Raw genomic sequence first — 72,089 nt, 5'->3', positions numbered from 1 at the left:
TAGTTCCACTGATTAAAAAATGTCACTGATTGTATGCCTTCCCCCAGCTAACAATGTAACATTCTACATTTCCTTAACCCCGTCTGCTTTGATCTGTCGTTTCCATACCTCACCCTTCCATATCTCTAGACTCCCTCTCCCCTGACTCTCAGTCTGAAGAAGGATCTCGACCCAGAAACGTCACCCATTCCTCCTCTCCAGAAATGCTGCCTGCCCAGCTTAGTTACTGCAGTAATTCACGTATACCTTCGTTCTATAATGTCCGCTCAGTCTGTGTTAGCAACGCGTGAGAATGCAATGCTCTAAGACAGAGTTCCTTCCCGTTATTTTTTGACACTCGTGTATGTGGAATCTTGGGTTTGCACGCTATGGTTGCCAGAAAGCTGCAGATACTTGGACACTGTTTTTTGAAGATGTCAACTCAACTTGGGGACGTTCCTGGAACATTTATCCCGACAATATGATCATGTGAATTGTACGGAATTGCGTTATATTATAAAAGTCTGCTTTCCTCATAGTGGCTATTCGTCAACATCTGCTCCAGAAATTTCAAGAGCTACATACCTGCCCCGAAGAAAGGGGAAACCAAATGTAGGGAGTGATGGGGATGGAATGGGCGGCATCGATTACATGAGATTACAACATTTTAGTGGACTAACGAAATAGGGTAACGAAAAGTTTAGATTTACTTTGTAATTATGAATAATATGTATTGGCAATCTATAAATGTCTGTGATAATGAATCGAATTATTCAATATTCTAGTACCTACGATTAGTGGTTAACCTTTTACCCATTGATTTTGCCTTCGCTAGAATCCCGCATCCTCGAATTATCACTTTAAAGTGGCCCAAACCAATTCCATTTTGGATAACAGAAACAAAAAGTCAAAACCCGCTAAGTTACTCCAACTTTTTGTGTCTTTCTTTGGTTTAAACCAGCATCTGCTGTTCCTTCGCTACCCATTTTGGATAATGTTTTGGGTTTCTGGTGTGTGTGTGAAAACGATGTCTGTGATCTTGGAGGTCTCGTAAAAGCAGACTTAAACTTGGACTTTTGGATCGGAACTATCCAGTCAAGACTAAACCAACACAGAAATTTCACCAAATGGGTTCTTCCTTCACCAGTGCATTAATGGCTGCAAGTATTTCATATCATGAGCCTGTACTGAATAAGGACATCAATTATATTTCCAATTTTCATAATTCCTTCATTTTCAAGTTCAAGATCAAGTTCAAGAGAGTTTATTGTCATGTGTCCCTGATAGGACAATGAAATTCTTGCTTTGCTTTAGCACACCAGAACATAGTAGGCACAAATACAGAACAGATCAGTGTGTCCATATACCATTGTATAAATATATACACACATGAATAAACAGATTATGGGCTATTAATGTTCAGAGTTTTGTCCGAGCCAAGTTTAATAGCCTGATGGCTGTGGGGAAGCAGCTATTCCTGAACCTGGTTGTTGCAGTCTTCAGGCTCCTGTGCCTTCTACCTGAAGGTAGTGGGGAGATGAGTGTATGGCCCGGATGGGTTCTTGATGATGCTGCCAGCCTTTTTGAGGCAGCAACTGTGATAGATCCTCTCGATGGACGGGAGGTCAGAGCCGATGATGGACTGGGCAGTGTTTACTACTTTTTGTAGTCTTTTCCGCTCCAGGGCGCTCAAGTTTCCGAACCAAGCCACTATACAACCAGTCTGCATGCTCTCTACTGTGCACCTGTAGAAGTTAGAGAGAGTCCTCCTTGACATACCGACTCTCCGTAATCTTCTCAGGAAGTAGAGGCGCTGATGTGCTTTCTGTACATAATTTTGCATGGTTTGCCTTTGTTTTGCCTATTCCCTAATCTTTGGTTCTTGGAAGAGGTTATTAAATATCCAATATAAACCCACTGACTCCTATAACTGCTCTTCTTTCTATCTGACTTCCTGAATGGACCTTTACATTTTCTCAGTTTCTGTCGTGGTCACATCTGGTCCGACAATGTCACCATCCATATCAGTATTTATCTTAGATCAAAAAATCTTCTGAATTTCTGGTCCCTACCCTTCTCCTTCCTGTCAGAACCATAATAAGGTTCCACCTTTCCATCAGATCATCTTCTGCTGTTTCCCCACTGCTTGGCCAGCCTTTCCATTTTTAGTGTTCTGTAGAAAATGGTTCTTCTTTGAAACAATCCATAAAAAGAGCAGAGAATACATCTTAGGTTCATCAGAATCCCTGGCTTACTCATCAGTGACCTCTAACAATTCCTGTTTCTCCCTCTGTGAGCACAGGTGATCCTTTACCCTTCTCTTTTCCATTATCCAAATGAAACAACACTTGATCAATTCAGTCAGTGTAAATTCGAGGGAGAATTTCATTTTTTGATTATCTCCATGCCAACCTGCTAGACCTTGTGTTGAGTTCAACAACTTCAGATCAGAACCACAGCACACTTTATTTTTATTGACAGCAATTGTAATGTTTTCACTTTTATCATTTAGACAGTCGTATGTCTTACTCATTTTAGCATCCCCTATGACTGAAAACATTTATAATTTAATATTACCAGCTTTATGCCCTGTAATAGCACCTTTTGTACTTTATTTAGACTCCCAACCACCCCTACCGCTTCACTTTTTAAATCTGTTTCATCTTGGCTTTTTTCTTCCAACTTTAAATAATGTTCACTCAGTTTCTCCCTGCTGTGATATTTTGTGACCAGCTGAATTTTTCCAACATCTGTTTTTATATCAGAATTTTGTGGTGTTTTTCATGTTTCATCATCCTGTACTCAATATAGAAGCAATGTTTCTAAATTGTCCTCAAAAGCAGAGTCAGGGGTCCATTTTCATGGATTTGTACCATTGAGGACATGAGGTAAAGAGCTTCAACCTCAGGGGAGCACAGGCACCCGGGAAGCTATTGCACAGATACATGAATAATTTTATTTTTGAATATTTATTACATTATTTTTCAATTAATTTAATCTGTCTCAATAAGTGAGTTCGGTATTCCGACTGCGCATGCCCAGGTCATAGGTCACTCGCTATAAACATTCTCGGTAGCTGTGCGGCTGCGTTGTGTGCAGGCTTGCGTTTCGTCCATGGTCGGGTCGGGCTCGGGTCTCTGGTGCTGTGGGTGCTGTTGAGATGCTGCTGGGCTATCCCCGTCCCTTCCCGGGTGTCCCATCCCTGTCCGGGGGCTGCCGGAGGTGTCCGGGGTGGCCCTCGGCTGGGGGGGGCGGTGGCGGCCCTGGACTTGCAGCCGGCGCAGGGGGGATGCACACGGGGAGCTGCGGTTGTCTCGGCGGGTCAGGCAACATCTCTAGAGAAGTGTCTCGACCCGAAACCCCACCATTTCCTTTTCACCCAGGATGCTGCCCGTCCCGCTAAGCTGCTGCGGCATTTTGTGTGTATCCCCGTTGATGGCTGGTGCTTGGCTTTTGCCGGTGTCGGAGTTGACCGGCGACCGCTGGGTGGGGCGGGGCTTTGCAGCTGGCGGCCCCCGTCGGGGAGCGGGTTCCTCGGGGTTGGAGCAGGGTTGGGCTGGAGTTGGCGTTTCTTCTCCACGCTGGCTGCTGCTCCGGGCCACTGCCCCGTCGGTCCGGGGTCGCCCTGGACGTCGCCAGCCACTCCCCGGGTGGGGATGGTACACTTGGAGGGGGGAGGGGGGTGACGGGACGGTCCAGTGGCTGTTCGGCAGCGCTTGCGGTTCGGCAGCGCTTGCGGTGCCAGGGATATGGGTTCGATCCTGGCTGCGGATGAGGCGCGGGTCTGTGTGCACGCAGCTGCCAAGAATGTCTCTCCGCCGGTCCAGTCTCTCCCCCGTCTTCCACTCGCAACAGCCTCCTCTCTCGCTATTCCACCCCGCTTTCCCACTGCCTGGCACCCCCATTCCTCAGATTCAATATATTTTTACACATAAATCATGAATAAAGATAAGAATTTATACATAGTTTATGCAGCCAGCCCTCCATTCGCTTTTTCTTTATAGCGCGTGACCTTTGACAAATCCCATGATTCCTTGTGTTTTTCAGAATACCGAACTCGCTTATAGCATAATGTGTGTGAAGAATGACATGATCTACCATCCATGTTTAATTAAGGCTTCTTTCTTGGATCTGGACTTCAGCAGAGGAATATTGGAGCCTTGGGTCTGGACTTCAGCAGAGAGTAACTCTTCCTGTTCAATTTGAAATAAACTGGCTACAAGATCAGGTTACATAATTTTATGCAGAAACATTTCTACAATGTGATAATGAAATTATCACTGTCATGTGAAGTTTTGTATTATAACTATCAATTAAATGAAAAAAAAAGCATTACAGTTTCATCTAAAACCTTTTGTGGAACAAAGTCTGGAAGAGATATGCTATTATTTTTCAGATAAGATCTCCAATAATCTTGTCAATTATTTTGTGACCTGGTACCTGAGCAAGTACCAGTCACTATTATAATATTTATTGCATTTTGGAATAGACAGGAGAATATGGTGGGTGTCCTGCCTAATCTTTAGATTTGTATATATCACAGTCTTAGAATAATTGTTGATGGATGGATTAAATGAAAATGAAGAACAAGACCATGCTTTTCTGGAAATATACCATTTTTGAATTTTATTGCTTATAAAATTGAATTTTATACAGATGCACACACACATTTTATACATATATATAAAATAATATATATATAAGTTGAATAGCATGAACTTAAAATAAATTAAAGAGAAAGATATTTTATTTTGTTTAAATAATGTAGGTTCTGGAATGTCGGAGCTTGTGGGGAGAACCTACAGAACCATTTAAAATTATGAGAGTCAGAAAAAGGGGGTTATGAGATCCATACATAGGATAGACTGAAATAACTTTTTCCCAGGATGGAAATATCAAATACTAGAGGGCAATGCTTTAAAGTGATAGGGGAATAGTTTAATGGAGATGTACAGGGCAATTTTATTAAACAGAAGGTAGTGAGTGCCTAGAAAACGCTGCCAGAGATGCTGATGAGGTGGACACGATAGTGGCATTTAAGATAAAAGATGGCATTGACATAATGTTGGGCACACTCATATGTTTAATATTTTATTCATCTTTTAAAATATTTAAGAAAGAACTGCAGATGCTGGAACAATCGAAGGTAGATGAAAAATGCTGGAGAAATTCAGCGGGTAAGGCAGCATCTATGGAAAGAAGGAATAGGCAAAGTTTCAGGTCAAGACCCTTCTTCAGACTGATGTCGGGGGGGGAGCGGGAAAAAGAAAGGAAGAGGCGGAGACGGTAGGCTGAAGGAGAGCTGGGAAGGGAAGGAGGGAGAAAGCAAGGGCTTTCTAAAATCAGAGAAGTCAATGTTCATACTGCTGAGGAGTAAACTACCTAAGCAAAATATGAGGTACTGTTCCTCCAATTTGCGCTGGGCCTCACTCTGGCAATGGAGGAGGCACATGACAGAGAGGTCAGGTTGGGAATGGGAGGGGGAGTTGAAGTGCTGAGCAACCGGGAGATCAGGCTGGTTAGTACGAACTGAGCGGAGGTGTTGTGCAAATCAGTCTTTCCAGGTGAGACAGAGGTTCACCTCCATCTCCTCCAACCTCATCTACTGCATCCGCTGTTCCAGGTGTCAACTTCTCTACATCGACGAGACCAAGCGCAGGCTCGGCGATCGCTTCGCCCAACACCCCCGCCTTTGCGCAACACGTTACCTATTCCTTCTCTCCATAGATGCTGCCTCACCCGCTGAGTTTCTCCAGCATTTTTGTCTACCATCTTTTAAAATATGTAAGGATAGAAATTAGTAATTTGTCAATAACTCAAAATGGAACTGGAATATTACAATGACATTGGACATTGAGAAGGAAATATCTCCCCTGTTATTGAGCAAAGGCAAATCTCTTCCCCAATGGTATTGTTCTCCTGGCGTTGGCTGCAATTTAATGTATGTCCTGAAAAAGTTATAATTTATTATAACCGTCCAAAACAGAAAACCATTTTGATTGAAGAGATTAACTTTTCATATAAAAAATAATCAGGAACTTTCCCAGTACCTGTCCTACTCTGCCACAGTACCTGCATATTGTAAGCATAAATACAGAACAGTTCAGTGTGTCTATATAGCATAGACCCTATATATACACATAAAGAAACATATAAAGTGCAATAGGCTGTTATAGTTCAGAGTTTGTTTGATGGCTAGTTTAATAGCCTGATGGCTGTGCGGAAGAGGCCATTCCTGAACCTGGATGTACCAGATTTCAGGCTCCTGTACCTTCTACCTGATGGCAGCGGAGAGATGAGTGTGTGGCCAGGATGGTGTGGGTCCTTGATGATGTTGGCAGCCTTTTTGAGGCAGGGACTGCGATAGATCCCTTCGATGGTGGGGAGGTCAGAGCCGATGATAGACCAAGCCACGATGCAACCAGTCAGCATGCTCTCTACTGTGCACCTGTAGAAGTTCGAGAGAGTCCTCTTTGACATACCAACTCTCCGTAATCTTCTCAGGAAGTAGAGGCGCTGATGTGCTTTCTTTATAATTGCATCAGTGTGCTGGGACCAGGAAAGATCTTCGGAAATATGCACGCCCAGGAATTTGAAGTTTTTGACCCTTTCCACCATCGACCCGTTGATATAAACGGGATTGTGGGTCCATATCCTACCCCTTCCAAAGTCCACAATCAGTTCCTTGGTTTTGCTGGTGTTGAGAGCCAGGTTATTGTGCTGGCACCATTTGGTCAATCGGTCGATCTCACTTCTATACTCTGACTCGTCCCCATCAGAGATTCGTCCCACAACAGTGGTGTCGTCGGCGAACTTGATGATGGAGTTTGCACTGTGTCCAGCTACACAATCATGAGTATAGAGTGAGTATAGCAGTGGGCTGAGCATGCAGCCTTGAGGTGGTCCCGTGCTGATTGTTATCGAGGAGGACACATTTCCACCAATGCGGACAGACTGTGGTCTGTAGTTGAGGAAGTCGAGGATCCAATTGCAGAGGGATGCGCAGAGACCCAGATCTGAGAGCTTGGTAACCAGCTTGGAGGGGATGATGGTGTTAAATGCCGAGCTGTAGTGAATGAATAACAGCCTGACATATGAGTTTTTGTTGTGCAAGTGGTCCAGAGCGGAGTGGAGGGCCAGTGAGATTGCATCCACCGTTGATCTGTTGTGGCATAAGCAAACTGCACTGGGTCAAGGTTCTTATCGAGGTAGGAGTTGATATGTGCCATAATCAACCTTTCAAAGCACTTCATCACCACAGATGTTAGTGCCACTGGTCGATAGTTGTTGAGGCACGTCACCTTGCTCTTCTTGGGCACCAGCAGTATTGATGCCCTTTTAAAGCAGTTGGGAACCTCAGACCACAGAAGTGAGATGTTGAAAATGTCTGGGAAGTGGAGGGAATGCCAGGAATCAAAAATGTTTGATCAAAAATGTCTATGGAGCATCCTTTTCAAATATACGTCCACAGAAATTTGTTTCTATTTATGTCGATCTCACGATGGCATGCCTGCTGTGATCTCAAACGATGGGTGCACGATAGACTCAATTCCAAAAGCTTTTTTCAATGTTTCTGAATGCAACGATGCCCAATCCCTCCAACAAGGTAGCTGCTGGAATGGAGATGACCTGCAGGATAAGTGGGGAACTGGTTAATCCACACTGCCTCCATTCCAGGACCAAAGCCACCACCACATAAGTCATCAAGCTCTGGGACATGGACGATCCTTGCGCACGCCCCCCGTTCAGAGGCCAAGCTCTTAGATATCATCCCGGTGGGCCACAGCAGGGGATTGTGTCCGTGCTATATCTCTAAATTAAAGTAAACTAAACTAAAGCAAACCAAAAGAGTGATACAGCAGTGGTCTGAGGGGGGTGAAAGTCCGCAACATGTTCAAGACCACTTCATCCAGCACTTCATCATACCCTAGTCATCAGCAGTTTCATCAAGAAACGTGTTTGACGACTGCATTCCACCAAACACTGTCAGAGTCTTTCCTAACCTAAAACCTCAGGTGAACATGGAGATTTGCTCTCTGTTAAGTCCAGATCCAAGGCTATCAAGAAAGATGATCCCACGCTGTACAAGAAGGCCAGGGCTATCAGGGACGCTGAGAGAGACTTTCAAAACAGGCTGGAGAATCAATGTAATCAAGTGCAGCCAGGCATCTGTGGCAGGGCCTGCATATTGGCATAGGTAACAAGCTGAAGTTGGGGGAAATGCCTGGCAGTGATATATCTGTGCCTAATGAGCTTAATGCATTTTATGTCCATTTTTTTTTGGCAAGCAAAATACCACCTAGGCGCGTACCCACATCCCCATTGTTTCTGTCCCATATATATATTTTATATCATAGAAACATAGAAAATAGGTGCAGGAGTAGGCCATTTGGCCCTTAGAGCCTGCACTGCCATTCGATATGATCATGGCTGATCATCCCTCAGTATCCCATCCCTGCCTTCTCTCCATACCCCCTGATCCCTTTAGCCACAAGGGCCACACCTAACTCCCTCTTAAATATAAACAATTAAATATAGCCAATGTCAGATCTGCTTTCACGAGGGTAAACTATCAGAATGCAGCAGGACCAGATGGAGTTTCTGAACAGGTTTTGTGTGTCCAGAAAAGTGAGACCCGTCCTGTTGTAGGCGTTGAGGACGTTAGAAGTAGCTTTTTATTTTATTCCAGCGATTAAATTGTCCAGCGATTTTTTTTTTTTAAACTTCGGAGAACAGAAGTCGGAACGATTTTTCTGCTCCAGCTAGCAGCCTGAGGAAATCAATCTCGGACAGGCAGGAGAAAGCGGCATTTTAATCCTGCTCCCCCCCCCCCCTCAAAGGCGCCAATGTCGCGCACACAGCCAGTGGCAGAACTGCAGCGCCGCTGAAGGTAAGTATTGTAACATCGTTAATATAATAGTTTCTAAATTGGGAAATGCTACAATCAATGGGAATCTGAATAAATTCAGGGGTCCAAATGCCACAGTTGCTGAAAATAATTAAAGAGGCAAATGGAATTCTGGTCACTGATATCAGGAGAGACTGGGAGGTTACGATGCACAATTCTGGACACCATACCTCAGGAAGGATAAATTGAAGGGCCCTGTATCTATTTCCAGCAGTTTGTTTATACCAGTATGATACTTTGACCCTAATGCGTAATAACATTGCTTAGATTGCCTGAATTTTAAATGGTTGAGAGAATACTTTGATGTTTTCAGAATATTAAAAAACAATGTAGTTGATAGAAATTATTTCCACTAGTTAACATCTAGGCACAGGGGCATATTATAAAAACGAGTCAATGATGAAGTTGCAGAATAATTCTAATTGACGATTGTCGCCAGGTTAGTTGTTCATTGTTAAATTAAAAATGCTGGATTTTTGACATATTGGCCATGATCTCATTATAAGGTACAACATGGGCTAGTTTTATGTTATTTTGGGACAAATCATGCTGGGTTTGATCTTTTTATCCTTACTAATTTATCAGGATCTGGGCATTGTTGGCAAGCCTTACATTTATAGCTCATCCGTTGCAACACACGGACTGAGTGGCTTGCAGGGCCATTTCAGCTGATATTTATGAGTCAATCATTTGTGTGCTGGTGAATCAAATATAATCCAGAGAGAAGACAACCTTCCCTGAAGTGGCAATAAACCGAGAGCGAACTATTAGCCAGCATGCTTAAGCTCAATAGCTTATAACATCTCCCCGGCAACCTAAGACATAATTTGAATTTTGTCTGTGGATATTTTCACCAACAGATGGCACCATGCTCATGCGGGATTCAGGTAAGCCACATTAAATATTGTAGAAACAAGGAACTGCAGATGCTGGTTTACCCAAGTTTGTTGGTTTGTTACTGTTGTTCTCTGGATGGGGAAAGCATTGCCATGATCGTACTCATCTCTGTTCCCTAGGTTCTCAAAGAAGGTTTGTGTTCAGAATCAAATAATTGGCAGGCATGATTGAAATACACTGTGTTTGTTCATACGGTCAAAGTCCTTAGCTGATTTGCAATCTTTAAATAATGTATCTTGCTGCCATCAAAAGCTATTAAAAGTATTTTCAAAATGCTTTTAATGGGCATATCCCACTAAACCCTTTCCATCATATCTGTCAAAATGTCTTTGCAAATTGCTAATTGTGTTTGCTTCCATAGCTTCCTCTGGCACCTCGTTCCAGATACTGACTATCCTTTGATTGAGGGTGCATCTGATAGAATGAGGCACAATCATCTACTCGCTTTAAAGCATTGTGTATCTCAATAAAGCTCAGGAATTGTGAATGTGCCCACCAATATGTGGATCTTATTCTGAGCCATACAGAAACTAAATCCAAATAGCACCAGTTCATTTAAAAAGTTATTAAATGGTAAGGCCACATTTTAGTTTAGTTTAGTTTAGAAATACAACATAGAAACAGGCCCTACGGTCTATTGAGTCCACACCAACAAATGATCACCTGTACACTAACTAGTTCTATGTTATCGCACTTTCGCATCCTAATCACGGGGCAATTTACAGAAGTCTACAAACCTGCACATTTTTGGAATGTGGAAGGAAACCGGAGCACCCAGAGAAAACCCACACAGTCACAGGGAGAACATACAAACTCTGCACTGGCTGCACCCGTAATCAGAATTTAACCCAGGTCTCTGGCGCTGAGAGGCAGCAACTCTACAGCTGCAACATTGTGTTGGGGTAACCATCTTGATAACCATCTCCACTGTCTATGATGCTACCTATTTTAGTGTCATCTGCAAAGCTACTAACCTAGTCTTGTACATTCATACAATTGGAGTACTGTGTTCAGTTTTGGTTACCCAGCTACAGGAAAGATGTCATTAAACTGGAAAGGATGCCGAGAAAATTTATGAGGATGTTGCCAGGACTTGAGGGACTGAGCTATAGGGAGAGTTCGGGCAGGTGAGGACATCAGTCCTTAAAGTGCTGGCGGCTGAGAGGTGTTCATATAAAGGTGAATAAAATCATGAGTGGAATATATAGGGTGAATGCAGAATGTAGGGGAATCAAAAACCAGAGGACATATGTTTAAGGTAAGAGGGAAAAAAATTAATATGAAGCTTAGGAGCTACTTTTTCACTCAGACGGTGGTGGGTATATGAAACAAGTCACTAGACGGGTGAGGCAAGTGCAACATTTAGTTTTGAGATACAGCATGGAAACAGGCCCTGCGGCCCAACGAGTCCACGCCGACCAATGATCACCCATACACTAGTTCTATGTTATTCCACTTTCACATCCGACACACCAAGGGCAATTTACAAAATCCAATTAACCTACAAACATGCGCATCTTTGGGATGTAGGAGGTAACTGGAGTTACCAGAGAATACCCATGCGGAACATACAATATCCGTACAGACCCGACCTGTAGTCAGGATCGAACACGGGTCTCTGGCGCTGTAAGGCAGCAACTCTACCGCTGCACCACTGTGCATTTAAGAGACTCTTGGACAGGTACATAGGTAGGAAAGGTGTAAAGGGGTATGGGCCAAACATGGGCAAAAGGGACTAGCTTGGCTGGGACATCTTGGTCGGTATGGACATTGGGCCAAAGAATCTGTTTCTGCGCTCTAATTAGAATTATAGAGTTGTACAGCATGGAAACAGGCCCTGCAGTCCAACTTGTCCATGCTGGCCATGTTGGTGCCATTTGTCTGAATTTCGTCTATGTCCATCTAAACACTTTCTATCCATGAACCTGTCCACGAGTCTTTCAAATACTGTAATTGTACCCACCTTCACCACTTCCTCTGGCAACTTGTTCCACACACCCACCACCTTCTATGTGAAAACATTGCTTCTCCAGTTCCCTTTAAATCTTTCCTCTTTCACCTTAAATCTATGCTGTCTAGTTTTAGATTTCCCAGCCTTGGGAAAAGCAATATGACGATCCCATCTTATTTATGCCACTCATGATATCATATGCTGCTATATGGTCACCTCTCAACCTCCTGCGCTCCAAGGAATTAATGTCCCACCGATCATGTCTCTCCTTATAGCTCAAGTCCTCCAGTTCCAGTATCATCCTTGTGAATCATCCTTGCTCCCTTCCAGATTAATGACATCCTTCCGACTGCTAGGTAACCATAACGGTGCACAATACTCCAAATATGGTCTCACCAAAGTCTTATACAGTTGTAACATAACGTCATTGCCACAGAGGGTTGTGGAGGCCGAGTCAGTGGATATTTTTAAGGCAGAGATAGACAAATTCTTGATCAGAACGGGTGACATGGGTTGTGGGGAGAAGGCAGGAAAATGGGATTAGGAGGCAGAGATCAACCATGATTGAATGGTGGAGTGGGCTCGATGGGCCGAATGGCCTAATTCTACTCCTATAACTGGTGAACTTGTGTCCCGGTTCTTGTACTCGGTGTCCTGACCAACGAAGGCAAGTGTGCCAGATTGATATGTACATAGCTAGTGAAGCTAATCATTGACTATATTGGTCATGAATTGTGTGGTTGATGGCATTCGGATTTATTTTCTGTAAATAATTACTCCAAACTGAAGTGTCTCTTCAGTTTGGAGTATGTCAGATCCTGTTTTTTGATAGTTAAGGGCTGTACTTCTATGGTCCACTAGGGGGCAGAAATACTGTCTTTGGAAGTCTACTTTTTATTATGTGCCCACAATATACCTACATGTGGCCAGAAATTTCCTCAAGTGCTGGTACATGTAGGGAAATGGTTTCTGGATCCTAATTAAGAGCACAATTGTAAACTTCTCCAATGTATTCATATCGCTCTTGTTTCTGTAATGCTTTCCACAGTCACCAATGTAGAGGGATTCAAACATATTGTCAATTCATAAAGTAAGAATAATTAGGCATTGGAATTATCAAGATCAGGGAAATATTCTGTTTTAAAGAAGCCTTACATGAGATTAGTACATCTAAATGTTTCAGTTTCTTTGTTTTATTTTCTTTGTATCTGCGGTTCAGAAAAATAAGACATTCAGATTAGCCTTTATTATGGCCCTTATATCTAGTTTCATGGAACTGGTCTCTGTTCAGTTATTAAATTTGATTATAAATATGAATATCAATTTGACTAGCACAGTAGAGTGGTATCAATTGTTAAAACAAAGTAGAATGAATACTGACTCTGTACCACCGAGCAGATTATGATTGAATTTGTGAAACAGCTAAACACAAAAATATCAAGCTGAGCAGAAGTGAAAATACTACATACTGAAAGCCATGAGTCAGAACCGATCTCATCAGTTACTTTTCTCTTTAGTTTTAGACACTTTCCTGATGAATAATTTTAATCAACCATCACTTTGGAGAAACACAGCGTAAGAAAGGGCTTTGATTGATTGTATTTGGCAGACTGTGCTTTCCATTCAAGATTTTCATTCAGGTAGATTTGATTAATTATCCATAAAGATGAAAAATACAGCAAATTCTCAGCAGAACAAGCTGCCTTGGAGGAGAGAGAAACAAAGATGCTGTTGCTGGTTGATAACCTTCAATTCATTTCTAGATAAAGATCGGAACATGACTAGTTCACAAAATCAACTGCTTGTCAATGGAGCAATTTGCTCCTTATATAGGATCATACAGCATGGAAACAGACGAAGGGTTTCGACCCGAAACGTTGCCTATTTCCTTCACTCCATAGATGCTGCCGCACCCGCTGAGTTTCTCCAGCACTTTTGTCTACCACGGAAACAGACCCTATGGCCCAACTTGCCCATACCAACCAAGATGCCCCATCTACACAACTCTGAACTGCTCGCTTTTGGCTCATTTCCCTCTAACCCTTTCCTATCCATGTATCTGTCTTAATGTTGATAAAATACTTGCCTCAACTATGTGCTCTGGCAGCTCATTCCATATACCAACCACCATCTGTGCAAACAAATTGCCCCTCGAATTCCTATTAAATCTTTCCCCTCTCACCTTAAACCTAGGTTCTTGATTCCCCTACTGTGGGTTAAAGAATCTGTGCAATTACCCAATTTATTCCCCCCATGATCTTATGCATGCTTGAACCAAATACATATTGGACCTAATTTGAATTGAGGGAACAATCTTCAATGCAGTTAATGCACAGCTCCCATATCCTAGCATTACCTAAAAAATGTGGAAGGATGGGGATAGGTTAGATTTGAGGGGTCAGCTATGCTCTGCTGCTCTGTGATGTTTTGGTGGACCCAAGAGAATTGCTGCTAGTCCAAGCTCCACAAAAATATAACTTTCAAAATTATAAACACCATAGTCAGGTGAACAAAGTGTCCTCTTACAAATAAATGACCAAATATATTACAAATTACTGGTGTGGTCAGTCTGAAGAAGGATCTTGAGCCAAAACATCACCCATTCCTTCTCTCCAGAGATGCTGCCAGCATTTTGTGTCCATATTTGGTGCATACCAGCATCTGCAGTTCCTTCCTACACATTGTTTTCTCCTGCTCTTTGTAGGCACATCTTATCTGGGCACATTTTCATGTCGTCAGTTCGATGCCAGTCTTGTAACTGTACAGGAACATCTTAGTTGGAGATATGGCTTGTTTGAAGCACATCTTAAGATTACATCCAGAATGTTGTCTCGACCGCTCATCTTTATTTATCCAGTACTCTGGAGCATTACTTGATATCATGTGGTGAAATTAGTTGAAGAATGGTTTCTGTTTTGGTGGGAGTCTCAGGTGGAACTTGATCTACATGTGCACAATGCAAACACCGAACATTAATGGAGAACAGAATACAGGTTGGCACTATGATCAATTTGTATTCAACAGAATATTACTATGATAGGAGCAGAAAATTCTGAAAAGACCTACCATGGCTTAACATATCAAAACACCTCATATTTTTCTGAATTAAATCCCAAATGCCATTCCTATACTCACTTGCCCAGTACGTGTGGATCCTGTTATAATCGTAGAAAATCTTATTCACTGTCTACTACAGCAGCACTTTTGGTGCCATCCATAAAATTTAGCGATCATGTTGATGACATTGTCATCAAAATCATTAATATAAATGACAAACTACAATGGACCCAGCACCAATCGCTGTTCACAGGAGTCCATTCTGAATAATCACCCTCCACGACCAGCCTCTGTGTCCCAAGCCAATTTTATATCCAGTGTAGGAAAGAATTGCAGATGGTGGTTTAAATCTAAGGTAGACTATATTTGCTATATTTAAGAGGGAGTTAGATGTGGCCCTTGTGGCTAAAGGGATCAGGGGGTATGGAGAGAAGGCAGGTACAGGATACTGAGTTGGATGATCAGCCATGATCATATTGAATGGCGGTGCAGGCTCGAAGGGCCGAATGGCCTACTCCTGCACCTATTTTCTATGTTTCTAGACACAAAATGCTGGAATAACTCAGCGGGACAGGCAGCATCTCTGGAGAGAAGGAATGGGTAACGTTTCGGGTCTGAAAAAGGGTCTTGACCCAAAACGGCACCCATTCCTTCTCTCCAGAGATGCTGCCTGTCCTGTTGAGCTACTCCAGCACTTTGTGTCTACCTTCAATTTTATATCCACTTGTCTATCCCTAAACATCTGACCTATTTCACCATCTTAGCAATATGTCCATACTTTTTTTTAAATGTTTCTTATTAACTCAAGAACTTAAACTGGCACTTTATATCAACCAAGGACGTTAATAGGCATTTAGATTCGGAACAGTCTCCTTGTGATTGGGATCCATGTCATAAGGTCAAGGTCATGTGATAGGAGCAGAATTAGGCCATTTGGCCCATCAAGTCTACTCCGCCATTCAATCATGGCTGATCTATCTCTCCCTCCCAACCGCATTCTCCTGCCTTCTCCCCATAACCCTTGACACCCGTACTAATCAAGAATCTATATATCTCTGCCTTAAAAATATCCAATGACTTGGCCTCCACAGAGTGTGGATAAGAATTCCACATATTCACCACCCTCTGACCAAATAAATTCCTCCTCATCTTCTTCCTAAAGGAACATCCTTTAATTCTGGGGCTATGACCTCTCGTCCTAGACTCTCCCATTAGTGGAAACATGCTCTCTGCATCCACTCTATCCAAGCCTTTCACTATTCAGTACGTTTCAATTTGGTCTCCCTCAACCTTCTAAATTCCAGCGGCGACAGGCCCAGTGTCATCAAACGCTCATCATATATTAATCCACTCATTCCTGGGATCCTTCTTGTAAACTTCATGTGGACCCTCTACAGAGCCAGCACATCCTTTCTCAGATATGCTGCCCAAATTTGCTCACAATACTCAAAATGTGGCCTGACCATCACCGTTATGCCATGATCATATTGAATGGCGGTGCAGGCTCGAAGGGCCGAATGGCCTACTCCTGCACCTAATTTCTATGTTTCTATGTTATAGAGCCTCAGCATTACATCCCTGTTTTTGTATTCTAGCCCTCTAGAAATAAATGTTAGCATTGTGTTTACCTTCCTATTACCGATTCAACTTGCAAATTAACTTTTTGGGAATCCTGCACCAGCACTCCCAAGTCCCTTTGCACCTCCAATTTCTGGATTCTCTCCACCCATTTAGAAAACAGACTATGCCTTTATTCCTACTACCAAGATGCATGATTCCACACTTTGCTACACTATATTCCATCTGCCACTTCTCTGCCCACTCTCCCAACCTGTCCCTTCTGCAGAGTCCCTGCTTTCTCTACAGTACCTGTTCCTCCACCTATTTTCATATCATCTGCAAACTTGGCCACAAAGCCTTCAATCCCCTCATCCAAATTATTAACATACAACGTGAAGAGCAGCGGCCCCAGCACCGACCCCTGCGGAACTCCGCTAATCACTGGCAGCCAACCAGAAAAGGCCCTCTTTATTGCCACTCTTTGTCTTCTGCCATCCAGCCAACCCACTATCCATGCTAGTATCTGCCCTTTGATACCATGGGCTCTCATCATCTTTAGCAGCCTCACATTTGGCACGTTATCAAAGGCTTTCTGAAAGTCTAGGCAAACAACATCCACTGACTCTCTCAGTGATTTTGTCTGGCCTGCTATTTACTTCTTCAAAGAATTCCAGCAGATTTGGCAGGTAAGATCTCCCCTTCACAAAACCATGCTGACTTCGGCCTATTTTATCATGAATTTCTAAGTACTCATCCTTTATAATGGATTCATGATTTTATCCTTTCTTTGATCCCAAGCCAACCTATAAAATCCTCACGCAGTAATAATAGGTTAACAATCTTTCCCCTTCACAGGTATTGAAGAAACTTTGCACTTCCAGATCTTTAATTTTGCTTTGAGTTTGTTTTGCATAATGTACATTTTGAATAGCTTTGTTTAATTGGTAGAATCTCCTAACTCAGAAGCTTGTTAGTTCAGGATTATAACACAGCTTGAGTAAATAATTTGGCACAATAGAGAAATAAGTCTAATATTTTAGAGGTTAAATTTTAACCATTGCAATTAAAAAAGTTCATATTCCTTGTAAATAATTTAGATCATGACTATATACTGTACCTTGATATCATGAAAGTGATATTTACAAAGATTAAATTGACATCTTGTCATTATTTCAATAGAAATGTTTTTTGATTTCCTGCCAGAATGTTCATGGTTACGGCTCGGATTAAATTTGTTGAGTTTGCTTGGAAACCTCTCAAGATTTCCTTGAACAGTTCTCATCAACCTTGGCATAAATCTAGTTTAAATCGTATTAACAAATACTCTAATCGTTTACGTTATATATGATATAACGTAGGGCATGAGAATCTGCAACAAAATGCTTCAGAGTTGTTAAAAATACAATGTTGTAAAATACATAGCACGCTATAAAACATACAAGTTCAACAAGGTTATTAGAAGTATGTTTAGTTCCAGTGAGACTACATTGGCAATCCTGTGTGCATTTTTCATCTGTGTATTTCAAAAAGATATTCAGTTATTGATGAACAAACAGCTTTATCGTTGATCCGAGAATGTAGAGAGGTGATCCTTGAAGAAAGATTGACTGCCCTGGATCTTTTTCCCTTTTAAAATCTAGAAGGCTGCGAGAAATTTATGTAAATGTAAAAATATTATGAAAGTTTTAGACCAATTGGATCCTAGTTTCATTCCAAACTATATAACGTAAATTAATGAATTCTTTACACCAAAATCTAAGAAATAATAAGTAACTATTTTATGAAAACAGATTTTTAGAAGGAATTAAAGAGTCTCTTGTTAGTAAATGATTTTTTTAGAGTTGCGATGTTCATTGTGAACTGGTAATTTGACACTACAAAGACCTTTATCATGTTTGAAGCTGTAATTCTGCAATTGTTTCCTTGATGCAAGTAATGCAGTACCGACAATTCAAAACATATTCAAAATAATTCATTGAATGCAAAGCATTAGTCAAATGTGAACAAAAAGAAAAGGGCACAAATGTATTGTTAGGTTAAAAAAAACAAGATGCCATGAATAATGAGCAGGTCAGGCGGTATTTGGGGAGAGAGAAACAAAGTTAATGATTCATATGGATGACCATCAGAATGGCCATCAAAATGGTTCTTAATGGCTTTACAGGATCGGCAAGGATAAGGATAAAGTCAACCAAATCAAAGAGCAACCTCTCAGAAGACAGAAACTTATAGGTAATCAAGTAATGCTCATGAGCATGTTTGCACCAATTTGTTTCTTGTTCCAAAACCAATTTAACTTCAAAGGCATATCAAATATCTCTGCACACTGATTCATTGAAAACTTTCATTGTAGATTTACTATCACAACCACCTCTGAAATTGCCTCCTATTCAGAATCAGAATGCTTTATTCTACAAATATTGAGACTGTAATTGAAAGATCTCGACTCTCTCAACAGCCAATGAACCCAATGCATTTCTCCTGCAGGGGAAGATAGCATATAACGCCAGGGAGTTATGGAACACTGAAGGAAAAACTGCAATAATCAGTCAAGTATAGTACAATAGTAGAAAACACAGCCATTTTAGTTCTCTTGCTAGCATACCAAGGTTAACAGTTTTGTTTCTCTCCCCAGGATTGCATTTTAGAAGACGAATGCAATAAATGATGGAAAGTAATCCCCTCGTCCCCTGGTAATTTTGGCAACCACTCACTCATCATGTTATTCATCCTCTCCTTTGCACGTAACATTCCAGGTAGATGCACTCAAAAACTTCCATTTAGTGTAGCGTTGAAATCTTATATCATGAAACACCAAATAACGGATGTTATAGCTGCTGAAGGGATGTATAAGACATGTCAACCACTGATTGGAAAGTACATGGCTGGTCATCTTCATGCCAGGACATGAAGATTGCTCCAAACCTGAATAATCTTTCACAAAATATGCTGTATATGTTGACGATATCTGGAGACAAATGCTGAACTCCGCACTAACAATGCCAAGAAAAATTCACTTCGCTGCAAGATAAACTTGAGAAAGTTATAATCAGAACAAAATTTTCCAAATGTCTTCACATATTAAAAAGGTTGCGGCTAACAGTGAATACAACAAGAAGAGATTAGAATGCAATGTACCCTGGACAGGTTCCGAGAGGCTGGTGTTTATAAATGGAAACAGAAATTGATTTTGTCATTGTCTTCTACTCAGTACGATAATAGTGGGCAGCACCCTGGAGAAGCTATTAGAGCTGCTGCTTCCCGAATCCACCAATGAACTGGATTCAATCCTGATTTCCAGAGAAGATAGACACTAAGTGCTGGAGTAACACAACAGAGAGGGAGGGGGGCAGAGGGAGAGGGGGGGGTAGAGAGGGAGGGGTAGGGTGAAGGGGTAGAGAGGGAGCGGGGTAGAGAGCAGGCACGTGCCATCAGGGTAGGCGTGGTAGGCAGTGCCTACCCTGACTAAAATTATAAAAGTAATTAATAAATATAAATAGTAAAGATTTCCAATTCATTTACTAAATTTAGTATTTATTATTAAATGGTTATTATTTTCGATCTACCTAATCGATCTTAGGTAGGCATAATTCTCCCGTGCCTTTCATCCGCAGTACATGTAATACGGGTAACTATGTTCAACTCACGTGCCGTGGACGCTGCTTCAAGCCTTCACTTACAACGGGCAATAAAGGCATCTGAAATTCTGCCTTTGCACCGTGCACTGCACGCATGTGTGCTGCGCAACCTGCGTGCAAGGTGCTGCACATGCCTACAGGACCGATCTGCGCATGCGCGGATTTTTACAATTTTTTAAAAGTCGACTGACTGCCTTGCGCAGGGGTGGGGAACCTGCGGCCTTCTAGGCCATTAAGTGCGGCCTTTTGAATGAATCAAAATTTTGTAGAACAAATCATTTTATTTTTATTTAAGAAGGAACTGCAGATGCTGGAAAATCGAAGGTAGGCAAAAATGCTGGAGAAACTCAGCGGGTGAGGCAGTATCTATGGAACAAAGGTAGACCTGAAGAAGGGTCTCGACCCGAAATGTCGCCTATTTCTTTCGCTCCATAGATGCTGCCTCACCCGCTGAGTTTCTCCAGCATTTTTGTCTACCTTTTATTTTTATTCATATATATTTTTGTTCGTCTTTTATAACTTTTATTTTAATCTTAAAATGAACGTATTTAAAATACCAAAGAGTAAAATAAGATTCAATGAAATAATCCTACCCGACTGACGGCCATAATTAAAACATTAGTAAGTCATGAGGGCTATTTTAACAAAATAATGTACATTTTGAAGCATATCTAATTGAAGTTTCTTGGATGCGGCCTTATTAGATTACAGCTAACTTAATGCGGCATTCCAACATGAAAAGGTTCCCCACCGCTGGCCGTGCCTACCCTGAGTAATTACTCACGGCACGTGCCTGGTCGAGAGGGAGAGGGAGGGGTGAGGGAGGGGGAAGTAGAGAGGGAGGGTAATGGGAGGGGGAGGGGTGTAGCATACTAGAAGTATAAAATAATTTTGCTGTTCAACACTGACACTGCATCTTGACAACCATGAAATATTACTCAAATCTGTTAACTGAAAAAAGCTTTTTTTTATAACTCAGGATTAAAATATATTATAAATGAAAATTGCAAATAGTGTTAACCTTTTATCAGCCAAAATCTCATTATAGCCTTAATGAAAGTAACAAAATCCAGTGTAGAAAGGTTATTCACATCACATTGTGTAGATATATTGGTTGCAATAACCTTCACAGCCATCAGGAAGCCTGTTACACTTGCAGGATGTCATTCTAAATCAGTCCACAGCTGTTAACATTGGTTTATCAGAACTTGTCGACTGAACCTATTTGCTTCGTGTTACATCTCGGATGGTTGCCCTTTTCAATTTTATTTTTAGACTAGGTGAGACTTAATTTGCTTTTTTGTTTTTCTTCTCTAGCTTGTTTGTTGTTATAAAGCAATTGCTGCCAAAACACTGACTCCATCTTCAAATGACACTACAGCTATCCAAAGGGACTGAGGAATGCTAAGCATGCATGTGGAGTTCAGCTCAGCTCAGCTCGGCTCAGCTCAGTTCAGCTCAGCTCCAACTGGATGACGACAAATCTGTTCACTATCCTTTTTATGCATTATAATATAGAAATGTTAGACAAAGATTGTTTCAATCCCCTAATACATTAGATAGTGAGATTTTACTGATTGACTTTCAAAATGATACTGTTTAAACTGTGTGTATTAAGTAATGAGACTGCCTTGTCAATGCCATGACCTTGTGGGTAAAACCATCCCCTTGGTAAAGCAGTGTTGTCTACTGCAATGTCTATTAAGGCCCAATTGGCACATTAAATGGGGTTATTCTGTTCTTAATAGTGTAAATGCCCAGATATTTGTCAGACTTGGACGGCACAATGGTGCAGCTGGTAGAGCTGTTGCCTCACAGCACCAGAGACCCGAGTTTAATCCTGACCTTGGGTGTTGTCTGTGTGGAATTTGTACATTTTTCCTGTGACCACGTGGGTTTCCTCCGGGTCCCCCAGTTTCCTCCCACATCCCAAAGGCTTGCGTGTTTGTCGGAAAATTGGCCGTTATATATCACCCCTCGGGTAGGGTACGTGGACCCTCGTGCGTGGATACGAATGTAGGATAACACAGAATTAGTGTGAACGAGTGATCAATGGTCAGCATGGAGTTGGTGGGCCAAAGGGCCTGTTTCAATGCCATTTCTCTAAACTAAAATAAGCTAAACTAAACAGATATGAAGAAAATCGGCACAGTAAATAGGGTTTAATAGAAAATAGAAAATAAACAATAGAAAATCTTTCAAACTGCTTTTTAGGGTATTTCAATTAATGATCCAAATAATACCTCCAAAAATGTGTATGGTTCCCTAGGTTAATCCTTTATGAAATTAATTTAATGTCATAGTAACATAATAAAATAAATAAAACAAAAACTATTTTAGCAGATTAATATAAATATTTCAAGATTTTATAAACCAAAACATTATAGGCTGATGAAGTTCCATTTATTTAGCATGGTTCCCAAGATATCTCCAAGCTTTCCACAGTCAATTATTCATCAAAGTTTGTCAGTGTTTATCATGGCAAAATCCCAAAAGAGTAAATGGCAACTCAAAGAGTATGCTACCAGGCATCAGACATTCCTGTATTATTATGTGCAATCCCTAATTTCAGTAATTTGTAATTTGGATTGTGGAGAGTCCTTCTAATTATTGTTTGAGATGCCAAAATAATAATTCCAAAACAAAATATTCTTTAACATATATGTATCTAATATCATTTGCCTGTAAGGTAAATTACAGAAACATTCACAATAATGTCACAAGTAATAGGAGTAGAATTAGGCCATTCAGCCCATCAAGTCTACTCCGCCATTCAATCGTGGGTTATCTAACTCTCCCTCCTAAACCCATTCTTCTGCCTTCTCCCCATAACATCTGACATCTGTACAAATCAAGAATCTATGTATCTCTGCCTTGTAATATCCACTGACTTGGCCTCCACAGCCATCTGTGGCAAATAATTCCATAGATTCACCACCCTTTGACTAAAGAAATTTCTCCTCATCTCCTTCCTATAAGAACGTCCTTTAATTCTGAGGCTGTGACCTCTAGTCCTAGACTCTCCCACTGGTGGAAATAACCTCTCCACATCCACTCTATCCAAGCCTTTCACTATGTTTCAATGACGTCCCCCCTCATTCTTCTAAACTCCAGTGAGTACAGACCCAGTGCCGACAAACACTCATCATAGGATAAACTACTCATTCCTGTTCCATAATTCCATTCCATAATCTTTCTTATGAAGTGGTTTCCAAGAAGTTGTGGCTTAAGTTCATAAAATTAACTTTTATTATAATCTTGAATAAAACACAAAATGCTGGAGTAACTGAGCGGGTCAGGCACCATCTTTGGAGGATATGGATAGGTGATGTATCAGGTTGGGACCCTTCTTCAGACTGGTCTAGGCTTTGGTAATTAAAAATATGTGTGGGTAGTATATTCGATCATAAGATAGCTCTATTAGAATAAACATCATAGCCCATTGAATCAATTCAGCCGTGTAACTGCCACTGTTATCCCGGGTTGAGTTTGACAGGCGGTGACATTTGTGCACCCTATATTTCTAAAATGTAGAGTTCAGAACTGCTTGAGAGAGTATGTGGCCTAGTCTTATTTGATGACTGCACTGGCATCATAGTCAGTAGAGCTGCTGCCTCACAACATTTGTGACCTGGGTTCAATCCTGACCTCCAGGGCTGTCTGCGTGGAGTTTTCATGTTCTTCCTGTGGCTGGAGGTTTCCTCAGGGTGCTCTAGTTTTGCTTCTAGTAATAAACCAGTTTGTAGATTAATTGGCCACTGAAGATTGCCCCTAGCGTGTAGGTAATTCATAGAATCTGGGAAAGGGCAGAAGAGGGTCTATTGAGGGGAAAGCGGGCGGAAAAGAAATGGGGTTAATATAGACAAGTACAAACGGGTGCAGATTCAATGGACCTGTTTCTGTGCTGCACGAGTCTATGACAAAGACTTTATGCTGCGTTGTACCTTGTATTTCCGAACTGTGTAAACAGGGGTGCAAGCAGAAGCCTCCACGTGGCGCGTCCCGGGCAATGCTGACGACAGAAACTGTACCACAGTGACTGACTGAAGTAGCCAATTCTGCAACCACTGACCGTCAACCGTCACTGACCGACCGGAAAGACGTGAAATAGAAGATGGCCGGACACGAGGAAGAAGAAGACTGTGTAAACAAACCTGTTAATCAGGAAGGTTTATTCTCATGGAGGAGCCTTTATTTAAGTTTCCTTCACCTGCTTTTAAATATGTTCTGTTGGGTTGACTAGTTGATGGGCGACTCCCACTCGTAGATCGACTGTTTATATCAATAGTAATTTCACAGTCTACTTTATAATACAAGTAAACAGGTCTATCAAATCTCCCACACCTTATCACACCATCTTCACTATGACAATCGAGTGCCTGAATGCACCAATTTACAACTTGCCCACCAATCAAGAAAAGGATAGAATAAATCTGGAAAATTGACTCCTATTTCAAATTAGTTCAGGAGGTCACAGTAGCCACTTATTTCCCAATGAGTATTTTACTGCTCATTGGTGATCTGCTCTGTTAGACACCTGTCCTGCACGCTCCTGAAGTTGCATGTCTGCATTGTGGAAGTAATTGATAGGCCAGCTGATGAGAGTGCAGGACTGGTGTGTTGCAGTAAGGAGGTTAAGGAAGTTAAGTTGATAACATATTCCATCGCTCTAATGGGATATAGACAAAACAATGCATTGATTTTTATATTTAATCATTCTGTTTGTGCAGTTGTGGCTTTTTCAGTATTGGTCATCAACCATAGAAAATGATCAACAGCTATGCCAAACTTTCTAAAGCTGCTTTTACTGTGATGTTTATGTATACTTGGCATGGATGCCATGCAAATACATTGCACTGCATGGATCATAAGTTATATATTAAAGCATGACATGTTGCCCTGTTATATTTAAATCTGATCCTTTCTCCAATGCTATCCTTCCTCTTAGATTTATTGCACACAGGACGATGCTGCAGGTCTCCACAGCGCATGAACCCGGATCTGTGTCCTAATTTAACCTCCTTTACATGCTTTATCCCTGCCTTCCCCTTCAACAGAAAATCACAAATGAAGACGTTAGCAAAGTATTTGGTTCCACTTAACTATTCCTCACATGATACAGCTCCTAAATGGATGTAATATTCATGCAGCACAAGCTCCAGGCAAATTGATGGTGTCTCAGGCCTTTACCAAAAAGAGAAAATCCACAATCTCTTGAAGTTTAATGAACAGATCCCCTTTCATCGTCAGTCTGGTTCTTATCATTAACCTGAAATTTAACTTGTGATGCCACATGAATACGATCGTCACAAAAGAAAATGAGAGATTCAATATGAGACAGTGAGCAATTACATTTCTAACTCTCCAGAAGTCAAAAATATGACAGAATACTTTCTCATTGCCCGGGTGAACACTTCAGGATAACACTTTTGCAGTTTAACAACAGCAAAGATAAAATAATTTAGAACACATTAAATATTAACTTTCATACGTGATACAACATAGTTTATATCATCTCCAAGGAGTTAGCTGCAGTTTACCAAACCTAATGTAATAGCACGTCCCAAACCTCTATTTACGAGAATAGAGATAGTAGGCATGTGCAAACTTCACCACATCAAGGCCACAATCTATGTTGGTTGGGTGTATGTTGTTCTATTGCCTTTGTCAAAGTCTTGGGACTCACTGTCTAACAATGCTAAGTGTTTTCATGACATGAACTGAAACAGTTCAAGAAGGCAATTCATCACCAATTCTTCTGGCAACTGGAGAAGGACTATAAAAGCTTGACCTGCTGATGACAGCCAGTCCCATGAAGAAATTAATAAAATTAAACATCCAGAGCTTGCGTCCAACAACATTGCAGACCACAATCCAAATGTGCTAACGGTGATACATTGAAATCCAAATTTTATAATTACTTTCATTTCTGAGACAGGTGACCCATGGTGCCCTTCTTCAAAGCGGTTTCTATCCACCACTCTATTTAGATACTCCTCCAGGCATGTTACGAAGGCCAGTGGAAAGTGGTTGGGCTTCATATGTATATCCTTGAGGTGATCTTGGCTGTTCGAAGCTATAAAGGCTGACTACTGATTGGTGTATTTTGGCTACAGGTTTGTTGTGTGGTTTGTTGATTTTTCAGGGCCTCTTTTGCCTGAAACCAAAATTAGTTTTAGTTGTCAGCATCCACTAATTGTGATGTGTTTTTGTAATCACCACCACACTTTCAACCCAGTTTCCATCATTGAAGGCTTTTGCTGGAATTCCTTCCTTGCACAATGCCATTCTGTTTCTCCGTCAGTTTTGAATTGTGTTATTACATCTCTTCTCTCCAATTACCTCTCATATTCATCTCCAAATCCACAGATTTGGCATCTGTTTTTACTCCGTGATCACTATTTATTTAAAGTTTAAATATACCTTGGTTCTGCGGCTTAGCACACTGCAAATATTAGCTCAGTTGTTACTTTTTATTTACTTTGTGAGTGTATGGCCATGATAAACAATGACACTGTGGAGACTTGTCCATTCAGTGTTGCTCAGTATTACATGTTTAGATCTTGTCTACCTTTAGCACTTGAATAATTCTAGTTTGTGAAAATGTGTCGCAAAAACTGATGTTTTCCAAATTCCCAGTTGCTAAGCACATTTTGTGGTTAGAATCATAGAATCATAGAAAGTAGGTGCGAGAGTAGACCATCAGGTCCGTCGAGCCCGCACCGCCATTCACTCATGGCTGAACACTAAACAGACACACTTACCCACAAACAGTAGACACAAGACACAGAACACAAGACACTACCCTCCCCTCTATACCGCTATCACCCCTCTCCACCCCAAGAACCGCGTGATCTCCTGGGGGAGGCAAAAAAACGGATAAAAACCCAGGTCCAATTCGGGAAAAAAATCCGGGAAATTCCTCTCCGACCCCAATCCAGGCGATCGACACTTGTCCAGGAGATCACTCAGGTCTACTATACTAACCATACCTAGGTCCATATCCCTGCCCTCTCCCCGTAGCCCCTTATCCCCTTGGCAGCTAAAAAACCATCTATTTTTGACTTAAATAAATTTAACGTTTCTGCTTCCACTGCTCCCTGGGGCAGTGAATTCCACAAACTAACCACCCTCTGGGTGAAGAAGTTCTTCCTCATCTCAGTTTTAAAAGAGCCCCCCCTCACTCTGCAACTATGTCCCCTAGTTCTAGCCTCCCCGATCATTGGGAACATCCTCGGTGCATCCACCCGATCAAGGCCCCTCACGATCTTATACGTTTCAATGAGATCGCCTCTCATTCTTCTAAACTCCAAAGAGTAGAGTCCCAGCTTACTTAACCTTTCCTCATATGTCAATCCCCTCATTGCAGGAATTAATCTTGTAAACCTTCGCTGCACTGCCTCCAGGGCTAGTACATCCTTTCTTAAGTATGGACCCCAGAACTGTACACAGTATTCCAAATGTGGTCTCACTAATACCGTGTACAGCGCATTTAGATAAAGCACTTTCAGATGATTTTTACTACCCTTCCTTTCCGTTTTTGCCCCTTTTACATCTAGAGCTTTATCTTCACACATTCTGGATCCTCCTGTCACATTTTGATTTTCCGCTTCCCTAGCCTCCCTTAGCTCACTGTACCCTTACTAAATCACTGTACCTTTAACCAAAAAGCAGAAATGCTAACCTGAGGTTGCACCCAATCAGCTGCTTCCTCTAGTCTGCTCCCACCAATCAGCGGCTTCCCCAGAAACCCTCCCTATGGAGTGTGGAACGTTACGGGATTTGGTAAGCTCTGACCCTCCACCGCTGTCTGAACAAGCCCCGTGCCCGATTCAAGCCCTCACCGCTCTGACCCTCCACCGCTGTCTCCAACGGTCCTGGGTCTCCGCTAGAACAAGCCCCGTGCCCGATTCAAGCCCTCACCGCATCTGGTTGCATCTGATTACATTTTAAAACATGTTATCCTAAAAGATATTTAGATATAACGTTGTACAAATTCATACTTCAAAATCAGATTTTAATATTTTAAGAAAACTATTCTAGATAATTTTTAAGAAACTATTATCTGGAATTTACTCTATCATTTTTATCCCAGGTTAATTTCCCAAAATCAATATTTCTATCATAATTTGCACATATGCATCTGTTTTTATAGTTGACTTTAAACATTGTTGTCATGCTTCTTACATCTGGATGAACATAACAAACATTAAGATGGAACAAATGTTAATCCAACCTGGAAACAAGGAAAGAATGCATTTAATTTTGCTATTCAAGGTTTTAGTTCATTCTATTCACTACCATCTTAACTGGACTCTTTTATTAGCTTGCAGAAGTACTCGCCTGACTCTGGGAAGGCCTCATTAACATGTGCCAATGTATGCTAATCATGGCCCCCTAACATTTACTGGATCCCAAGGGCAACCTATTGAGATCATTAAAATCTGAATGAATATGGGCCCCATTAAAAGTAGGCTCCATGTCATCAAAAAGTAGGAGTCAAGGAAAGAGCGTTCACATCGCGGCCCTGTTTCCACCAATCTCCACCACGCACAAGAAGCGCAAGACAGACACCATTGTGCAGATGCCGAGAAGTGTGTTCAGCTCTGGCTGAACAACTTCTAATCTTGTGTGTGGACTCGATAAGAAAAAGATCAAAAAGTACACCTTTTGGTCGCACACGTAACATGCACTGAGTAATGTGTATGTGTATCTCTTCATCCAATTCATGAAACAGCCGAATTCCCTTTCAAAACCTATATTTATCGAGTCATCCCTAGACATTACAGGTACTATGATAACATTTTGCAGGCACTAACATAGCATTTAAGACACAAATGAACAGATACATGATTATGACAGGTTTAGAGGTTTATGGACCAAGTGCAGGCAGGTGGGACGAGTGTAAATGGGGCATGTTTGTCAGATTGGGCATGTTGGGCCGAAGGGCCTGCTAACCATGCTGTATGGACTCTATGACTCTATTGCTGTCTGCACACAACTGCCTAGAAGAGGAGTTTTGGTTTCATTTTATCCTTGACTCTTTACAATAGACAATAGGTGCAGGAGGAGGCCATTCAGCCCTTCGAGCCAGCACCGCCATTCAATGTGATCATCGCTGATCATCCCCAATCAGTACCCCGTTCCTGCCTTCTCTCCATATCCCTTGACTCCGCTATCTTTAAGAACCCTATCTAGCTCTCTCTTGAAAGTATCCAGGGAACCGGCCTCCACCAACCTCTGAGGCAAAGAATTCCACAGACTCACAACTCTCTGTGATAAAAAGTGTTTCCTCGTCTCCATTCTAAATGGCTTACCCCTTATTCTTAAACTGTGCCCCTCGTTCTGGACTTCCTCAACATTGGGAACATGTTAGGGCCTCTAGAGTGTCCAAACCCTTGATAATCTTATATGTTTCAATAAGATCCCCTCTCATACTTCTAAACTCCAGAGCATACAAGCCCAGCCGATCCATTCCCTCAGCATATGACAGTCCCGCCATCCAGGGAATTAACCTTGTAAACCTACGCTGCACTCCCTCAATAGCAAGAATGTCCTTCCTCAAATTAGGGGACAAAAACTGCACATAATACTCCAGGTGTGGTCTCATGAGGGCCCTATGCAACTGCAGAAGGACCTCTTTGCTCCTATACTCAACTCCTCTTGTTATAAAGGCCAACATGCCATTCGCTTTCTTCACTGTCTGCTGTACCTGCAAGCTTACTTTGATTGACTGATGAACAAGGACCCCCAGATCCTGTTGTACTTCCCCTTTTCCCAACTTGACACCATTTAGATAGTAATCTGCCTTCCTGTTTTTGCTACCACAGTGGATAACCTCACATTTATCCACATTAAACTGCATCTGCCATGCATCTGCCCACTCACCCAACCTGTCCAAATCACCCTGCATTCTCATAGCATCCTCCTCACAGTTCACACTGCCACCCAGCTTTGTGTCATCTGCAAATTTGCTAATGTTACTTTGAATCCTTTCATCTAAATCATTGATGTATATTGTAAATAGCAACAGTCCCAGCACCGAGCCTTGCGGTACCCCACTAGTCACTGCCTGCCATTCTGAAAGGGACCCATTAACCCCTACTCTTTGTTTCCTATCTGTCAAACAATTTTCTATCCATGTCAGCACTCTACCCCAAATACCATGTGCTCTAATTTTGCCCACTAATCTCCTATGTGGGACCTTATCAAATGCTTTCTGAAAGTCTAGGTACACTACATCCACTGGCTCTCCCTTGTCCATTTTCCTAGTTCTATCCTCAAAAAATGGGATAACATTAGCTACCCTCCAATCCACAGAAAATTATCACCAATGCATCCACGATTTCTAGAGCCACTTCCTTAAGTACCCTAGGATGCAGTCCATCAGGCCCTGGGGATTTATCAGCCTTCAGAACCATCAGTCTACCCAACACCATTATCTGCCTAATGTGGATTTCCTTCAGTTCCTCCATCACCCCAGATCCTCTGGCCACTAGTATATCAGGAAGACTGCTTGTGTCCTCCTTAGTGAAGACGGATCCAAAGTACCTGTTCAACATATCTGCCATTTCCTTGTGCCCCATAATAAATTCTCATTTTTCAGTCTTCAAGGGTCCAACTTTGGTCCTAACTAATTTTTTCCTCTTCACATACCTAAAGAAGCTTTTACTATCCTTCTTTATATTCTTGGCTATCTTACCTTCGTAACTCATCTTTTCTCCCCGTATTGCCTTTTGAGTTATCTTCTGTTGCTCTTTAAACATTACTCAATCCTCTTGCTTCCTGCTCATCTTTGCTATGTTGTACTTCTTCTCTTTTATTTTTATACTGTCCCTGACGTCCCTTGTCAGCCACGGTTGCCCCTTACTCCCCTTGGAATCTTCCTTCCTCTTTAGAATGAACTGATCCTGCACCTTCTGTATTATTCCCAGAAATACCTGCCATTGTTGTTCCATTGTCATCCCTGCTAGGGTATCTTTCCAGTCAACTTTGGCCAACTCCTCCCTCATGGCTCCATAGTCATCTTTATTCAACTGTAACACTGACAAAATTTACCCTTCTCCATCTTCAATTGGAGATTAAACTACCATATTATAGTCACTACCTCCTAATGGCTCCTTAACCTCAAGTTCCTTTATCAAATCCGCTTCATTACATAACACTAAATCCAGAATTGCCTTCTCTCTGATAGCCTCCAATACAAGCTGCTCTAAGAATCCATTATGGAGGCACTCTACAAACTCCCTTTCTTGGGGTCCAGTACCAACCTGATTTTCCCAGTCTACCTGCATGTTGAAATCTCCCATAACAACCACAGCATTACCTTTACTACATGCCAATTTTAACTCCTGATTCAACTTGCACCCTATATCCAGGCTACTGTTTGGGGGCCTGTAGATAAGTCCCATTAGGGTCTTTTTACCCTTACAATTCCTTAGTTCTATCCGTACTGACTCCACATCTCCTGTTTCAGTGTCACCCCTTGCAAGGGACTGAATTTCATTCCTCACCAACAGAGCTACCCCACAACCTTTGCCCACCTGTCTGTCTTTTACCTAGCTGTTACTTAAATAGGAAAACAATGGAGAAAGGTCCATGTCGAAGTGTCTAGCCATGAATGAATAAAAGCTCTCGATGCAGAAATGACAGACTCAGTGTCAGGATGTATCAGGATGTTCAAGACTTCAATGTAAGTGCGCACTAAAATGGCTTAACTTCATATGTACCCTTGAGGCGGTCCCTCTGTGTGCAAGAATGGAAGTCCCACACTTTCTGACTGTCTGTTGATTATTCTGTACTGTGTTGCAGAAACTCTGAGATTTCCCAGCACATAAACAGTGGGGAATCTGCCAGCAGAATCTGCACAAGGAATGGCAATGAAGGATAAAGATAATTTTCCTTTTATTAGATTAATTGACTTTAAGTAAATGTTTTAATTGTTTCTTTTTTTTGACATATTTTTAATGTTTTTAATGGTTTGTTTAATTTTTAACGGTTATTATGTTTCTGGCAGCCTTGACAGCCAACGAAGCCAGAGAGTGCGGTGCGGTTCAGTCAATTTCTCAGCTTTTTAAAAACTGGAATTATTGTACCTTGACATTACTCCATAGGGTGGGAATTCCATGTGTTGACCTCACAGAAAGGATTGGTTTGCCTCGAAGAATTTGCCCTGGGAAATTGACACGGCACAATTGGCATGAAAGTATGTGGTGAATGCAGCTCTATCCTCTTGTGTCAGAAGCCAAGAGAAATGTCCTTGTATTGCACTTATCACATGCTAGTTTCTGAAATCGTCATGACCACCCGAGTATAGATTAGTTAGCATTGTTGAAAATGGGTTGTTTAAATATGTCTAATGTAAAAACAGAAAATTAGATGCTTCCAACATTCAAAGTAAGTGTGGCAATTAAGATCTTTGCATGATGATGAAAGCAATTACAGGCAGTCAGATCAAATTGTTTTGGGTACAGGTAATCTGTTTTGACAATATACTGGTGATCTTGCGAAGCGGCAGCTGTGGTAATTATATGCAAATACATCTCAGACATATGTTTCCTTGGCTTTTATTTGCTACCACCATCATCTAGTGATGGCTTCCACTGATTGTCGCCGGTAGCTTGCGTCCTTTTCAGGACGGACAATGACAGTGAGGCCAACATTTGTGACAAGATGGACACGAAAAGAAGAAGATTTGCAATATATGTGGGATTTCACGTTCCTGATTATTCCTGGTAAAAGTGTATACATTTGTACTTCCTATTTACAAACAAGCCAGCCATTTGAAGAGCGCACCTTTCAGACCAAGAGGGGTGAATTACACAGCACATAAACAGTAATAGCCCTGTCCCACTGTACGAGTTCATTCAAAGAGTTCTTCCGAGTTTGCCCTGATTCGAACTCTGAGATTTACGGTAATGGCCGCTCGTCGGTACTCGGGGCTCTCGTGGACATTTTTCAACATGTTGAAAAATCTTCACGAGTCTTCCCAAGCTTACCGCTATTCCCGAGTACCTGCCGTTAGCCTTACGAGCCGCTAAGAGACGCCTCCGGGCTCCGACGTACCCGCTACATTCATTCTACGTACTTACCATGACTTTGATTTTTTGTTAAACTCGGGAGAGCACTTGAATGCACTCGTACAGTGGGACAGGGCTTTAAGGTTGTGTGGTGTCTCCAGACCAATTAGTTGTTTAGATATGACAATATGCTGGTAGATGTCAGTCATATAGTGTAACGTGCATTCACGTATGAATGCTTTATTTGAAAAGATTAGAAATTAAGAATTTACACCATTTCATTCAGAGCTGTACACATAGATAAATTGCTATTCTAACAGCTAGGCATGATTCAGATACAGTGTGGATAACAGAGAGGTGCCACCATATGACAAATAAAGGATTCAATTCAATTCAATTCAATTCAATGACAGCTCCTAGGTCAAGTCCCAGATGCATTTCTTCCTTAGCCACTTGGGAGATCAGCAGTGGTTTTCAGCCATTGTGTTTCTCAAACTTTATATTAAGGCACTTCTTATTTATTGAGCTTCACCAAATGCTTGCTGTAAGTGCAGCAATGACATTAGAGGTGGCACAGAGGTACCACGGTACCACTGCCTTATAGCGCCAGAGACCTGGGTTCAATCCTGACTTCGGGCACTGTCTAGATGGATTTTGACCGTACTCCCTCGTGGGTTTTCTCCAGGTGCTCTACTTTCCCCCCACATTCCAAAACCGTGTAGGATTGTATGTTAATTGGCTTCTGTAAATTGTCCCTAGGGTGTAGAGTATGGAGATTGCTGGTCGGAATGGACAAAGTGTCACAAAGTGCCTGTTTCCATTCTGTATCTGTAATCTAATCCAATCTAAAATCGAATCTCATCCTATATACCAGTATGAGATCCACAAGAAGCATTCACACTGCTTTCAAGAAAGAAATTATATCGACATGTTTCACGCAGATCAGTGAAAATCTGCCTGCAGAAGTGGAGTTACATTGAAGCACAGTGCCGCAACGAAAGAGATTATTCAAAGAGCACCAGTGATTTATAAAAATACCTTTGCTGTTTTTACTGGTCAGGTTAGATCAAGTGGAATTCTTCAGTGTGTTTTATCATGCGTGTTTATTAAACTAAACATGACATTTTATTAAACATTTTATTACACTAATAAACTAAGCTAAACATGTGTCCTATTTGCTTACAGGCTATTTTAATAATTTAGGGATTATCTGTAAAATAGTATTGGCACAACAAGCAACTTCAAGTCAATTGTGGTTCAAGCCTCATTAGTATAAATTCTGCATTATTATGGAGCACTTTAGGTTTAGGTTTATAATTGTCACGTGTATCGAGGTACAGTAAAGAGCTTTGATTTGCATGCTAGCCAATGAAATCAAATAATACTATACATCGACAAAATCAAGCCAAACTCAAGTACAATTGATAGAGCAAAGGAAAACATATATAGTGTAGAATATTGTTCTCCACATTGTCGCACAACAGTTTGAGGCAAAATCAAACATCTGCAATGGGTATCAAGGATGAATCGGAGAGTACCTAGCTTATGGAAGGACAGAAGCCTGATGACAGAGAGGAAGAAACTATTCCTGAGTCCAGTGGTGTGAGCTGAGATTGCAAACTGATTAGCTTTGACATTGACTGGCAGAACAGGCCTGACGGGCTGAGTGCTCCTTCTGATTTGTATGTTCAAATGTTTCTATGGTAAATTCCTCAGTCACTGCTGCAAAGAATCTCAGATCAGAGGTTCTTTGACCCAGATTTTGCAGAAGCAATGACGACAAAACTCTCAATATGTTCTGTCATTACAGCTTGAAACTGCCATTAACCTCTGGAGTATGTGGTTAACTGCACAAGTACATGTCTAGAGATTGCGGTCACTGTTTTCCCTCCCCATCTAGGTCTTTTAAGCCAAAGCTCAGGGCTAGCAACTATAAGGTAATGGTAATCAGACACTGACTAACACTGAAGATAGGCACAAAAAGCTGGAGTAACTCAGTGGGACAGGCAGCATCTCTGGAGAGAAGGAATGGGTGACGTTTCAGGTCGAGACCCTTCTTCAGACTAGCATCAATGCACTGTCAGATCCACTAGGTGGTTAAGCATGCAGATACATTTCAGCTTAAATGGTTAATAGAGTGCTTGCTGATTTTTTTTTAACCTAATGATCACACTGCACAGAGCAGTGACTTCCTACCATAAAACAGTAGCATTAGATTGTGACGCAGTTAAAGATAACATGGGCCTTGTCAATTTTGATAAGGTGAAGCTAACTTTGTTTTAGAATGCTGTTGACGTAGAGGGGATCTGATTACAACAACTTGAAACACTCTTGCATCTGTGTTGATGTTCGAATCAAAAACATGTCACAAACAATAGCATATTTTAATACATTTAAATTGAAAGACCCATTTTTTAAAATGCCCGTTTCACTTTGTGATTAATGTGCATACCTTTCCTTGAATTTTTAAGGACTATTATTTTTCTATAACTCATTTACGTTACCTTTACATTTAAGAGAGTTAGATTTAGCTCTTAGGGCTTAGAAAATCAAGGGCTATGGGGAAAAAGCTGGAATGGGGCACTGATTTTGGATGACCAGCCATGATCATATTGAAAGGTGGTGCAGGTTCGAAGGGCTGAATGGCCTACTCATGCACCTGTTTTCTATGTTTCTAAATTGGTATGTTCACAAGTTCAAAGAAGTTCCTCCTCACCTCCTTTCTAACAAGTTTGTTTTATCACAGAAAAGCACAACCATTATTTCAGAACACGTGCACAATATGAACTATTTCTATTGTTGCTTTGAGAATCTTTAACATACACTAGTGAACCATGTTTGAGTTGCAACATTAGGAATAAAATGGTAGATTGTTTTATGCCAGAGCTGGGTCATATTATTTTGGTGAAAGATGAAGCAATGCAGTAAGAAACATTGATACAGTAGTACAAACTGACACTAAAGCATATGAGATCTAATTAAAAAGTAGATCTGAATGAAGCTTGAAATATATATAATCTGAAACATAATTCATGTGTCAGATTATATTCTAAATCATGTTAGGATGGAATTGATTTTTTATGAGATTTTGGGGTGAAATTTGAAATGAAAGGTCTTGTGAACTTCGATATTTGGCCAGTTAAATTCTACTTGATTAAATGGCAACATTTATTAATCACACAGACATGCACAGGGTTGATCAGAAAGTGAATAGGATCTCTAATAATCGTAATAATTACTCTTAGGCTCCCTTCAGTCATGGTTGACCATGGGTGTCTCCAGGGTGCTATTCCCTTTTTGGAGGACGCCAGTGCGTGACTTTGTTTAATGTGGGGAGACTGGTGCACAGACAGCCACCGCACGGTCCTTGACAGATCTGGGTCGGGATCCAGTGGCATGGAGTTCAAGACAACCGGAGACCCTTTTCTGCTGCAGCCTTCATCCGCCTTCCCAGCCGTTGTGATGCTCCACTAAGGTCAGCCATTGACCTCTGCCTGATCCACCGTTGAGGTCTTGGTTGGATTGCTGTTTGTCAGAGACCTCCCCATCGACTTTACCACCATGGGTGGCCCTACCAGGAGCATAACTCCAGATGGCATCGCTCTCAGGATCTCAGGTCCACACAAGCTACTCCACCACGACAAGGTGACAATCCACGGAGAAGTAATTACTGATATCTATATATTACTAAAACTCCCATCTTATTTGTTTGGATGTCTGTGAATGAGTGTGAGTGATTGAGTGAGTAAGATCCTGAAATTACTCCAAAACGGTACACGATAGCGCTACAATTTTTCCACCACCTTACAATTGTCCTGTGGTGTGTTTTCAACAAGTTTCGTTCAGATTGATGTTATATTTTACAAGTTATTCACATTTTTAACTTTACAAAATCCAGTTTGAGAAACATTTCTTCCATCTGCGCACTGGCAGTTACAGATATGATGTCACAATGGGATCCAAATCCTTGCTGGCCCTCCCCGCAACAATGTTGCAATCACAGAATACTGTGTCCTGCCAGCAAGTTTTTAAATTTAAAAAAAAAGGAGGCTGAAGAGGAGGGGGAGTGAGTGTTGGGGGAGGCAGTGGAAGTGCAATTGGATTATTTTTTAAAGTCCTGGCAGCAAGTGCAATTGGGAGGCTGAAGAGGAGGGGGAGGGAGTGCTGGGGGGATAAGGGGAAATGAGCCGCCCCTGCGCAGTTGGGGGCTATGGGTGAGTGGAGGAATATTGCGTTGGGGAACGGGTTGCGTTGGGGGAACGGGTGAGTCGCGTAATATTGTGTTGGGGAAACAGGTTGCGTTGGGGAACCAGACCTCCCTTGTGACAGGGACCCAACGGGTCCCACTTGGTCTAGTATTCAATTAAAATTATTTTTGTTTGGAATTTTGAGCATAATATTCAACCTAGCAAAGGTTCAGTCAAAGGTAGCATTTTTACATTTGGCTTTGCTTATTAGCATGCTAACTTACAAGATAAAATGATGGTTATGATATAAATTGCAAATATTAAGAAAGTAGAACTAAGAATGTACATTCTAAATATCACATGGGTAAGCACTGGCAGTTTCCAGGAAGCTGTTTTTTCTGATTCCGGTTAACATGCAGCAATAACAGCTATGGGAAAATTATGGGTAGGACATAACTTCCCACAGTCTGGCCATGCAGAAATTAGCTCATCTTTTTTTAGACTTAAGTATTTAGTGTAATTTAATTCCCATCACATAAAATCTGTAATGCATTCAAGAGGGTCGGCCAAAAAGTCACATATTTTCATTTTAAAAAGCCATTCAGGTTTCAGTGAAGCCACAGATCTATTTCCAGTTCTTTGGAATAAATATGACATACTTTACCTTAAAAGGAAATGCTGCATAAACTACAAACACAACATTCGAAGATCATCAGGCATCAGTAGTTCTCATTACATATTCCAATAAAATAATGAGTTGTTTTATCATTTCAAAAAGCATTACACAAGGTTATTGCAAACTAGAAGGAATCGTATTAGGCAATGATGGACTATCTTGTTCCAGTATTGCCAAATGTTAGTATGTCCAAATTCTAAGTTGTTCACTCAAATTTCAAAATATGAGGTTTAATGCAAGATTCTTCAACAGTCAAAGAAAATAACAGTGCATTTCTGAACCAGCACTCTTTTTTTTTATCATGTGTCTAAGTTTAACTGATATATTCCCTGATGTAGTTGATTGCCACATTCTGCAAAAGTTAAAAAGTGAAAAGCTATCAAGAGGTATAAAAATCCCTCTACAGGGAAAACACACAGTGGCCTAATATTTCTCTCAGTGGGAGAAAATGGTAATCCTATATAGATGCTTCTTGTTAATACTTTATAGATATTAACAATGGAGTCTCTTGTGAATGCTGCTGCTTCATGCAGAAATCTCTAGCTCCTGGCAAGAGAATGGAAGCAGCATGGCCATAGGGGGTGAATATCACGTGGCTTTCAGCAACACGAATGTCCTGGAAGGTTGTGACTGCAGTGGGTGCAAGGAAGCCAGGCCAACAGAGCACTGGTTTGGTGCAGGGAGGAGCACCCTGTTCCTCTGAGCGTCACTGTATTAGATTGTATTTTAACTTACCCTCGAGTGAATTCCTAACAGTTTGTCTCATGGAGTTGTCAAGTTAAAATGAATGACATCAGTATGTCAGCAGACAACAATTTGCATTTATTATAGATTTCATGGGAATCTAATCTGCCATCAAAACCCACGGCATAAAAGGAAGCATTGATGAGATTAGAGCAGATATGGCGCTGTTTCATTTGAATTGTTTGCTGTAGACTGAAGTAATATTCTCCCAACAAGGACAGTCAGTGAAAATTCTGGTACCATTACCAGGCATTACTTCTCCAAAAGCTAACCTATCACAAGATTACAGAAATGGAGTTCACTATATTACACCAAAAGTACTTAATTATCTATAAAGCACATTGAGACATGCTGAGAATGTGAAATGTACTTGACAAATATATCACGATGCATTGTTTTAAAAAATGTCACAGACATAGATGCAAATGGCATTGAAAATCTTTTTAGAGGTAGCCAGACCGAGAAATTGAATTGCAACACTAGATGTGCATCACTGGAAAACCATAGAATAAAATATAACATTAATTAATATGCTGACCTACTAACCTATTTGGTTATTGGTATTGGCATTGGTTTATTATTATCGCGTGTGCCGGGGTACAGTGAAAGGCCTGTTTTGCATGCCTTCCAAGCAAATCATACCACACACTAGTACAAAAGGCAATGCAAAAGGAAACAGAGTGCAAATATATATTGTTACAGCTACAGAATAAGTGCAGATTTTTTTTTAAAGTGGATTTATGGGGAGATCACCAATATACAATAGACAATAGGTGCAGGAGTAGACCATTTGGCCCTTCGAGCCAGCACCGCCATTCAATGTGATCATGGCTGATCATCCCCAATCAGTATCCCGTTCCTGCCTTCTCCCCATATTCCCTGACTCCGCTATTTTTAAGAGCCCTATCTAGCTCTCTCTTGAAAGTATCCAAAGAACCTGCCTCCACCACCCTCTGAGGCAGAGAATTCCACAGACTCACAACTCTCTGTGAGAAAAAGTGTTTCCTCGTCTCCGTTCTAAATGGCTTACTCCTTATTTTTAAACTGTGGCCCCTGGTTCTGGACTCCCCCAACATCGGGAACATGGTTCCTGCCTCTAGTGTGTCCAAGCCCTTAACAATCTTATATGTTTCAATGAGATCCTCTCTCATCCTTCTAAACTCCAGAGTGTACAAGCCCTGCTGCTCCATTCTCTCAGCATATGGCAGTCCCGCCATCCCAGGAATTAACCTTGTAAACCTACGCTGCACTCCCTCAATAGTAAGAATGTCCTTCCTCAAATTAGGGGACCAAAACTGCACATAATACTCCAGGTGTGGTCTCACTAGGGTCCTGTACAACTGCAGAAGGACCTCTTTGCTCCTGTATTCGATTCTTGTTATAAATGCCAACATGCCATTCGCTTTCTTCACTGCCTGCTGTACCTGCATGCTTACTTTCATAGACTGATGTACAAGGACCCCCCAGATCCCATTGTACTTCCCCTTTTCCCAACTTGACGCCATTTAGATAGTAAGCTGCCTTCCTGTTTTTGCTACCAAAATGGATAACCTCACATTTATCCGCATTAAACTTCATCTGCCATGCATCTGCCCAATCCCCCAACTTGTCCAAGTCACCCTGCATTCTCATAGCATCCTCCTCACAGTTCACACTGCCACCCAGCTTTGTGTCATCTGCAAATTTGCTAATGTTACTTTGAATCCCTTCATCCAAATCATTGATGTATATTGTAAATAGCTGCGGTCCCAGCACCGAGCCTTGCGGTACCCCACTAGTCACTGCCTGCCATTCTGAAAGGGACCCGTTAATCCCTACTTTTTGTTCCCTGTCTACCAACCACTTCTCTATCCATGACAGTACCCTACCCCCAATACCAAGTGCCCTAATTTTGCCCACTAATCTACTATGTGGGACCTTATCAAATGCTTTCTGAAAGTCCAGGTACACTACATCCTACATTAATATCCCTTCCTTCCTTCCATGTGACTAAAGGCTCAGTGTTATCCGCATAACATGATCCCATTTGAAGCAGGTAAGAGAAACATAGAAATATAGAAAATAGGTGCAGGGGTAGGCCATTCAATATGATCATGGCTGATCGTCCAAAATCAGTCACCCGTTCCGGCTTTTTCCCCCTATCTCTTGATTCCCTTAGCCCTAAGAGCTAAATGTAACTCTATTGAAAACATCCAGTGAATTGGCCTCCATTGCCTTCTGTGGCAGAGAATTCCACAGATTCACAACAGAAGTACCAAATTAGAAAAGAATGAAGGCCCATTTCCCCTTTCACTCCTTGGTGGAGCAGGAATGATAAGGAAAAATTGGAATCTGTGATGTTATTCAATACTGTGTTGGCATAACAATTAAAAATATTTTTATTTGTTGAGGACAATGGAATCCAATACTCCACACTATAAGCCATGATACTTCCTGTACTACTTAAAACAATCAGTAATAATATGTATCAGTATAATCTAAATGTTGATAAGATAAAAATTATTTCATTTAAATGTTTATTGGATAAAATCACAAAAATGCATCACTTACAAGCTTATTATTTCACAATACATTTATCTGCTGCTTAAAAATACCACAAAATATTGAATTCAGTCCCACATGTTTGTTATTTTGCGCAATGCAAACACCCCATCAATTCCTACTGTGTTAGAGAAGAAATCCACAAAGGGTAATAAAGAGGTTGGACCTGATACTTTAATTCCATTCTATCTACAGAAATGCTGGATATTACTAATAGTTTGTTTGTATTTTTGACTTCCAGCATTTTGCTTTTGAAGCAGATTATGATTGTCTATATTTGAGAAAATGCACTTCCATGCTTTCTTATCTATGTACTTTAAAAACTGTGTGTGTGTGTGTGTGTGTGTGTGTGTGTGTGTGTGTGTGTGTGTGTGTGTGTGTGTGTGTGTGTGTGTGTGTGTGTGTGTGTGTGTGCACGAGCGCGTGCGTGCGTGTGTGCGTGCGTGCGTGTCATTTTGCCTTTGAAACGTATCTCCTCGAAAACCAGATGCCAAATCGGGAAAATTCTTACATATTTCAGTAGAGAATTTCCTTGCGATTTTAGAAATCCACTCCTCTGTACATTTGGTACATTATTTTCCCGACTTTCTTATTAAAATTGTTGACCAATCTGACCTTTTTTTAAATCTGACCGGTGCCCAGATGCTGACGTTATTTTTACATCTTCTGGTAAAATCTTCCTTATGATTTCAAAAATCCAATCCTCTATAAATTTGGTCAATTATTTCCTGAGATATTTACTAAAATTTATACCCAAACTGACAAAATATTAAGGTTGCCCAGCTGCTGACCTCACAATGCCTTTCCTCATGCCCCCCCCCCCCCCCCGTTCTTCAAAAGGCGCAGAAAGATCGAGAAAGTTCTGCAGCAAAGACCCTACAGCTCTGCTCCGCTATAGGATCTTTGTTCTGCAGATCGCTCACGCTCGCTGAAGAAGCTTCTCCTCACTGTCGGCGCAACTCGTGAAGCCACGTCCCTCCCATCCCCCGCGCGCCTGCCCGCTCACTCAGCTGCCGGTTTCCAGAGAGTGAAGCCGGTTCTGTCTCTCTCCACTGTTCGCAGCCCACTCACTCGCCTGGCTCCCCCCCCCACCCCCCCTCCTCTTCTCACCTCCTCTCTCCCTCTCTCCCCTCTCCTCTCTACCCCACAGGGGACGACTGCTCTGCGTCCAAGTCCGTGGCCCGATCCCCTGTAACGCTGGCCGAAGCTTTTAGCAGTCCTCAGCAAAGATCCTATAGCTATAAGGTCTTTGGTCCCCAGATCGCTCCAGGATCGCTCGTGTCCCCGCGACCTGCCGCCCCGCCCCACTCCTCTCTCTCTCTCTCATTCTCATTCTCTCTCTCCCCCCTCTCCCTCTCTCTCTCTCCCCCTCTCCCTCTCTCCCTCTCTCTCTCTCCCCTTGTCTCTCTCTCTCTCTCCCCCTATCTCTCTCCCCTCTCTCTCTCTCTCTCTCTCTCCCTCCTCTCTCTCTCTCTATCCCCCTCTCTCTCTCCCCCCTCTCTCTCTCTCCCCTCTCTCTCTCCCCCCTCTTTCACTCCCCCTCTTTCTCTCCCCCCTCTCTCTCTCTCCGCCTCTCTCTCTCCCCCCCTAAACCCCCTTCTCCCCTCCACCCTCCCCTAACCCCCCTCTCAGCCCTCTCTCCTCCCCCTCTCTCTCCTCCCCCTCTCTCTCCTCCCCTCTCTCTCCTCCCCTCTCTCTCTCCCCTCCACACCCTCCCTCTCCTCCCCTCCACCCCCTCTCCCTCTGTCTCATGCCCTTCTGTCTCTACCCCTCTCTCTCTGTCTCTCCCCATTCTCTCTCTGCCCTCACTCTCTACCTCCCTCCCCCCCCCCCCCCCCCCCCCCCCCCCTCTAGAAGCGCCTGCGAGTTGGGGGCTATGCATTGGTGGATAGGGCGGTTATGGGGTAAAAGGAGCAAATTAATAATATTAATATAATATCAAGGGGGTAGTTAGCGTGCGTGCGGGGGGGGGGGATAGTTAGTGTGTGTGTGGGGGTGGTTAGTGTGTGTGACGCCACGTGCCGCCCCCCCAGCCACCTACTCCCGCAACCGCCAGTTGGAGGAACAGAACCAACGGGTCTGCACTTGATCTAGTTTTATTTAAACCTGTAGATCAAAGGCATGTATCAATTTTTCTGATATATTTTATAATGTTCATCCTTTTCTACTGAGGTATTTTCATAGAATAAAGCCTTAATAAAACGTAACTTCTCACTAGTTTACAATCTACCCTTATTATTCTGAGAGCCTACAACTATGTCAATTTGATAGGTGCTCTTATAATGTACCGGTTAATTTCAAGTTTGCTGGAAATCAAAGTCCCTTTACTTGAAGAAATGTTGGGATAAATATTGTGCATTCAAAAAGATTGCCCAAACTGACAATGGCCGTAAAGCCTTTTAAGCACAAGTTACACAGTGGCATTAAATAATATAAGTAACATACTTGTCCTAGGAACAGGAATTGTTTCTTTATGCATTTGTTTGTACTGAGCCAAATTTGCAATCTGTATGTACAGTAGCCATATACTGACTAGGTTAAAAATATCTCAGCTTGGCACTTCAAAATAATCTACATTAGCAGAAAAAAAAATGCTTTTTATCAATATGCTAATAGCCTGCTAAACAAGATTTGGAGAGAATATATCCTATATTTGCAAAAATAAGCAAGCAAGATCAATACATAAAGCATTAATACAGGTTGCAGTTGCCATATAACAGGACCTGACACCGTAATTTAGTATCTTTATCAAATATACTTGGTGCCAATAACTTAAACATTGCAACAAACACTGAAATTCATTCCAAGAACTACAAAAAATGACTAACACCAAGTACTGTACTCATGGGTAATATTGACCTTTGGCTGAGATGCAAAATTAAATTAATGCAAACCGATTATTGATTCATAACTGTCAACGTTGCTAACATCCAAGATTAATTTCACACTGTTTGTATTATTTTTTGTTTCAAACAAAAGTAAATATAGTCAGAGATTTATGTGATTTCTTATCAAGTACTTTTTTGGCTTGATGTCATGAATCTTCAAACACAGGGTTATTATAGTTGCTCCAAGATCCAATTGGATGGTCTTCCTGTAAGCGGCTATAGAACACTCTCCTACAAAAAATAAAAAGGATTTTTAATTTTCTGCACCACTTTTTCATTTGCGACAAAACTACTGAGCTCAGGATATCCAGGCGGAATTAGTATGAATCAGGAAATATAAATGATCAATCAAACACTGAGCACAATCTTTTACATAGAATTAATTCACTTTTCTAAACTACTTCTTTACGGAAAAAAATTATTGTCAGGATTTCCAATTAAAAAAATCGCAGTTGAAGCCAACTGAACAGAGTGCACTGCTCTGCCACAACAAAGAAGTCTACTTGATGGCACAGGCAAGATGCTTGTTTATACAGTGCATTCAAAAAGTATTCAGACCCCTTCACTTTTTCCACATTTTGTTACGTTACAGCCTTATTCTAAAATTGATTAAATTCATTTTTTATCAGCAAAAACAGGTGTCTAGAAATTTTTGCAAAGAAATTAAAAATAAATAACTAAAATATCACATTTACATAAGTATTCAGACCCTTTACACAGTACTTTGTTGAGGCACCTTTGGCAGTGATTACAGCCTCAAGTCTTCTTGGGTATGATGCTACAAGCTTGGCACACCTGTATTTGGGTAATTTCTCCCATTCTTCTATGCAGATCCTCTCAAGCTCTGTCAGGTTGGATGGGAGCGTCGATGCACAGATATTTTCAGGTCCCTTCAGATATATTCGATCGGGTTCAAGTCCGGGCTCTGGCTGGGCCACTCAAGGACATGCACAGACTTGTTACGAAGCCACTCCTGTGTTGTCTAGGCTATGTGCTTAGGGTCGTTGTCCTGTTGGAAGGTGAATCTCCGCCCCAGTCTGAGGTCCAGAACGCTCTGGAGCAGGTTTTCATCAAGGATCTCTCTGTACTTTGCTCTGTTCATCTTTCCCTCGTTCCTGACTAGTATCCCAGTTCCTGCCGCTGAAAAACATCCCCACAGCATGATGCTGCCACCACCATGCTTCACCGTAGGTATGGTATTGGCCAGGTCATGAGCGGTGCCTGGTTTCCTCCAGACGAAAGCGGGCTGTCATGTGCCTTTTACTGAGGAGTGGCTTCCGTCTGGCCGCTCTACCATAAAGGCCTGATTGATGGAGTGCTGCCGAGATAGTTGCCTTTTTGGAAGTTCCTCCCATCTCCACAGAGGAACTGGAGCTTTGTCAGAGTGACCATCAGGTTCTTGGTCACCTCCCTGACCAAGGCCCTTCTCCTCCGATTACTCACTTTGGCCGGACGGCTAGTTCTATGAAGAGTCCTGGTGGTTTCAAAGTTCTTTCATTTAAGAATGACGGAGGCCACTGTGCTCTTCGGGACCTGCAGAAATGCTGCAGAAATTGGTTTATACCCTTCCCCAGATCTGTGTCTCGACACAATCCTGTCTTGGAGGTCCACGGACAATTCCTTCGTCTTCATGCCTTGGTTTTTGCACTGTCAACCGTGGGACCTTATTTAGACAGGTGTGTGCTTTTCCAAATCATGTACAATCAATTTAATTTACCACAGATGATCTCCAATCAAGTTGTAGAAACATCTCAAAGATAATCAATGGAAACAGGATGCAAAAAAGCTCAATTTTGAGTGTCATAGCAAAGGGTCTGAATACTTATGTAAATGTGATATTTCAGTTATTTATTTTTAATTACTTTACAAAAATTTCTAAACACCTGTTTTTTTATTCTGAGGTATTGTGTGTAGATTGATGATTAAAAAAAAGAATTTAATCAATTTTAGAATAAGGCTGTAATGTAACAAAATGTGCAAAAAGTGAAGGGGTCTGCATACTTTCTGAATGCACTGTACACGATTATTGTAGATTCTCTGATCAAAACTGCGCTTTTGAAAATATTTTTTCTTCACTATTCATGGCTTGGTTAAATATATCCCGCTGTGGCTGGAGGGGAGCAGGGTGGTCGATGGGGGGGAAGAGTAATGTAATCACTACAGCTGAAAATAATACACTTTCTCTTCAGTATCATTCCACTATTAAAATTAAAAAACTTACCTTTTCTTCAAATACATCACCACTCCCAATAATGCTACAGCAATAAGAATCAAACACAGTGCAACTATTAATGCTGTCTCTGTTAATAAAAAAAACAATTATTAACATCTTAATTATATATTTTCACCAAAATGAATTCAATCCCAGAAAAAAATATTATCTATCTAAACTACTGAATCTCATTGTTTCCTGATGTGTATTCATTTAATAGTTTAGTTTTTAACTGAAAATCCTTTTTCTATTTTGGTGTCAAAGGTGCAAAGCTATTTTATCTGTATACGAGACCAAGTGGGACCCGTTGGGTCCGGTCCCCTCGACGCGCGGTTGCGGGGGGGGGGGGCTGCGGCATTACACACACACTAACCAGCCCCCCACCCCACACACACACACACACTAACCACCCCCCTTGATGTTATATTAACATTATTCATTCGCTCGCTTTACCCCATCTCCCGCATTATCCACTCACGCATAGCCCCCAACTCGCAGGCGCGGCTAGAGAGGGAGAGGGAGGAGGGTAGAGAGAGAGCAGAGAGAGAGGGGGCAGAGAGAGAGAGGGCAGAGAGAGAGAGAGGGGAGGAGAGGGGCAGAGAGAGAGAGGGGGGCAGAGGGGAGAGTGAGGGGCAGGGAGGGAGAGAGAGGGCAGAGAGAGAGGGAGAGAGAGGTGCAGAGAGGGAGAGAGAGGGGCAGAGAGGGAGAGAAAGGGGCAGAGAGGGAGAGAGAGGGGCAGAGAGGGAGAGAGAGGGGCAGAGACGGACAGAGGACCCGAGGACCGAGAACTCGGCCACTCCAGTACTGGTCCCAGACTTGCTCGTTCTTTCTGCTTCTTTTTTTATTTTATCGTTACCGCATAGATTTTTGGTGAAGATACAATAACACACAAACACACACACATCCAAGATCAGAGTTTTAGAATTATATAGATAAAATGTTTCCATCTGTAAGCTTATGTAATTGCAAAAACAGAAATCATCGCTATTTTCATTTGTAATTAAAGCTTTTTTAATTTATGATTAATTTTAATTAAAAATAAATGTTTTCAAAATTATCCATGATGAAAGTCAGGAAAACCTGAGGGGCCAATTTCTGACATTTGTACTATCTCTTTTTGCACATACTCAGACACTTATTGGGGAATGAACTAGCCCCATTTACTAGTTGTATCTTCCCAGAAGATTAAGAAGGTTAAGAAGCAAGACAAAAAAAAAAATATAACAACAAATGTGCCTCTAACTTAAGTTAGAAGCACTTAGTTTTTGGAGAATTTCCAATAAGAATGCTGATAACAAAAAAAAACAATTCACCTGGACATATCTAAGATTAAGTAGTCTGGGAAAATCAATCAAAATGTTGCAAACTTTGAGCGCCCTATCAAATTCAGTTTTGAAACATAGAATTAATAGGCAAGGGAGTGGTGAAATGTCATTGTTATTTATGAACATCAAATAGATCAAATTTTGTAACAATGACTTTAATTCATACTATAGCTCTATTTTAGTATGTATTTGCATGTGTGTATGTTCGTGCACATACATGTATAACAATATACAAAAGGTTTTAATTTTTTAAATGGACAATAAATTTTTAAAGCAATATGGTTGATTCTCCAGTCTATTGGTGGGCTAGCTATAAGACCACACTTTTAAGTTTTTGCTGCACAATTAACATCCCCTTTTCTCATAGTTGAAGATTCCTCATACCGAACTATGAGTTGGCATGCATAAACTACATTTCCCATTCATGTTTTAAGAAATGGAGAAGGAGCAGCAACAAGTAAATAAAAACATTAAATGAAAACACAAAATGCTAGAAATACTCAACAGGTCAGCAGCAACTGTACCTTTTGGAGGAAATTCACAGTCCTAGTCCTTCCAAATACCCAGTGAAAGCTTTCTATATATTTTTGGCTAACTCAAAGGGCTGCAAAAATATTGCTGAGAATGACATCAGAGTTCATAAATAGATAGAAAATGAGATCTATCTATACTTCAAGAGGAACAAAAAATCATTTGCTAACAGGGTAGCAGAAAATAAGAAAAATGGGCTAAAGTTATACCACGGAAAGAGACGTGATTCTAGAAAAATATGCTGCAGTTTAGCATTATTACTTTCATATTTTTAATTGAATTTCCCAAGGAGAAAATTATGTAATATAATATAGAATTCAGCCACAACTGTAGTGCATCCAGTTCAGGGTGATTCAGTTTAGGAAAGATGCAAAAGATTTGGAGAGGAATTTATCAAAATGATTACATGAAAGATGTGTAGACAGGAGGAGCTGTGATTGTTGTCTATGGAACATAGGCTGCAACAACCAGGTTCAGGAATAGCTACTTCCCCACAGCCATCAGGCTATTAAACCTGGCTCGGACAAAATTCTGATTATTAATAACCCATTTTCTGTTATTTGCACTTTATCAGTTTATTTATTCATGTGTGTATATATTTATATCATAGTATATGGACACACTTATCTGTTTTGTAGTAAATGCCTACTATGTTCTGTGTGCTGAAGCAAAGCAAGAATTTAATTGTCCTATACAGGGACACATGACAATAAACTCACAAACTTGAACTAGGAGGTTGTGGAGGGGTTTGGAAGGTATTTAAAATCATGAATGATATAGACAAACTGTTTTCATTGGCAGAGCACATAGAAATTCAAGCACATGTGGAAAATGTGTTTTAAACAGTGAATGGTTACAATCTTGTATGCCAGGGAACATTAAGATACTGGTCCTATCGCTCCCAGTCATGTTTCTGTAAAGGATACAATATCCCAGTCCCGTACCTAACATACCCCAAATTCATCCACTTTGTCTGAAATAACTGCTATTTAATCCACAGTTTTTCCTCACTCCCTGCGGTGCTCCTGCTTGTCTAATGTACTGAACTTGTCATTGACTTGCATTTGCATTGTCCAGACTTGCATCTGCCTCATTACCGTTTTGGATCCTATCCCCTCCTGCCATTCTAGTTCACCCCCCCCCCCAATTAGAAGCAGTAGCAAATCTGCCCGGCAAGATATTTATTCTCCTCCAGGTCAAGCACAACCCATCCCTCTTGTACGTTACTTCTGGCTCAAAAGAAAATTCAATGATCCCAAACTCTGAATCCCTATCCCCTGCAGCTATCCATTCATCTGTCCTATCCTCTTATTTCTACATGAGATTACTTCCTTCGAGGTCCTATTTCCTAACCATTCACCTAGCTGCCTGTATTCATTTTCCAGGACCTCATCTCTTTATTTTCGATGTGCTAACATGCACACCAACTTCTAGCTGCTCACCCTCCCCTCTGAGAATGATCTGCAGCTACTCAGCGACATCTTCGACCTTTGCACCAGAGCAGCACATCATTCTGGAGTTCCGTTTGCAGACACAGACTCTCATGTCCGCCCCCTATTGCATTTCCTGTCGCTCATATCCTGTCTGACTACATCCTTCCATGTTGAATCTCAGAGGCAATAAATTAAAATCAGTAACATCATTGCCGCATTACCTATGCTTTAAAAGTATCAAAATAAAACAGAATAGCTCCACCAAGCGACACTAAACTTTTACTTCACTGTCCTCTCTACTTACAAGGAGCACTGGGTAAAGCATGCTGCCTCCAACTGAAGTTTCTTCTAAAATAATTTTGTATTTAGTTTGGACACAATTCAAGTATATACCTCCTCTCACAGCAATCGGTATCTCTGGAGTTCATTTTCATGATTATGCACGGCACCAAAATAGATTGAGATGTTTACATGGAGTGGAAAATTGTACATAAGTGAGATGCAAAGATAGAGGGAGGACAATTAAAAAGGAAACAATGGGATGAGAAATATTCCGAAAACCTGTGGAAATGGTTGAAAAGCATCTGAACTGATTAGCAGTTTTTGGCCAAAGCTGGATCAAAGGAAAAGGACCAAAAATGAATAAACAACAGTGAAGAGAATGGAAATCTGGGGTGCAAAAATGAGTTTGCTAATAGCTGTTCCAGTAGCCCAGTACCTATTTTCTCAGCTACTAAATTAAAGATAATATTGCCAGAGATTATTACACGCAGTGTCCCTCTAAAGCCTTTTTCTCAAATGTATAGCAACTTGCCTATAAACACATGGAGCTAAGTTTCAAGCATGTTAACTGACAAAAAAAACCATAAGGAAAAAATATTTGGTTCGTAGCATTTGGTTTGGTATCTGGAATACACTGCTGTGGTTGAGAGTAGTAGTGGGGATGGTGAAGACACATTGTTATAGGATGGTGAAGACACATTGTTACCTGCCCCACCAGAGGGGAGAGAACACTCGATCACTGTTACACTTCAATCAAGAACGCATATCGTTCTGTTCCCCGTGTGGCTCTGGGACTCTCTGATCATTGTCTAGTTCACCTTATTCCGACCTACAGGCAGAAACTAAAATCTGCTAAGCCTGTAGTCAGAACAATGAAAAGGTGGACAAACGAGGGCATCGAAAACCTACAGTCCTGGTTTGACTGCACTGATTGAAATGTGTTCAGGGAAGCAGCCACAAGCCTCGAAGAATATACAGACACTGACATCATATGTCAGCTTTTGTGAGAGTTGCATTCCCACTAAGACCCGGATCTGGTTCAACAACGACAAGCCCTGGTTTACAGCTGAACTCAGACAGCTCCGCCAGTCTAAAGATAAGGCTTACAAAAGCGGGGATGCAGACCTCTACAGGCAGGCCAAGTAGAAGCTGAGAAATGGAATCAGAGCTGCCAAGGAAAGTTACTCTGAAAAGTTGAGGAGCAAGTTCTCAGCTAATGACTCTTCTTCAATTTGGAAGGGCTTGCAAGAAATCACCAACTACAAGAGGAAAACCCCCCGCACCTTGGACAATCATCAGCTGACCAACGACCTGAACGAGTACTACTGCAGGTTCGATAAACAGAAACATAACCCCGGTACCCCCTCCCACCCTCCCCCCCCCCCCCCCCCCCCCCCCCCTCCCCAATCACCAATTCACACCTACTCACAGCCTGACTCCAGTCTGCAAAGACTGGGCCCTCGTCCACTACCCACCCCCTCCTTGCTGCTCAACATCAGTATGGCCACTTCTTCATCACCAACAATAGAAATTGAGGAGGTGGAGGCTATTCAGAAGACAGAAAAGCTGTAAATCTCCAGGACCGGACAATGTTTCCCCCTCTACCCTCAAGCTCTGTGCCGAACAACTGGCACCAGTCTACACAGACATTTTCAACCAGTCCCTGCAAACCTATACTGTCCCTGCCTGCTTCAAAGTCTCCGATATTGTCCGTGTACCCAAAAAGCCAAGGATTACTGGTCTTAATGACTACAGGCCTGTAGCACTGACCTCTGTAGTCATTAAGACCCTTGAAAGACTTGTGCTGGCCCAGCTGAAAAATATCACAAACCCCCTGCTGGACCCTCTGCTGTTAGCATACCGGGCCAATAGATCAGTGGATGACGCAGTCAACCTAGGCCTGCACTTCATCCTCCAGCACCTATTTAGAAGGGAGACGAGTTTCCTCGTCTCCCTTCTAAATAGCTTACCCCTTATTCTTAAACTGTGGTCCCTGGTTCTGGACTCCCCCAACATCGGGAACATGTTTCCTGCCTCTACCTTGTCCAAACCCTTAATAATCTCGGACCCGCAGAGCATAGGAGCACCGTAAGGCTGCGCACTCTCCCCTCTCCTTTACTCTCTCTACGCCAACGACTGCACCTTCACAGACTCCTCTGTCAAGTTTCCCAAGTTTGCGGATGACACAACCATGATTGGACTGATCCAGGATGGGGAGGAATCTGCCTAGAGACAGGAAGTGACACAGCAGGCATTCTGGTGTCTTCATAACAATCTGGAGCTCAATGCTCTTCAGACAGTGGAATTGAGAGTAGACATTAGGAGATCTCGCCCTCCCCTACCCCCACTCTCCATAAACAACACCACAGTCACATCTGTGGAGTCTTTTAAGTTCCATGGAACCATCAGCTCCAAGGACCTTAAATAGGGGCCAACCATTGACTTCACAGTCAAAAAGGCCCAACAGAGGATGTACTTCCTGTAGCAGCTAAGGAAACACTATCTGCCACAGGCAATGATGGTCCAACTCTATATTGCCATCGTAGAGTCTGTCCTCACCTTCTCCATCATGGTCTGGTTTGGCTCAGCCACCAAGCACGACATCCGGAGGCTGCAGCGAATTGTTGGATCAGCTGAGAAGGTTGTTGGCTGCAATCTTCCACCGCATTGATGAACTGTACACAGCAAGGGCCAGGAAGTGAGCGGGTAAGATCATCTCTGACCCCTCTCACCCTGGCCACAAACTCTGTGAAGCACTTCCCTCAGGAAGGCCACTTCGGAACTGTCAAAGCCGCTACAGCCAGACGTAAAAAAACTTTTTATCATGAGCAGTAGCTCTGCTCAATAACCAAAAGTCTGTAGCCTCCTTTTGGTCTGGCTCAAGTTTTATTCTTAATTGTTTGCTGTATGCCGTATTGTTACTTGCGAGCGGAGCACCAAGGCAATTTCCTTGTATGCTTACATACTTGGCCAATAAGCTTATTCATTCATTCATTCATTCATTCATTCATTTAAAGGGGAACTGGATAAATAGTCAATATTGCTGGCATAGCCTAAATGGGCTTCTTACATATTGCAGCTTTTCTGGATTTTCATTTTTGTGAAACATAATATTGACAGACAGGAAACTCCAGGTGACACTGGTGAGATAAGCAAATGCCTAATTAAGTAGAATGCTGGGTGTGTCCTGGAGGCATTCCAATTGTAATACAGCTTGCTTTCAATGGTATTGCATGGTAGCTGAAAATTTCCAGGGAGGGATGTCAAACATGATGCTGGCATTTTTGCAGGTGTTATTCAGAATAAGCTACTCCAATTTTGGTCCTATATACATACCTAACTTCAATTTTCCTAATCTGGTTCATTATCAAGTGTTTTATATTACCCTTATGGAGCAGTATTACAAAACACATGATAATGAACTAGAGTACATTTTGAGAATGTAAAGGCATTATATAATGCAAGTTTAGTTTAGTTTAGGAAAGAACTGCAGATGCTGGTTTAAATCGAAGATAGAAACAAAATGATGGAATAACTCAGCGGGACAGGGAGCATCCCTGGAGAGAAGGAATGTGTGATGTTTCGGGTCGAGACCCTTGTTCATATATGGACTCTTATACATTACATTGGCGAGACCAAACGCAGACTGGGTGATTGTTTCGCGGAACACCTTCGCTCAGCCAGAGTGAACCAACCTGATCTTCCGGTTGCTGGATACTTTAATTCTCCAACACATACCTACACAGACCTTTCTGTCCTCGGTCTCCTCCATTGTCAGAGTGAGGCTAAACGCAAATTAGAGGAACAGCATCTCATATTTCACTTGGGCAGCTTACAGCCCAGTAGTATGAATATTGATTTCTCTCATGTCAGGTAGCCCCGGCATTTCCTCTCTTTCTATCCCTTCTCCCACCCAAGTCACACTGGCTTCTCATGTTCACCCAACAATCAGCTTACAATGGCATATTTCCTTTATCATCGTTACTTTTTTGCATATCTTTCATTCATTATTTTTTATCTCTCCACATCACCATCTATATCTCTCGTTTACCTTATCCATAACCAGTCTGAAGAAGGGTCCCAACCCAAAATGTCACCCGTTCCTTCTCTCCAGAGATGCTGTCAGTCCCACTGAGCTTCTCCTGCTTTTTGTGTCTATCTTTGATGATTAGATTAGTTTAGTTTAGTTTTGAGATACAGTGTGGAATAAGTTCATAAGTGGTAGGAGCAGAATTAGGCCATTTGGCCCATCTAGTCTACGCCATTCAATCATGGCTGATCTGTCCCTCTTGACATTCTCCTGCCTTCTCCCTTTGAATCAGGCCCTTTGTCCCACTGAGTCCACACTGGACAATGATTATCCATACACTAGTTCTATCCTATATACGAGGGATGAAATACAGAAGCCAATTAACCTACAATTGCACGGCTTTGGAATGTGGGAGGAAACAGGAGAAAACTCACACAGTTACAAAGAGAAAGCACAAACTCCATACAGATAGCACCCTTAGTCAGGATCAAACCCGGGTCTCTGACGTTGTATGTCAACAACTCCGCCACTGCGTTACTGTGCCACCCGCAAGTTGTTGTATTTGATCATCCTGCTATGCCCCAATAACATTTTGAAAATGTGAAACATTATATAAAACAAGTTGTTTAAGAAGGAACTGCAGATGCTGGAAAATCGAAGGTACACACAAATGCTGGAGAAACTCAGCGGGTGCAGCAGCATCTATGGAGCGAAGGAGATGTCTGAAGAAGGGTTTCGGCCCGAAACGTTGCCTATCTCCTTCGCTCCATAGATGCTGCTGCACCCGCTGAGTTTCTCCAGCATTTGTGTGTACCATATAAATCAAGTTGTTGTGTCTGGTCATGCGGCTTGTTACCATTATTAAACAGAACTGAAAACATGATGTGTTGCAATAGGAATGATTGGTTGAACGTAACCAATTACTGGTGCACCTTCTTGGTGCCACCTGCACTTTAATAATGGGAGATTTTGAACTTATTTATCATGAGCAGAAGTGAGACATGAACTCACATTTGTTTGCAGACATGAGCGTGCAAATCGGCTCAGTGTAACTTTTCATTCAGCCTGAGTTGGTTCCAAGCACTCCAGATGAAACATTCTTATTGAAAACCCAGTACCAGTGCCAGTGCTGCATGTCAGAAGAAAACTAAAAACATATATATACATCTTGAGTGTATTTTGGAAAATACAAAAGTAAGGAACATAATAGCCATGAAAAGCCCAAGTTTCTTTTGCCTCGGTACTTCTGTACCTTTCCCAATATTCTGCATATATGTCAGCTATATTTTTAAGTTGTGAATGTTCCATGTAATATTACTTGTTGTACATTGTAATATATTGACAGTTTTGCTGCCATCAGTAAACATGCTATGTTGTTGGCTCTATCTTTCTTATTTTCTGCTGCCTGCCGCAACACAAAGCCTACGGACACCACTTGGGCATTAAACATGGGGTGTTGTTGCTTAAAGGAGTAGCAGGCCATGGTCTAGTATGAAGGAATCAGAAAATGTAGCTCTGTAGGTACAGCATAAATTATGGTAGGCAGTGTACATTAGATATGAGTGGAACCCTGAAAATGTTCCTGAAGGTTAACAATATTGCCAAATATCCAAGGGAGAAAGCAGCAGAGAAATATGTCCATTCATGAGAAGAGTAAAACAATATTGTTGCTGGTGATAGGCTGCAGATCTATGAGATCGGGCACCACAAACCAGTGAGAATCGAAGAACATTTTAATCCAGTACTGTCAGAAGCATTTAAGAGCAACAAGTTTGGCATGTGTAACCAGGGACATAAAATATAAAAGACAGAAAAGTACAGCAGAGAAAGAGGCCCCTTAAACCCAAAATGTCTGCGCCAAATACAATGCCAAGACGAACAGCCAATGCCAGGATTTCATCTGCCAACACAGGTGCAATATCCCTCAATTTTCTGCATATCCCTGTGTCTATCTATAAGATTCTAAAGATCCACTATTGAATCTGCCTCCACCACCACCCCTGTCTGCACGTTGCAGGCATCCATCACCCTCTGTGTAATAAACATCCTGCATATCTTTAAACTTTACCTCTCTCACCTCAAAGCTATGCTCTCTAGTCTTTGTCAATTCCACTTTGGGAAAAAGTTCTGCCTCTCTACCCTATCTATGCCTCTCATAATTTTACATACTTCTATCAAGTTCCCCTCAAGTTCTGGCATTCTAAAGAAAACAATCTAAGTTTGACCAACCTCTCCTTTATAGTTAAAACCCTGTAATCCAGGCAGCATTCTGGTCAACTTCGTCTACACTATCTCCAAATATTCTCCCATCCTTCCTGTAATGAGGCAACCAGATCTGCATGAAATTCATATTTACTAAGTTTTGTAGAGCTGCATCATGACTTCCTGACTCTTATGCTCAATGCCCCTCAGGTTCCTATTAAATTATTCCCCCCTCCCTTTGAACCTATGTCCTCTGGTTCTTTATTCCCCTATTCTGGGTAAAAGACTCCGTGCATTTACCCTATCTAATTCACTCATGATCTAATACACCTCTATAACATCACCTCTCATTTTACTGTGCTCCAAGGAATAATGTCCTTGCAATTATGGACTTGGACCCAAGATCCCGCTGTACATGAATGCTGTTGAAAATCTTGCCATTAATTATATACTTTCTCCATATTTTTGACCTCCCATCACCTCATGCTGTCTTGGCTTAAATTCCATCTATCATTTCTCCGGCCAATTCCATAGTTAATCTATATCACTTTGATATATACATATCTATGTGTACTTTGATAGCTTTCCTCACTGTCCGCAACTCCAGCAATCTTTTTGTTGTCTGCAAACTTAATAACTAACGCATCAACATTTACATCCAAATCATTTATATACATCACACACAACAAAGATCCCAGCACAGATTCTTGCAGAACTTCAAGAGTCACAGACTTCTTGCCAGAATAACTCCCTTCCACCACAAATCCCTGTCTTCTACAAAGTCAAACCTACAATTCATGTTGATGTGAATAGTTAACTACTTGCATAATTTTATGCACATGATAGTTTGTATGAGTTTGTCATAGAGTTTTTTCAAATCCTTGAAACTGGGTAATTGTACCTTTGAGAACTGAATGCACCATTATTATGACTTTTGATAAACCAGTCACATTCAATGGTTAAGAGTTAGTTGCTTTCAATAAAGGATGTTTTATCGATAGTTCTAGCTTATATTTGCCTATATAAACAGAAACACAAAGCAGCTTCCATGAAATACACACATGAAATTAATATGTTGATATTTTTATGCTGATATTATGCTAATTGGAGGACAAGTATAGCACAGAGTAGATAGAGACCAAGCGTAACTATTTCTAGGATTCCAAATTCCTTGGATGTACAGGCCTCTCAGTCTGACATTTATTTTTGAATCTAGCTAGATGAGATTGTAAACGTCTGTACAAAAGGAACTGTTTTAGGCATGATATCTATTATCTGGATTCTCAATTTGACATAAATTTTAAATGTTGAATGAACTTATCAAGTCTCCGAAACCGCTTTTAACTTGATTGATCATGGATCCTCCAGATTAATTCTGGAAGCTAATACAGATACATTTTCAACTCAGAGAGCAGTCATCAACCTAGCACAATACCTAAATAGATAATATCCTAAAAACAAAATTACTGTTTTATTATCATTGCTATGTATGCGACATGATGCTTTGACAATCATGATATGAGATAGGCTAGATGGACCAGATGCTCCTTACCTAACCATCAAATTTGATTGTCTGCAATAGGAAATAAATTTACCTTTATAACAAGGAGTCTGTTTTGAACATGTCATCTTGTATCCAGAATTACATTATAATCCAGAGTAAAACCAAGTTTAACCTCTGCATTCTAGGCTCATGATAATATACATGTTAGGTCCAGTGAATAAAATTACATTAGATTAAAAACAAATGCACATTCTCCTCTTGAATGTACAGACATTTGTGAAATTATGTAGTCCAGTCACCTAATGCAACTAGTGTCTAAAAGGCAATGATTATATGTGGTTCCTCTGTGAAATTGCCTTGCAAAGTGGCTTAATTTATGTTACAATGCTTAGAAACTATGTTCTGCACTCAGGTATCTTTCTCATTGCCTACCCTTTGAACATATGTTTGGTACAATCATATAGTATATATTCATGTATATATAGTATTATATGTGTAAGAAAGAACTGCAGATGCTAGTTTAAATCGGAGGTAGACGGTTAGGAGGGGCAAGGGGCAGAGTACAGAGACCGATCCTGTTGCTCAGAAGGGTAAGGAAAAGAAGAGGAGGGCAATAGTAATAGGGGACTCTATAGTTAGGGGGTCAGATAGGCGATTCTGTGGACGCAGTCAGGGGACCCGGATGGTAGTTTGCCTCCCTGGTGCCAGGGTCTGGGATGAGTCTGAACGTGACCAAGATATCCTGAAATGGGAGGGAGAGGAGCCTGAGGTCGTGGTACATATAGGTACCAATGACATAGGTAGAAAAAGAGAAGAGGACCTAAAAGGAGAATTTAGTGAGTTAGGAGGAGAGTTAAGGAGAAGGACCGCAAAAGTAACAATCTCAGGATTACTGCCTGTGCCACGCGACAGTGAGAGTAGGAATGGAGTGAGGTGGAGGATAAATGCATGGCTGAGGGACATGCAGAGGGCAGGGATTCAGGTTTCTGGATCATTGGGACCTCTTTTGGGGAAGGTGTGATCTGTACAAAAAGGACGGGTTGCACTTGAACCCGAGGGGGACCAATATCCTGGCGAGGAGATTTGCAAAGGCTACTGGGGAGACTTTAAACTAGAACGGTTGGGGGGAGGGACTCAAATAGAGAAAGCTAGTAGATAGTGTGTGAGGCAGGAGGCAGAGAAAGGAAGCACTCAGACCCAACATGTAGGGGAGAAAGAAGAAAAAGATAATAAAGATAAAGAGAATAAGAGGTGGTGGGTTCTTAAATGTGTATATTTTAATGCTAGGAGCATTGTAAGAAAGGTGGATGAGCTTAGAGCCTGGATTGACACCTGGAAGTATGATGTTGTGGCGATCAGTGAAACATGGTTGCAGGATGGCTGTGATTGGAAACTAAATATTCCAGGATTTCTTTGCTTCAGGTGTGATAGAATTGGAGATAGAATTGGAGAGGCAAGAGGTAGAGGTGTTGCATTGCTTGTCAGGGAAGATATTACAGCAGTGCTTTTGCAGGATAGATTAGAGGGCTCGTCGAGGGAGGCTATTTGGGTGGAACTGAGAAATGGGAAAGGTGTAGCAACACTTATAGGGGTGTATTATAGACCGCCTAATGGGGAGCGAGAATTGGAAGAGCAAATATGTAAGGAGATAGCAGATATTAGTAGTAAGCACAAGGTAGTGATTGTGGGAGATTTCAATTTTTCACACATAGACTGGGAAACACATTCTATAAAAGGGCTGGATGGTTTGGAGTTTGTAAAATGTGTGCAGGATAGTTTTTTGCAGCAATACATAGAGGTACCTACTAGAGAAGGGGCAGTGCTGGACCTCCTGTTAGGAAATGAGACAGGTCAGGTGGCGGAGGTATGTGTTGGGGAGCACTTCGGGTCCAGTGATCACAATACGATTAGTTTCAATATAATTATGGAGAAGGTCATAACTGGACCAAGGGTTGAGATTTTTGATTGGAGAAAGGCTAACTTTGAGGAGATGCGAAAGGATTTAAAAGGCGTGAATTGGGACATTTTGTTTTATGGGAAGGATGTAGAAGAGAAATGGAGGACATTTAAAGGTGACATTTTAAGAGTACATAATCTTTATGTCCCTTTATGTCCCTGTTCGGTTGAAAGGAAATACTAATAATTGGAAGCCATGGTTTTCAAGGGAAATTAGACACTTGGTTCGGAAAAAGAGAGAGATCTACAATAATTATAGGCAGCATGGAGTAAATGAGGTGCTTGAGGAGTATAAAGAATGTAAAAAGAATCTTAAGAAAGAAATTAGAAAAGCTTAAAGAAGATATGAGGTTGCTTTGGCAAGTAAGGTGAAAGTAAATCCAAAGGGTTTCTACAGCTATATTAATAGCAAAAGGATAAGAAGGGATACAATTGGTCCATTAGAGAGTCAGAGTGGACAGCTATCTGCAGAACCAAAAGATATGGGGGAAATATTGAACAATTTATTTTCTTCGGTATTCACCAAGGAGAAGGATATTGAATTATGTGAGGTAAGGGAAACAAGTTGAGTAGCTATGGAAACTGTGAGATTCAAAGAAGAGGAAGTACTGACACTTTTGAAAAATATATAAGTGGATAAGTCTCCAAGTCCTGACAGGATATTCCCTCGGACATTGAGGGAAGTTAGCGTAGAAATAGCAGGGGCTATGACAGAAATATTTCAAATGTCATTAGAAATGGGAATGGTGCCAGAGGATTGACGTACTGCGCATGTTGTTCCATTGTTTAAAAAGGGTTCTAAGAGTAAACCTAACAATTATAGACCTGTTAGTTTGACGTCAGTGGTGGGCAAATTAATGGAAAGGATACTTAGAGATAATATATATAAGCATCTGGATAAACAGGGTCTGATTAGGAACAGTCAACATGGATTTGTGCCTGGAAGGTCATGTTTGACTAATCTTCTTGAATTTTTTGAAGAGGTTACTAGGGAAATTGATGAGGGTAAAGCAGTGGATGGTGTCTATATGGACTTCAGTAAGGCCTTTGACAAGGTTCCACATGGAAGGTTGGTTAAGAAGGTTCAATTGTTGTGTATTAATGGTGGAGTAGCAAGATGAATTCAACAGTGGCTGAATGGGAGATGCCAGAGATTTTACTTCGGAGTCACGTGAGTGACTACGTGAAGAACCCCGCCAGGACGCATGCGTGCCATATCGCTACACGCATTGCGAAACAGACGGGGTGGAACGACGTTCCCCCGCAGCGGCAGTTTTAAAAGCCGGAACCTGCAGGTAAGAGATACTCTGCGGTCTTTTGTGTTGTTCCCATACTGATTTACAGGTGGGGAGTCAATGGACAAGTCCAAGAAAACAACGAGGGCTGCGACAAAGCTGGCGGGGGAGGACCGCGGATTTGCGGGCAGCCAGCAGCGGCCAGCGGCACATGAATCACCCGTAATGGGAACAGCTGTGCCCGACTTTGCCTCCGCACCGGCCAGATCCACTCCACGGCCGGGCGGTAAGGCAAAACAAAAAACCAACAAAGTCGTTGACTCAGATGAGTCCGACTTAGAGCAGCCGCGAGCGGCCAGCGACGGTGAGTGCTGGAGCCGGATGGAGCGGTGTGTGGAGCAGTTGTTCCAACATGACAGGCTCCGGGAGATGGAATCTAGTCACTGTGGGCACTATGTTAAACCCACAGCAGCACCTCTTGTAGGGCTGCACAGTGCATTTCCCTCGTCAGAGGGGAGTACTGGGGGTCAGTTCTGGGTTTGCAGAAGAGAAATCAAGTGTGCAAGGGGTGCAGGAACGTGAAAATCTGGTGGATGGTGGATGGCTGTTTGTCAGGTTGGAGGCCGGTGACTTGTGGGGTGCCTCAGGGACCACTGTTGTTTGTCATATACATCAATGACCTGGATGATGGTGTGGTAAATTGGATTAGTAAGTATGCAGATGATACTAAGATAGGTGGTGTTGCGGATAATGAAGTAATTTTCAAAGTCTACAGAGAGATTTAGGCCATTTGGAAAAGTCAGCTGAAAGATGGCAGATGGAGTTTAATGCTGATAAGTGGGAGGTGCTACATCTTGGCAGGACAAATCAAAATAGGACGTACATGGTAAATGGTAGCGAATTGAGGAATGCAGTTGAACAGAGGGATCTAGGAATAACTGTGCATAGTTCCCTGAAGGTGGAATCTCATGTAGATAGGATGGCAAAGAAAGCTTTTGGTGTGCTGGCCTTTATAAATCAGAGCATTGAGTATAGAAGTTGGGATGTAATGTTAAAATTGTACAAGGCATTGGTGAGGTCAATTCTGGAGTATGGTGTACAATTTTGGTCGCCAAATTATAGGAAAGATGTCAACAAAATAGAGAAAGTACAGAGGAGATTTCTTAGAATGTTGCCTGGGTTTCAGCAACTAAGTTACAGAGAAAGGTTGAACAAGTTAGGTCTTTATTCTTTGGAGCGCAGAAGGTTAAGGGGGGACTTGATAGAGGTCTTTAAAATGATGAGAGGGATAGACAGAGTTGACGTGGATAAGCTTTTTGAGAGTAGGGAAGATTCAAACAAGAGGACATGATTTGAGAATTAAGGGACAGAAGTTTAGGGGTAACATGAGGGGGAACTTCTTTACTCAGAGAGTGGTAGCTGTGTGGAATGAGTTTCCAGTAGAAGTGGTGGAGGCAGGTTCGATTTTATCATTTAAAAATAAATTGGATAGGTATATGGACGGGGAAGGAATGGAGGGTTATGGTCTGAGTGCAGGTAAATGGGACTAGGGGAGAATAAGTGTTCGGCACGGACTAGAAGGGCCATGATGGCCTGTTTCCATGCTGTAATTGTTATATGGTTATATGGTTATAGACACAAAATGCTGGAGTAACTCAGCGGGACAGGCAGCATCTCTAGAGAGAAGGAATGGGTGACGTTTCGGGTCGAGAACCTCAGTAGTCTTATATGATTTGATTGAATAGCACGCAAACAAAAGCTTTTCACTGTACCTCGATACACGTAACAGTAATAAATCTAAACCTAATCATAAAGCTTATGGACAAAAAAGATTCCAACGACAGTGAGGAAATCAACAAGAGAAACAGCAATAAGAGCCCCAAGTGAATTCTGACCATTGAGTTATCTTAACCCCAGCAAGATGAGTACATCATTACAATCATTCAAGTTAGCACGCATCTTAAATAATTGCAGATTTTTGGGGACCCGAATAGTATTTTAAATAGAAAGGGAGAAAAGGAAATTACATATCCTATTTTGAATTAATTTTTAATCAATGCGAGATTCAAAGCAACAGATTTAGTATGTTTTAAGTGTATGGTTTACAGTACCTTTCTCTATTGTTTTCCTATATTGTACATCATTTGTAGACGTGAAGGAGAGAAAGAAATTACAGCAAAATGGTATTACATCAGTGAAAAAGACCAATACACAGTGCACTATTCATTCAAGTTGGTGTTGTTCTGGCAAAGTCTGGATTGACTCTCCCTCCAATTTTTTACCCCTGTTCTGAAGTGCCTAGCTACCCTGTTTCAATTATGAATTTTGTGTGCAGAATATCAATTGTGAAGATTATTCAATGGCAACATGTTTTTAACCTCTATTCATTAAAAATATATTTTCCCATGATGCAGGCGACACTAACAAGACTGTGTTTATATTACCACGGTTGTTGCCCAGAGAAGATACAATAGCAATGTTTCTGGCTGTGGAAATCCCATGCTGTTTGCTTAGGTTTACAGATGCACTAAAGAAAGTATTCTGACTGGATGGATCTCAACCTGGCATGTCAACTGCTCTGCTCTTAACTGCCTGAACCTGCAGAGAGTGGGGAACAGAGACCAGTCCAACACGGGATCCTCACTTCCTTTCTTCCAGTTCTTCTTCACGGTGCATTGTATCAGATATCACAAAAATTGTGGAGTTGTAGATGGCGAAGAATGTTGTGAAAGGATACAGAGGGATATAAATCAGTTGGAAAATTGGGCAGAGCAGCGGTAGATGGAATTTGCTCACGTGTTCAGCTAATGCATTTTTTGGGGGTCAAATATTAATAGATGTAAATAAATTGCAGGAACCTCAGATATGTTGAATTACAAGGGACCTTGGATTGCAAATGTATAACACATTGAAAATGGCAACACATGGATAGGGTGTGAAGAAAGCATTTGACATGCTTGCCTTCAGAAGACAAGATATTGAGTATAACCTTGGTCAGGCCGTACTTACAGTGGTGTGGACAGTTCTGGTAGCCACGTCACTAGGAAGGATGTTGTAGCATTAGAAAGAGTGCAGAAGAGATTCATCAGAACGTTAAAAAAAAACTGCTGGAGGAACTTAGCAGGCCGAGCAACTTTTGTGGAGGGATAGGAATTGGTATGAAAATGATAAGACCCTGCACCAGAAACCATGCACAGTCGTGACCCAAAACAATGACAAGTCCAACCCACTGAGTTTCTTCAGCAGTCTGCTTTTTGCTCCAGATTACAACATCAGCAGTCTCTTGTGTCTTCATCAGGATGTTGCCTGGAATAGCGGGCTTTACTTATAAGGAAAGTTTAGTTTAGTTTAGTTTAGAGATACAGCATGGAAACAGGCCCATTGAGTCTGCGCCAACCAGCGACCTCCGCTCACGAATACTATTCTACACACTAGGACAATTTACAATTATACCAAGCCAATGAACCTACAAACCTGTACGTCTTTTGGAGTGTGGGAGGAAACCGAAGCACCCGGAGAAAACCCATGCCGATCACGCGGAGAACATACAAACTCCGTACAGACAACACCCGTAGTCAGGATCGAACCCGGGTCTCTGTCGCTGTGAGGCGGAAAATCTAACGCTGCACCACCGTGCCACACCAACATTGGACAGTCTTGGTTTATTCTCACTGGAATTTAGAAGGCTGAGTGGTAATCTTATAGAAGTTTATAAAATTGTGAGCATTATAGATGGAGTAATCAGAGTCATTGTCGAACAGCATGAAAACAGGCCCTTCAGCCAAACTTGTCCATGTCAACTAGGTTACCTAACCAAGCTAGTTTCACTTGCCTGTGTCCAGGCTATATCCTTCCAAACCTTTCCTATCCATATACTGGTCCATATCCATATCCATTTCCTATCCATCTAGTCTTAGACTCCTGGAGGGCATAGGTTTTAGATGAAAGTGGAGGTATTTAAAGGAGACCTGAGGGGCAGGACTTTCACACAGAATGTGCCACCAGATGATGTGGTAGAAGCAGAGACAATTACAGAGTTTAAAGGCATTTTAGACAGATGCTTGAATATGAAAGAATGGTGGGATAGGTGCTTGATATGGGATTAGAATGGGTAGACATCATAGTAGACTTGGATGTGTTGGGTCAAGTAACCATACCTGTGCTCTACATTTCTATGACTATATTTCTAGGATGCTCTAATATCTATCTGTTAATAAAGTTTTCAAAATTATTAGGTAAGTTTGTCAGTGTGTAACAATTTCTTCAATTTTATTTGTCGGTTTATTTATTTTTAATCTGATGATAATGGAGATACAAGGTTTTACTCTTTTTTTAAATAAATTGAAAAATCAAATAAATTTGGAAAAGATAATGATAGTGAGACCTAATTAATGAATACATGATAAATGTTTTTCTTCTGAGTCAGAAGACCTTAGTATGGAATATTAGTGAGGGGCATTTGAACATGTAAAGATGGTGAAGAAGTATTTGGATGGTTTATTTCAGAATATTGTATACATTGATTTAGTTAACTTAAATGTATTGAATTGGAGTAAATTATTTTAACTTTCAGACATCTTTAAATCTTTTAATAAGATGATTATTTTTAATTGTTTTCAAATATCTGTGAAAGTCAGAAGCTGCTCTCCACAGCACCTTGCATCCTCAGTGCTGCTTTTATCAGGAAATTGATGGAAAAAGATCCATTCCAAAGTTAGTGGTACCTAAATGGGTCGGGTAGCAGCAAGCACAGGCAGTTAACCAATGTTGGAAATTCTAGGCCAAAGTAGTTCACAATCATTAGATCTAGTTAATCTCAATTGCACTGAAAATTAGCAACAAAACTCCATAAATTGAACTCAATGTACATTTTGGAAATTTAGATTTTAAAATTGAATTATTTTCTTTTTCAGTTCACCCGCACTTAATCCAATTTTCATTCCTCTCTTTTTTTCCTTCTTTCTATGAATGGACATCAAATTAATTCATTAGACTTTCTCCTCATGACATGATCTATTAATGTCTTTCATATGCTTGATTAAAATGATACATAGTCACTTCTTCTGTTCACTTTGGTCTTAGGCATCCTGTTTTTTTCACTGCAGTATTATCTTACAAATTACAGCTTTCCATGCAAGATAAAAACATTACAAATCTGAATGTAGACAACAGACAATAGGTGCAGGAGTAGGCCATTCGGCCCTTTGAGCCAGCACCGCCATTCAATGTGACCATGGCTGATCATCCACAATCAGTACCCCATTCTTGTCTTCTCCCAATATCCCCTGACTCCAATATCTTTAAGAGCCCTATCTAGCTCTCCCTTGAAAGTTTTCAGAGAACCAGCCTCAACCACCCTCTGAGGCAGAGAATTCCACAGACTCACAACTCTCTGTGTGAAAAAGTGTTTCCTCACCTCCGTTCTCAATGGCTTACCCCTTATTCTTAAGCTGTGGCCCCTGGTTCTGGACTCCCCCTCCTCTAGTGTGTACAAACCTTTCATAATCTTATATGTTTCAATAAGATTCCCTCTCATCCTTCTAAATTCCAGAGTATACAAGCCCAGCAGCTCCATTCTCTCAGCATATGACAGTTCCGCCATGTCCTTCCTCAGATTTGGAGGCCAAAACTGTACACAATACTCCAGGTGTGGTCTCACTAGGGCCCTGTACAACTGCAGTAAGACCTCTTTGCTCCTATACTCAACTCCTCGTTATGAAGGCCAACATGCCATTCGCTTTCTTCACTGCCTGCTATACCGGCATGCTTACTTTCATTGACTGATGAACAAGGACCCCCAGATCCCATTGTACTTCCCCTTTTCCCAACTTGACACTATTTAGATAATAATCTGCCTTCCTGTTTTGCTACCAAAGTGGATAACCTCACATTTATCCACATTAAACTGCATTTGCCATGCATCTGCCCACTCACCCAACCTGTCCAAGTCACCCTGCATTCTCATAGCATCCTCCTCACAGTTCACACTGCCACCCAGCTTTGTGTCATCTGCAAATTTGCTAATGTTACTTTGAATCCCTTCATCCAAATCATTGATGTATATTGTAAATAGCTGCGGTCCCAGCACCGAGCCTTGCGGTACCCCACTAGTCACTGCCTGCCATTCTGAAAGGGACCTATTAATCCCTACTCTTTGTTTCCTGTTTGCCAACCAATTTTCTATCCATGTCAGCACTCTCAGCATGTCAATACCATGTGCCCTAATTTTGCCCACTAATCTCCTGTGGGATCAAATGCTTTCTGAAAGTCCAGGAACACTACATCCACTGGCTCTCCTTTGTCCATTTTCCTAGTTACATCCTTTAAAAAATTCCAGAAGATTCCAGAAGAAAATTCCAGAAGAAATTTATGATAGTAAGATTAACTAATGGCAGAAAGTGTAAGGTGTCCTGCTCCAACTTTCACAACTGACATTGAAACATACCTCAGAGGGACAACAAACCAAGATAATTCAGAATGTGGCCCAAGTCTTTCTTCACATTGCCATTTCATCATATGATGAAGCACTTTGTTAAATATACTTTGTATATCCTTTTAAGTCTCAATATCCTTAGGATAATGCTTAACCTAATATAGCATATATATTGGCGACATTTTGGATTGTGATCCTTCTTCAGTCTGACCCGAAATGTCACTTATCCATGTACTCCAAAGATGCTGCCTGACCCAATGAATTACTCCAGCACTTTGTGTTTTTTCTTTTGTAAACTGCCATCTACGGCTTCTTGTGTCCCTACAACATATACAACTCTATCAAAGATATTACTAAGGTTTTAAATAGGCTGGTCATTACAACATGGCTTTTCTATTTGACATCACTTGAGATGAAGCCATTGTAAATTTTACAGCTTTATGATTTTTAAACCAAGCTGCTTCCAAGAGCTATCCTTTTAAATGCACTTACACATTCAATGTTCTCACCATCGCCGACATTGGCTGTTCCCCCTGCCAGTTCTACTTATTCTCACTTCAAAAGCAATGTGCAAAAAACAGAACCCAATGGACGCGGACAAAGCTCACAGTAAATATTTTACAGTGGTGCTGAATCATCGACATCCAACCGATACATCGACATATTTAAACCAGTATACATTCTCACCTGCATTGTTTGGAGCGTTAAATCTATTTTCTCTTTCCGTGCTATTATTTGAGGGACTCTTGCTTAGTAAGGTGATTATGCTTGAAGGCGATAACGGGGTAGTAGAAGCATCAGGTTTTGCGAAGGTGGCAGTAGAAACTTTTGTTGCAGTGATGCTATTTGTCAGGTAAGTTGACGCTCTGCTTGTCAAAGAACTATTGCTGGTGAAAGTGTGATGTGAAGTTGGCTGGGCTGTACTATTTGTCAGCGGATTATCTGATGCACTGAATTCTTTTGAATAATCATTTGTCACGTTGGGGGAGTTACTTATCACGATTACTGAACTATTAGAAGTTGCATTGTGAGCTGTCGTGTTTGGTGCGACTGTGGCAGTTGTGCTGTTTTGAAAAGTGAGGTTGAACGCCGCAGTAGAGAGCACAGGGCTTGTCGGGTGACTTGCTCTTGACAAAACTGTTTGATTGAGGGAGGGGGATGGAGAGTTTGTTCCTGCACCTGTTTCTGAACTGCGACCTACTGTACTGTGTGCCATTTCATTTGTCAAGCTCGGGGTGGGAGGCGTGGGGGAGCTAAAAGTGGTAGATGAGTTTTCTGATAGAATTATACTGACGTCTGTTGAAAAACCTGCTTGTGCTGTTTCCTGCGCAGCCGAGTCAATGACTGGTGAAAAGAAAGGAAACAATTACCAATGATTTAGCACAAACACACACATTGCATGAGAAAACATTCATATTCGAGATATATTGTCGGTTTGAAACACAGCCACTTTCTTGTTCTGCCAGTTCGTTTTCTGAATCGACACCTCCGCTCTACAGACGATTGCTGTTTATTTTCAGGGTCCTTACAATAAGGGCTCTCAGCCCTTCTAATTTAAGCAAAAGTTAATAGAAGACTGGCTGCCTTGTTATTCTTCGGTATTCTGTTACTACACACCAGGCTCTGATCTGGGTCGCGTTGGAGGACCGCATCGCTGAGTGGAAAGATTCGTTTAGTTGTATAATACATTAATTGTTCAAATTAGCAAGAAACCCAAGATTTCACTGATTAAAATGACGCTTAAGCCTGTCAAATAACTCCAACTATATTAAGAGTATGGATATAAGAATATTTATTGATATTTTGCAATGAATGATCATGCTGTACTGAAACTAAAATTGAAGTTTTGTTAAATTTTACTTATACCTAAGAGTGGATCATTTTACATTGTACATACCTGAGGAATAAATCAAATGCTGCCACACAATGAGCATCAGTTTCGCCCACATTTTGTTTCTCGAAATTCGGGTTCCTTGAATCATCTCACAAATCGAACGAGTCTTTCAATAACTCAAGTCAAAGCCGCGAGATGTGAAATACACGCCATCAAGGCTGTAACCACAACTTCCCTGAACAGAAATTGCATGTATTGAGTGATAAATAAGGTAGCCCATATGAGCAGCAACAGTCTGCAGCCGGAACTGAAAGGAATCGACCAAGGTTTATGCGTTGCACTCCCAGTAAACTGGAGCCGTGCGTCAGTTGAACAATAGACCCAGCCCACTGCAACTTCCAACCCCCGGCGAAGCTCGACTACAAGTAGAAATAATGGGAGTTATCACCGGATGCCGGGCAGCGGTGAACGCGGACTTGCAGAAATAAAATCTGAAATACTATCCGTAACCTGTTGCAGGGGCATGACAAGCCACTTTAGGATGTGCGGCAACCTTCTTACGCTGATCTAACCAAACGCAGAGAGGAGTTTCTCTGCACAACACGGCGCTGCACCAATGGGCGGAGCACAAAGAGGATAATCTTCCTCAGGCAAGCCAGGGTGGGCACTGCTACCCAGATTGGACTTTACCGGCCAACCCTTGGCATCAGATATGGTAGCCAATTCTTCCTATAGTTACATTGGAGTGTGTTTTGTAATTTATGGCTTGGTGAATGCTGATCATTTTATAAATATTTTTCAATTAAAATTTAAATGTTTTCGAATTATAGCCTTTGACTCGGCCAAAAAGTCAGTACTTAGGTCCACCTTTCTCCGTATCACTGTCACACCAATATTTTCAGCTCAGTATTTGTTTCAATGCTGAGTTAAGCCTTCATCCTGGATCCTCTTTAAAGATATCATAATAACATCAGCCTCAGGACTTCTGCTGCTAAAACCTAATGTGTATCTCCAGACGGATATGTTCCAATGCTTGGCCAGCTTCGTTTTATTCGTGGCCTATATCAAACTCTAATGACCATGATGAAAGTAGAAAGTGCAGGAAATATATAGTAGGCTTTCGTGGAAGATGAAAAAGTTAACGTTTCAAGTTTAAGACTTCATGGCAAAAAGTCGTTCTGCACCAAGCCAATACTTTTCAACACAGTGGCATTGATACTGATCGCATTGGAGGACCGCATGGCCGATTGGCGAATGGAAATGTTTCCATTCCATCCCACAGATCTGATTGAGGAGCTAACGAAGGAGATTGATGAAGACAGTACAGTAGAAGGTAAACATATGGACTTTAGTAAAGGATTTAACAAGGTCCTGCATGGTAGGCTGGTCCAGAAGGTTACGGCACAAGGGAAGTGAGGTGTAATGGTGAACTGGATCTAAAATCGGCAGAATGAGGCAAGAGTCAAGAGTCTAGAATGTTTAATTGTCATATTCATCAAAACAGAACAATAACATTGTTACTTGCAGCGGCACAACAGGTTTGTAAACAAAGCACTCGATAGATAACACAATAAATAAATTAAAAACAAGTTCAATAAATAAAATACCCAACATAGTGCAAAAACAAAATAAAGCCCCAGTGGCACCAAGACAGTTGTAGTTTGGAGTTTAGTTGGAGTTTGTAGTATTCAATGGCCTTGTTGGTTGTCGGGAAGAAGCTGTTCCTAAACCTGGACATCACAGTTTTCAGACACCTGTACCTTCTGCCTGATGGCAGGAGTGAAATAAGAGCATGGCCAGAGTGGTATGGGTCCTTGATGGTGCTGGTTGCCTTTTTGTGGTAGCACATCCTATAGGTCCCTTTGATGGTGGGGTGATCAGTATCTATGATGGACTGGGCAGTCCTCACCACTGACATTTGCTTCTATTTTTAGTGAAGTATCACTTGATAGACAGAGTTCCTTGAGCTTTTTACCCTTATGGGAACATGTTGGCCCTGAACTCTCATTATTTCAATTTTGAATGCCTCCTACTTGAGGGTTCAAACCAAAGCCCAAGTGATACAATTTGAGTTTAAATCAAAGATAAATTATTCGTTGTTTTAGATACCAAAATCACCATATCTTCCACAGGTCCACTTCATGGTAGACTGAAAGAAAGCATACCTTGAAACAGAAGACTGGTCATATTTATGGAGTTAACATAAATGTTCCTTGGCAGTCAGTCCAAAATGTTATTTTTGCCTATTTTTAAAATACGACATTGAATAAGAGTAGATCTCCAATTTATAATCGTGCCAGTCACCGTGTGTAGCTACTCCTATACATCGGCGCGTTGTCTGGGCGATCGTTTGGCAGAACACCTTCGCTCAACCCACCTGAACCTACCTGATCTCCTGGTTGCCGGACACTAATTCTCCTTCCCATTCCTACACACACCTTTCTGTCCTAGGTCTCCACCGTTGTCAGTGAGGCTAATCACAAATTGGAGGAACATCATCTCATATTTCGCTTGGGCAGCTTACAGCCCAGTGGTATGAATATTGATTTCTCTCACTTCTGGTAGCCCCACCATTCCCTCTCTATCCATCGACCACCCAAGTCATACTAGCTTCTCGCTTTCACCCTACAAATCGTTTCCTTTATAATCGTTACTTTTTTTGCATATCTTTTATTAATTCTTCTTTATCTCTCCACATCATCGTTCATATCTCGTTTCCCTTATCCCTAACAAGTCTGCAGAAGGGTCTCGATCTGAAACGTCACCCATTCCTTCTCTCCAGAGATGCTGCCTGTCTGACTGATCTCCATCTTTTTGTGTCTATCTTCACTTTTGCTAGGATGGTTAGGCAAGCATTGTCAACTCTTAGATTATTTGAAAATCTCTCGGGATCAATGATTGATTTCACCAAAACTTATTTTGGCAGCCAGGAGAAAATATGATGATAGAACATAGAACATATAACATAGACAGGTACAATACCAAAATAAACTAATCTCATCAGCCTGCACCATATCCCTCCATTCCCTGATTATCCATATGATATTCAAACCCTCTTAAATACCTC

At 41.5% G+C, this 72,089-nt stretch overlaps 1 protein-coding gene and 1 long non-coding RNA gene across 2 annotated transcripts in view; one reads left to right on the top strand and one right to left on the bottom strand.

The window, feature by feature from the left end:
• The window catches only part of LOC116978347, a 7,551-nt gene extending 3,245 nt beyond the window's left edge, over window positions 1-4,306 (top strand). Inside the window, exon 3 of the long non-coding RNA XR_004413442.1 lies at window positions 4,027-4,306. This is a non-coding gene — a long non-coding RNA (uncharacterized LOC116978347). The remainder of the gene's footprint in view (window positions 1-4,026) is intronic.
• Window positions 4,307-43,607: 39,301 nt separating this feature from the next.
• parm1 (prostate androgen-regulated mucin-like protein 1) lies at window positions 43,608-69,596 on the bottom strand. The gene is made up of 4 exons (XM_033029440.1): window positions 69,086-69,596; window positions 67,876-68,532; window positions 46,267-46,345; window positions 43,608-44,276 (listed from the first exon to the last, which is right to left on the bottom strand). Exons 1-4 carry the CDS (start codon window positions 69,168-69,170, stop codon window positions 44,192-44,194), a joined length of 906 nt encoding a protein of 301 aa, XP_032885331.1. The 5' UTR covers window positions 69,171-69,596; the 3' UTR covers window positions 43,608-44,191.
• Window positions 69,597-72,089: the final 2,493 nt, after the last annotated feature.

The sequence above is a fragment of the Amblyraja radiata genome, chromosome 11, assembly GCF_010909765.2.
Source record: "Amblyraja radiata isolate CabotCenter1 chromosome 11, sAmbRad1.1.pri, whole genome shotgun sequence".
In the NCBI taxonomy this organism is placed as follows: domain Eukaryota; kingdom Metazoa; phylum Chordata; class Chondrichthyes; order Rajiformes; family Rajidae; genus Amblyraja; species Amblyraja radiata.
The sequence above is the reverse complement of the archived record's forward strand: the minus strand, read 5'-3'. Positions and strand labels throughout refer to the sequence as shown.

Coding starts and splice junctions, on each gene's coding strand:
- parm1 (XM_033029440.1), bottom strand. CDS start 69,170: ATGATTCAAGGAACCCGAATTTCGAGAAACAAAATGTGGGCGAAACTG. Junction 68,533..69,085: donor GCATTTGATTTATTCCTCAG/GTATGTACAATG, acceptor TCTTTTCACCAG/TCATTGACTCGGCTGCGCAG. Junction 44,277..46,266: donor GTGATGTATTTGAAGAAAAG/GTAAGTTTTTTA, acceptor TATTTTTTGTAG/GAGAGTGTTCTATAGCCGCT.